Source organism: Mugil cephalus, chromosome 1 (genome assembly GCF_022458985.1).
Source record: "Mugil cephalus isolate CIBA_MC_2020 chromosome 1, CIBA_Mcephalus_1.1, whole genome shotgun sequence".
Lineage (NCBI taxonomy): Eukaryota > Metazoa > Chordata > Actinopteri > Mugiliformes > Mugilidae > Mugil > Mugil cephalus.
The window spans coordinates 25506565-25567512 of NC_061770.1; the positions used below are offsets into that span (position 1 = coordinate 25506565).

Below are 60948 nucleotides of genomic sequence, written 5' to 3' on the forward strand. Positions count from 1 at the left end.
GTGTGTGTGTGTGTGTGTGTGTGTGTGTGTGTGTGTGTGTGTGTGTGTGTGTGTGTGTGTATAAATACAGTATATGTAGTACAGGTTTTGGTCCTACTTTCACTTATACTTCACTACATATTTTCGATGAGTTTAATACTTTTACTGTTCTGCATCGTTAGGTGTTATCGCTGAACTTTCTCAAAATCCCGCCCCCAAACGTTCATTGTCCAATCATACATCCTAGCAACCGTTACTATGTAAACGAGCTTGACGGAGCTGCCAACCTCCGACGAGCTAAATGGTGAAGCGGTGTGTTTGGACACTAGGTACAGGTAGGTTCTTCCCAACAGGAGTGGAGCCTTGAGTGGATCAAACATTATCGAAGATCTCACTCCAGCTAAGAAAATAAACAACCATACATGCGTCTGCTCCGAGGTGAGGCTAGAATGAGCTAAAGTCACAGTGATAGCTAGCTAGCTAACATTGAGCTAACAAGACGCTCACATATACAAAACTGTACATCAAGTTATGATCACTGTTGGTGAATATTAGTAAAATTAGTGCCTAACTAACGTTAACTAAGCAGCTAGCTAGAGAGTTCATGTTAACTAGATAACTCGTCAGTAATTTAAACTTATTTTGTTTTCTTCTTTCATGTAGCATTTTTCGAATGGACAGCTTACTCCTGAGGAAAGACTTGTATGTGAACTTTGAAGGTTTTAGTTGGTTTTACAGTAGCGATAGACTCCATGATGAAGATATTTAAACTTTTGGCTGCTTTTTTATAACTACATAACAAAATATTTGTACTTTTACTTTAAGTACTTGTATACTTGTAATACTTGAGTACAAAAAATGCACTTAATGCTGCGAATATCTAATCAGCACTACACTAAAAAACCAAAGAGACATCTCATGTCATGTCCCCTCTGCTAACATGTAGGAGGTTTAGCTTATGGCCTATACTGCAGTCATCCACCTGGGGGAGCTCTACTCGCTTGGACTTCAATTTAAAGGAATTGTTCCACTGTCCATCTTTATACTGTCTACGTCTATATACGTCCAAACTCGCAATATGGCGCCGGTCGTATCTTTGGGAAAATAGTGTCAGTTTCAGTTTCATAAATGGTACAAAGTTCGGATACGTTGACCATATGTATGTACAGTCCTAATATCCCAACCCTAATTACTAATGGAGGGAAATGGAGCGAGGTGTTACGTTTTAGTACGACTTCCTGCAGCCTCCACCTCTAGAGACAGGTAAAATTAATGCCAAGCCGCACTGAAACTCTTCCTGTATCGGTACAACGCCTCGCTGAGAAACTATCACTCATCTGTATCTGTGGTATGACTGGTTAGAGAACATGCAGTCATGAGGTCATTCCTATCATACTGCCAAAGTATTTCTGTCACCTGCTATCACCTGTTATCATATCCGTCACCTGCTCTGTAGACACCGGGGCAGACGAACCCTGGCGTTAAACTAAAAAATGACATAAATAATTGTTTGGGTGCATCGTGCCGCCGCGATAAACAATCGAAAAACACTTGACGCCGCGATGCGCTTTATCGTCCATATCTATGGCAGCGGGGAGTGGCCGTTGGTGGAGGAAAAATGACGACGGAGATGGAGATGCCCGCCATAGGCCCGGTCAGGCCGGTCGCCAGGAATCTGGTTCAAGAATCAGGAAGTGGCATTTTGCAATGTGTCTGGTTTCTGAGAAAACATAGAGAGTCCCTGCTATTGTCTGTTGTTTGCCCTCAAATCAACACACCAAGCACCGTCTTCCTCGAGTTCGTCACACCCTGCAGCTGCTTTCCCTCCACCAATGAGTTCCACATATGCACATAAGACATGCACATGAGACACAGCATGTAAAATAGGACTTATTATATATGACGTTACACCTGGGATCATCAGACTCCACATAATAGACTGATATTTATTACATTATCCCACTCAGGGTTATGAGTATTTTATAATATTAATTTAATCTTAATCACAAATGAATCATGTGTGCTCTATAACGTCTTCATTCGGACGCATGCTCGCAGGCCTCTGTGCAGGATATTTCTGTTTCCCAGTCGGTTTTGTCCCTCTATCGCCTCAGGGCTTTATGGGACCGGTTTAGCCGGTTATGTGGGATTTCAGCAGAACAGGAATATCAAGGGAGAACTTGCCCAGGCCTCGCTGTTTGTGTTCCTCAAGGGGCCGACCGCTCCGACCGGTTCTCTGGGGTGGAGAGATGAGAGGAAGAGGGAGAAAAAAGAGAAAGATAGAGGCAGAGAGCGCGGAGGGTGTACGCGGGGCGTTCTTCCCTCGTCTTTAACGCACTTCTTTCTCCGCGAGCGCTCGGTTCATCCGCGAGGAGGTTCTCAAGCGAGGGCCGCGACAGAAACAAAAAAAAATAAAAAAAAGAAGAAAGAAAAACAGCCTGCGTCCAGGTGGGGAACAGCTGAGAGACAGTTTCCTGTGGTGAGTGGAAATTGACTGAGCTCTGAGCCTCAGGCTCCACACAGATGGGTGGAATGGGTGTGGGATGGAGCTGGTGTGCAGGAAAGTGTGGCCTCGTGCTCTGGTGTGAATGAGTGGGGTAAAAATGGGTGTGGTGGGGGGGCGAGGGGGGCTCGAAGCATGGTTATTTCACAAGTGCATGTATGAAGAGCGTGTACGTGGGTGATATATTACATTACAATGTCTCTGTATTTATTGTAATTATGTTCTCTAAATCCATTTTAACTAGACACCTCCTCTCCAGCTGCATTATGTCCCACAAGATAAGATAAGATAAGATAAGATAAGATAAGATAAGATAAGATAAGATAATCCTTTATTAGTCCCACAGTGGAGGTGTGAAGTTAAAGGTGCAGCGTCCACTCGCGTGTCCCCAGTTTCCCACCAGATTCTGACGACTGTGATGCACCTAGGTGACAGAGTCCCAGGATGATGTTGACCAACAGAAGTGGAAACACATGACGGCCACATGAACGATCATCTGTCCGTATGTGCATGTGTGAATAATGATCCCGAGATAGCAGAGCAGGCACATGGAGGCAGACAGGTCTTTTCTTGCTCCGCTGAGGTGATCCGAACAGCCAGTCGCCTGACGTATCCTGACATGTCGAGGGAAGCTCAATCCACGCTAATCAAAATGCTAAAATTATAGGATCCGGTGTATGTATCTGTGCTGTAAGTGATCATCTGTGTGATTTATTCAGACGTTGCATCTGTTTACACAAGGCACATTATGAGGATGCATCTAATGTTTTTCTGGGGGGGGGGGGGGGGGGGGACCAAAATGCAACCCTCCATATGGCCTTTAATAGACCTTTCTGTGAAGTTGAAGTTGACTGCTTAAACAGGGAGGCGCTTTCAAATTCTGTCACTTATTTAACATGTTAACTTTTGGTTGGCAGCAGAGGAGACGATCCAGGACAAGGATAATGAAACCAATTTAACTGGCAAACAGATTATTTACATTTGTAGAGACAAGCTGTGGAATCCTTCCTGGAATTATTTCAACATCTTTAAGTCTGCTAGGACGCCCCCTCAACTAAGCATCCTCCCTCACTCACTGTCTTTTGCTTCACTACCTGCAGAAAAATGTATTATATGACAGAAATAAGACAGAAAATGTATTTATTCCTGTATTTACTTCAGAGACCTGAAAACAAACTTTTCTTTAGCAAAGCTACAATGAAAAACAAACTCTAGAGTGGGGGTGGAGAGTGTTGCAATAAATAACTATGTCTCTTCCTGTAAAATATGGCCGCATACTTTGGTACCTGTTTATCCGTTCATTAAAAGTAGATTGGAATTCCTAAGCACATGCTACTGGCATCAACAGAAAAGAGCCTTTGTGTGAAGATGGACAGCTCCTCAAAAGCGAAGCCAATTTATGTGGAGCTCCCCCTGGTGGCTGGCTGCAGTATAGGTCATAAGCTCCGCCCCCCTCCATGTTAGCGGATGGGACGCAAGCCAAGCTAAAAATATCAAAGAGGGTGGACAATACATATCTCCCAAGTCATACTGGTTTTTTTGTTTTAAGTAGTTATTTGGTGCTATCGTAACAGGAAGTGACATCACAATAGTCGCCGTGATTCACAGGTGCCCGCAGGGAAGCAGGTGCAGTAGTTTACGGGATTATAGGAAATATGTGTAATTTTTGATTCCTCTTCCTCTTCCCGAAGTATTTATATACTCATGCATGGGTGTGTGCATGAGTGTAGGTATTGTTTTAGAGGCTGCACAGGCAAATATGGCCGCGCAGTTATTTACTATGCAATGATAATATAGTTTACTCATTCTAAACTGGTGGTTTAGGTTTAAAGTGGTTTAAATTAGAAATTAAACTAAATTTAGCTGCACACCAGCAGCAAAGACTGTCAGCAATTGAGAGTAGCTGGAGTACAGACCAGGATCAACACTGAGGCTCCTATACACTGAACATTACTGTGCTAAACCCTGGCTGCAGGTGCACAGGACTGTTCCGCCCGTATCCTTGCACTTTTAGCGTCACTTTGGCCAGTTGCAGGAAGTGGGTGCACGGTGTTCATTTTTCTATACAGTCTGTTCATTTATATGCAGATGCAGAGTTGCAGAAGGAACCACAGAGGTTCTTTTGTTGCTCAATAAACTCAGCTGGACAGATTCTCATTTACCTCCATCCTCTTGATCCATTGCAGGTTTTAGTCTCCGAGCTACAGCTTCCGCTCACACCGCTTCATTAACCGTGAGATATTAGATTTAGTGTGTTCTGATTTCAGCACTTGATGCTCTCTGTCATAATAACCTAAAGCGATTCAGTTATTTTTGCAAGACGGTTCCTGTCTGAGGGGGGCGTTATTTAATGAAGCCATTTCCTCCTGGTATGTCATCGTTTCGCTCCAAAACAAACAAACAAAAACTATGATTCAATCTCAGAACATGATTTTTTTTAATATTTGTGTACTGAGAACCTATCTAAAAATCATGAGCCCAGGTCTAGGTCTAGGTCTAAATCATGGAGCTGATGTCTTTTGTTTGAAATCGTGATGAAGTGCACTCTGAGGGATTTCCCACACAACGCTGAAAACAATTCGTGGAACAACTTTCCATGTAATGCATAGAAATTTGCAAACATGCACAAACTGTCAACTGTTTTTTTTTTTTTTTTTTTTTTTTTTTTTTTTCTGCTGCATACAAACCGCCGACCTCGGTTCCCAGCCCCGGCAGAACCGGTCTGACTGGATTAAATCATCCTCAATATAACAACAAGAAATTTTCTCCCACATGTGTTTAACAGCAAACTGTGTTATGCTGTACTCTCATAAGTACACCACAGTCCTACGGCTACAGTACCTGTTCCCACCTCATGCAGAGTTTTACTACATGATAAACATGTTGCATACAGGGCGTAAAAAAAATCATGTTATCTTCTGTTGTGCAGACTCGTTCTCGAAGGCAATGGAGTGCTTCAATGACCTCCTCCTTAAACTGCAGGAGGTCCACGAGCGAGAAGTGGAGGGTGAGTGGTGGAAAATGTAGAAAGCAGTGAGTGTGTGGTTAGTGGTTCGGTTTCAATCCCCCGCTAAGCTCATCTGTTGTTTTGTGACTTCCAGGATGGCAGGTGAAAGTTCAGGAGCTGTCCAACAAGAAGGGCTGGTGAGTGGATGATCATGTTTAGACAAGAGGTTCAAGTTTAGCAATAGACGGGTTCAACCAGAGCGAGCAGGCCTCCGGTCTCCGTGGACCAGGCAGGGAGACAGGCAGGTCCTGTACCTGGTCCTGTGTTTGTTCATGTTTAACCTGGAAGGAAGCTCGTGTTGCAACAAGTCATTCAGTCTGGCACTCAGTCACCAAATCTTTGTTTCATTTCTCCACACAACTAAACAGAGCAGAAGGAGAAGTTAAAGACAGAAATCGTCTCATCGACACCGAAACAAATTAAAGCAAAGATGATTAATGAACTCACTCCTGCTGCAAGACCGAGCAGTGTCTGTTATTAAACCCCCAGAAGATTTAAATCAGAGGTCTGCAGTATTTTTCAGGCCAAGGACCCCAAACTGATGGAGAGATTAAGTAGGGACCCTATATATATATATATATATGTCTATAAATGTCTAATCAACCAAAGATTTTGCGACCCCCCCCTGCAGTACCTCCGTGGACCCCTAGGGGTCGCGGACGCCCTGTTGAAGACCTATGATTCAAATATTCCATCTTTGCTTCTTTTGTTTAGCATCGGATCTTGTAAAGGCAAGAAGTCTGCAGACATGTTCACTGAACATTAGCGCTGACTCAAGTTTCTCACATCACATTCCGGTCTAATTATTTCTGACTCAGGTCTGACTCATGTCAGCTTTTGCTGGGAGAGATACTTATTTGAAAGAATTATTATAAGCAGTCAATTAATCTAGATTGATATGTTACCAGGGTTTTTGTTGTATCCGGACCAAACTGTATTTTGTTCTGTCGCCAGTGATACGAAGCGGATGGAGGAACTGTTCACCAGAAACCAGCAGATGAAAGAGCAGCAGAGATTACTCACCGAGAACATTAAGACACTGGAAAATAGGTGAGCCGCCTCCTACCGCCTGCCTCTGCTTTTTCCTACTCAACAAACCACTGGAAAATATTTACCTGCTTTCAAACTGACGACTGATGTCACCAAAAAACAGTTCACAGATATGGAACAATCATAGAGTTATTAATATAAATGTACAATGGTTCGTTATCTAAAGAATCCTTTACCTCATCTAACAGACCAAGTGTTTTTGATATTTTTACCTTTGAATAATTTATATGTAATTTCCAACTAATATCTTCTTCCAGCATGACACCCAAACATTTAGTTTCCCTTATTCTATTCATTTCAATACCACCTATATTAATCCTGCTAGATGGATTCTCACGTGCATCTTGCAGCTGCTTCCCAAAGTTTAATGGCACCATCTATTAAACTTAATGCAACTGTTATGTTCTCACATAATCTTTACAGTGTTTAATTAAAATTAGCAGGACAGTGAGATGACTGAAGCCACAATACTGGTCACCAGACCAAGTAAGGCTTCAAAATCCTATCACGTTGTGGAACAGTGCATTTTAATCTTTGTAAATTCAGTCTCAGTTTCTCTGAGACCAAACGTCTTCTTTTAAACATTCTGGTGAGTTTAAATCCAGTTAATTTGTAGCATCATGATTTTAAGTTGCTTTCTGATTGCTTGTGTGCAGGTTGAGGGCGGGGCTGTGCGACAGATGCACCGTGACGCAGGAGGTAGCCAAGAAAAAGCAGCAGGAATTTGAGGCCTACCAGATGCAAAGCTATCAGCACATAGCTCGGATGGGTACGTCCATCTTTAGAATAACTAATGCATGCATCCTTTTGTTTTTGCTTTTGAAAATCCTTATGCACCTGCAGTGTGACTTCCTTTACAGTGAAGATACATACATTCTAATAACAACATGTTTTTTTTCTTGCAGTGGGAGACGTGAACAACCTGAAAATGGAAAACAAAAGACTCAGAGATGAAATCAGGAATTTAAGAACAGCACTTGAGTGAGTATATATACGGAAGAGTATTAGAGCCACCCACGAGGGAAAAAAATTAAAGGCGGTGGATTTCTTTTGGATCATGCACTTTAAGAAAAAAGAAATTTCGACTTTTTTCTTGAAATTTTAAGAAAAAAAAGTAAATTTTTGAGGAAAAAAAGGTCAAGATTTTGAGAAAAAGTTGAAATTTCATTACGAAAAGGTTGATATTTTGAAAAAAAAATTGAGAATGTCATAACTTTAATAAAAAAAGTCAAACTTTCTTGAAAAAAGTTGAAATTTTGAGAGAAATGTGGAAGTTTCCCCCAAAAAGTGAAATTTTGAGGAAAAAACATCCATATTTTGAAAAAATAGCAAAATTTCAAAAAATCAAAAATGTCAAAAATACATATGATATGAGTACTGGGGCTTAATTAATAATTAATTAATCGACCTTCTGGTTTGAAGGTCTACTTTATGACAATGTATTTTGACTTGTTTCTCAAAATTTCAACTTTTCTCAAAATTGTATTTTGACTTTTTTTCCTCAAAGTACATAATAAAAAAACAATACCTCATCTAAAAAAAAATTCTCATGGGTGGCCCTAATACTCTTAGATTATGACATTTATGCGTCAACAACCTGCAGGATGTTATTTTTGTCAAATTTTATTTGTTTTATTCAAAATAGTTCTCAGCGCCACAAATGTGCAAATACATATTCAAAACGTTTTACGTGTTCAGTCCCATAAAAGTGACACTATGATGGTGTGTGTGTGTCACAGAGACCACGCCACCAGCATCCTCACCACCCCAGACTTCAAACCGAACAGCTCCCCAGACCTGTCCCCCTCCTCCTCCGGGCCGACGGCCCCCGCCAACACGCCAACCAGCAGGACCTGCAACCAGCCACCAGAGGGCAACCTCACAGTAAAAACAGAGACGGAGCAGAGGAATGAGGGTGAGCATCAACGACGGGGAGGCCACAGAGAGGTTCTCCTGCTCTCACTCTTAAAATACATGAACGTTTCCTGTCTTTGATCGAACAGAAACTGAACACAGACACTCGAGAGGGACGAACCGAGCCCATCTCGTAAGTTTCTAAATCTGGTGTGTGTGTGATTTTCTATGCTACTATACTCTGATCCTCTTTCTTGCCATTAGGTTATGGCTCTGGTTTGCTTTATGACACCTCGGTAAATGTGGGATTAATGTTGTAATTGTATGTTCCATTGCTAGAAGAATGAAATGTGTATGGTGTAGTTAAATGTACTTACACTAAAAGTCTCCCTCACAGACCTTTGATAAACCTCATGACTGTGAACACACGGGACTTTCTACATTTCTGCATAAAAATGACTCCAAACATCAGCTTTACTTCCTTCCTTCCTTCCTTTCTTTCTTTCTTCCTTCCTTCCTTCATTAATTCATTAATTCATTGGTCCGTCCCCTCCGTTGAAGATGTCCTGGATCCAGGCCCTAAATGTAACATCAGCGCCAGAACCATCCGTCATTTTCAAGCAGAAATGTTCAAAATTCTGAAAAATGTTTAACCTGCTGTGTTTCTCCAAAAATAAGAAAATAGATAAACAGATAAATTCCCCTGTGGGTATTAAGAGAGTTGAACATGGAGCACTTTTAGTACTGCATAAAATAAGATAAGAAATCACCCTGCAGCTCAGATACTCTATGCTACTGTCGTTTAGTTCACATGGCAGAAACAACCGCTCTATGTGTCACTTTGTTTAATTCTTAAGAAGCATAAAGACGATTCAAGCCTTTTTCCTTGGTTTCCGTTCTTCCCACTCATGCTAACCAGCCTCAGATACAGCACAGACGACAGTGATGCCAACCACACTATGTCACATTCTTCTCAAATCTCACAGGAGTCGTACAACTCGCGGCCACATCATGCGCTGCCGACCTGGAAGAACGAAAACAGTGGAAGCCGCGGTGGCGAGAGGAGGTGAGATACAGGAAATAGATAATGTGCTGTTATAATTAAGTAATAAATGGTGGGAACGAGTAAAATATGAAGCCTGATACCAACGTTAAGAACATGTGTAGAGCTGCAGTGGATTCAGAACGTTTCCACACCAGTTTATCGGACAAAACCTTATGAGCGACAGAGCTAATAAAGCACATAAACACATCAGGGAATCGCCTCTGATCTAAACACTCCTACGTTGGACACGTAGAGGCAGCTTTCTGTTTCATGGGTAAAAAATAAACATGACATTAAAACATTTATTTTCTATGCACTGCATGTGTCTTTAAATATAAATATTCAGTGCTCTTTAATTTAAGCTTAGCATAGCAGATAGAAAACCACAACGTGTGGTCGTCTTTGTATCGATTAATCACACAGGAAGTGATGTTAATTAGTCATTGTTTGTTACCGTTGGATACAAAGCTGTTTTTCTACTTTGGATCCTTATGAAAAGTTAAAATACCTCACTATGTGATGTCTTTCCACATTTAGATTACTGCATGGGCGTCTGGGGAAACACAATCTACAAATAATATGTTCACTGCAAAAATATGTTAAAAAAAATAATAATAAAAAAAATAACGTATGAAACCGTGAACACACCAACAAACTGTTTCTAAAGACACATAGACTTAAATTTAGGGATTTAGTGGAATTAAAAACTGCACATATCATAATCTACTTCCTAACAATATTTAGTAATAAGTTATTGCTATTATTATTACTATTATTATTTAGCAGAAGAGGAGGAAAACATTGAATAATCACATATCAATACTGATAAATTACATTACCAGTCATTTAAGCTCTTTTTCACTTATGCATTTGTCGCATTTCTTTTCTGTTGAGTGTTTGAAATAAATAAAACTAAACTAATTCCTCGACACCATTTCTCACTGATACGTCTGTTCCTGGGTGCAGGTCTGTTGACGGAGTCGACCAGCGCTCCTCCCTCCCTACACAAGCGCTCCACAGGAGCTCTTCATCCTCGGCTGCTGGCGGAGAGGTGAAACCCAGCCGGCACGTCCTCCACGCTCCCGTCCCCTGCCGTCCTCAGCCGATCAAGAGCGGCTCCGTGTCCCTTCCCTGGCCCTTATCCGAGTCCTCTGACTGGGTCACCGTGGCGTCTGCAGGCACCAACCTGGCGACGCAAGCTCCCACCAAACTAAACATGATACGCTTCCCCAACCTGATCCCGACGAGCCAGCAGCCCAGCCTGAGGAGGCAGAGTCTGGGCTCTTCTTCCTGGCAGAAGCAGAACGCCCCCCAGCCCCAGACTAAGGAGCCCACTGTGGTGTTGAGGTTGAAGAGTCTGAAAGAGCCCCCGGAGAGTCAAACTAAGCCCCCGGAGAAAAAGGAAAACCCGCCGCCCAAGCCTGAAAGGGTCTCCTCCGGAGAAGCACCTCGAGACCCGTTCGACGGGCCTCTGGACTTGTCCGACCGAGGGAAGTCCAAACCCAACCAGACGCCCAAAGATGATTCAGCCTTAGCTCTAGTAGGTTTAACAAGAGTAAGGAAGAACCCAGACATGGATGTGAGCAACTCATCTGCTTTCGTTCCGGTATCATCACCCGTCATTTATCCCTCATCCTCCTGCACACCGCCGGACATACAAGAGCAAGAGCCTACCAGCGATCAGGACCACAAGGTAACTCTAGGCCTCAGGGCAATGCAAGTCAAGACTAAAGGGAAAGAGAGGACACGTGGGACTCATTGTATGACGTGGGTGTCATTGCAGATGGTCCAAGATCAGGAGCAGAAAGAGGAGGTGAATGGGAAGACAGAGCAAAGCAATGGGAAGAAGGTCCCTGTCCTCACGATATCATTACGTCCAGGTAAAGAGCATTTACTTTTTCTGTATGTGCAAGCCTTACAGTAATAATAGCAAAATCTGCATATCACTGTGTATTTAAATGTATAACGTGTGATTCACGTCCTGTCGTTGTAACAGTAGTAGTGTTGGAGAGTCTGAACTCTGCGCTACAAAAGCAAGAATCCTTAGCATCAAACGACAAGGTGAGACCAAACCAACCGAGCTAACGCACGGCAGGTTACGTTAGCATAGCAACCCGTTTAGCATCATCATTTTATTATGAAAACATTTTGACTTCCTCAAACCTCGTCACAGTCGCTGTCGCTGTCGCCAGCGGACGAACCAGGAAGCAGCTCGGCCGAAGCGGACGAGGACGACGACGAGAGCGAGTCGGGCCGAGACAGCAACCGGGGAGGCAGTAGGAAGAGGCCACGTGTGGAGACGGACTCTGACGGACACTCAGGTGCAGACACAGGCAGTAAGGATCACTTTAATGTTACTGTTATTACTTGTCGGCTTTTTGGACATTTGAATAACTAATGACGAAAAGTGTCGTAAACTGAGTTTTTAAAAAATGAAAAGGAGTCTGGTTAAATCCAATCCACTACTACTGATTCCCACCAGAGGAGGCAACGTACACACAGCTCAACATGTTTTCATTTGAACTGTCAAATTCTACCATTGTGCACAATATACATACAAATACTGCACATATTTGCAAAGGCCTTGTTCCATACAAGATGGTTCTGTTCTGTTTGTCCTCTGTGGTACTGGCATTAGCCCACCAGACGGAGACAAAGTCCAGCGTAGGGAATTGGGAGCAGCCAGACGTACGAAAAATTATCATATTTATACGATAATATCTCCTTCCGTATGATCAGTAATCCCAAAAATCCCGTAATGTACGATAATTTGACCCCTTCAATACATGGCTGTTAGCAAACACAAACAGTTTCCGTAAGTTTATTTAAAGGTGAAACTGCATTATAAGCTATATAGCTACAACTATATGGTCTGTGGTTATGTTTTACCGTACAAGTAAATTCTCCTGACTAACATCAAATCGGGTACGTACGATATTTTTCCTCAAAGTACGATCATTTTAAGCTTCTAGTACGATAATTTGTCATTCCCCATCTGGCAACACTGATTGGAATCAACACAGGATCCGATTCTGACGGGAAAATTGCCATGTGGTGCATAGGTAATGAAAAACTGGTGTTGATGGGCTCAAAAAGTCCAGAAAATGTCACATAAATATTATGAATTGAATTGGTTGTCAATTGTTTTGCGATTTGATAAAAAACTATATTGAGACATGAGAAGAAATCTTTGACATGCTGACAACAAAATTCAAAGTTGAGCTAAGTTGCTGTTAGCTGAGGCTAGCTGGTTAGCTAACAGTTAGTTGCATAGTATCCTGCTCAATAGGGCGTATCAATGTAAATATCGATAGTATCGATATCAGTATCGGTATCGTATCAATGTGTGTGATGAGATCGACACTTTTGTTACAATGTCTCTTCTATACGTCCAGTAACTTACTCATCACAGAGTTTAATGATCATGACATTTCAAGAAAAGTATCGGTATCGGCGATACTAAACTACTTCAGTTGTTATCGGATCGATACCAAAATTCCCAGTATCGCCCACCTCTACTGCCGAACCGAACAGTTTGGAAAGACTTTCCTTTGTTTCCCCACAGGCATCCATCAGGACAGGAAGATCAAGATCGCAGTGAGAGCTGAGGAGAAGAGCTCGAGCTGAAGAGGACGACGCTGATAACGTTGACTTGGTGATTACAGCGAAATCTCCACGAGCTTTTTTTGATTCCTTTTTCGACCGCGTGTGGGCAACACAAGCATGCACTCTCCTTCGTCGAAGCTGATAACACGCTCAGACTTACACGCTAGGAACAAGAGTAGCATCCATTTTGACTTCACTCTCTCATTTTATCTCCTTCGGTTTCCTGAGAGAAATATAACTGTCTCTTTATAGCTGCTAAATACTCCCATATGTGAAACTACTCCGTTCGTATGAGAACGTTAAACCAAAACAGTGAAGCTTTGGGCCCGGAAATAAACACAGAACTCAACACGAAGCTTTATAATCCACCGATTAATATCTGTGGTGTGAACTACTTTCATACAGCAGTTATGTGATCCATCAAGATAAAAAATTGTCTGATTTAAAAAAAAAACAAAAACACACACACACAAAAAAAACATGTCTGGTGGAAACAGGATGTTCAGTTGAAATGAACATGTATTAATTAACACAGTTCTGTAAACTGGCTGTGAACATGTGAGGTGTCAAAAAAGCTACATCCAAACTTCCCTGAACTTGGCCAGACTCAAATTTTTATCAGAATATGATTCTGGTGAGACTCTGAATAGTACTAGAACCAAACCGAGCAACAAAATATGTGACATTAACCTCCTGAGACCCTGTGCCCTCATCACTGGCTGTTTATAATATGGAAAAACTCATCGTGACGTCACCCAGTCGATTCTGAACCTCGATAACGAAGCCCGAAGTGGGCGGAGCCTGCAGTCACCATGTCGGATGAGCTTTACTCCGCCCACATGCGGATACTCTAAATATGGGCGTCACGTTGGACGTTGAGACCCGCCCACCCAACTCTCTGCTAGCTGTTAGCTCAGGCTACCACCTGTCACTCAACACAGGAACGCCCTTAATTATGCAGAATTTTAAACCTTAATAAAAAAAAATAAACAAATGAGTTAGAAAAAAAATCACCCCCCGTACAGTTGTCATGAATAGTGAAATAAACTATTCAGACTAAAATCATTTTTTGAACCAGGCTGTAAACATGTTTATTAATGCTGTAAAGTTTGACTTTTTAACATGGGGCTCTATGGAGATTTGCCTCTAGTGGCCACTTGATGAACTGCAGTTTTTTGCACTTCCACGTGGACTTCATTGCTCAGACCTGGAGGTTACCGCTCGGTCACATTAGGTTTCAGGTGGTCTGCTTCATTTAAACCTGTTGTCCTCATAAGTGGACGCTTTTGTCTGCCAACAAGTGGCAGCAAAGCGTCAATACACAGCAAAAGTAAAAAAAAAAAAAAAAAAAAAAAAAACAGGACAAAAGTGAACAAGGTACAAAACTTCTTTATTTAAAATAATCCCTGTGTCCGTATATGAGGACTTTTTTTTTTTTTTCAAAAACTATTTATTTTTGTTAAATATGATGCTTAGTATTTGTATCTTAGGTCCTACTAATCTCAAATACCTTGGAGAAATTAGAAATGCATCACAAACACAAGCTTGGGTCTCAAGAGGTTAAACAATTTGAGTCTTTCCACCTCAATAAAAGCTGAAGGAACTTGTTGGTTCTGGTTTCCAGGCTTCCCTAAACCAGCCTACACTAACTTTTAAGTGTCTGCAGGCAGCTGACACACGTCTCTGAGGTGATAACGCCTTGAAGGGGGACATGTTATTTTTACACCGTCGCGGATGTTGCATATGAAACATGGCAACGGTTTCAAATAATGTGTTAAACGTACAGCACGAAAAAGTGACACAAAGTTGGAGGACACGGTCTCTAAACGGTCTCTAAAAATAAATACTTCTCTTGACCTGTGAATCATTTACTGCTACTTTAGTCCACAAATGAACACGTAAAGCTGTTGTCTGATATTTACCATCTTTATTTACCATTAGCTGATGCTGATCAGAGCAGGGACGGGGAACAAGAGGGGTCTGTGAAACCAAACCCAATGATTTAAAAGACATTAGAAAATGGTATATTATATTATTACATTACATAGCACTATACTACAGCACTAACGCAGATTAGGGCAATTTTAAAACCAGAGCCGTATATCAAATCATGGGCGCCATGTTTACTACATCAGAGGTTTGATTCTACAGTGTAACTCTATGGGACGGATGTGCTATGTTGACATAAATGTCTTATTTCCACCATTAATGGGCCTATAAATGTTATGACTAACATCTGTCAATAGGTAAAAGGTCCTCACTTATATATAATATCCCAGCTTCTACTTCCTTTAAATATCTTAAATGAGCTGTAAAATGCTCCTCATCAGTCATGGAGCTGTGTTTACCTTCTCCTCAGTCTCCGTCTTCATCCATCACCATAAAAAGGTTGAAATTAATCAGAAAAATTATAAATACTATTTAACTAGTCTCACTGTTATTTAGTGTTATCATTATAGCATTAGCATGCTAGCCATAATAACTTAGCAGTAACTAAAGGTAAAGCTACGTGTCAGTTAGATGTGTCTGTCTACATGGACATAAATTACATGAACACATGGGTTTCACAGTATATATGACGCTAGCTGCTATTTTTCTAAGTCTTTAGTCTAGATAACTAGCTAGCATAAGGTTAGCATAAGGCTAGGTTAACTTCAAACTTCATTCATTAGTAAAGTGGTGTTTTTGAGATCAAGGTTCACATTAATGATGGTGTGACTTTATTTTTCTATATAAAATCTTAACAAACATCAAACAGAGACATTGACATTTACCTCATCACATAATAGAGAGAAACCAGCTGACGTCCAGTTCTTCCTTTTAATCTTCTGCTCCATAACTTTCTCTGTTTTTGTTCACTGGGGAAACGGTGGAGTTTCCTCCGTGTTTTCCTGATCCTGTGGCATATTTTACCTTTTAATCCAACTTTATTCTCTGTTATTGCCACTTCTCTATGGGAGAATATTGGTTAGATGTATCCAACATGGCGCCATGAAACACGTGACCAGCTCAAAACCAATCAGCATAGAGGGACAGATCAGACGCTCCATTCCCTGGTTGGACAGACTCTATAATATACGGCTCTGTTTAAAACACCTCTGTTACAGACTAATAACAAAGCCCTAACGAGCCTGAAGATTAGAGTTGGAAAAGGTGCATTTTACGTGCACTACGATATTATTGGTTATTATTATTTTAGAATTCAGACCAAGTTTGAGTAAATGAATAGCACAGAAAAACAAACACACTATGCTACAACCGCAACGTTTAAATTGCATGTAAATTAAGACGAGGAAACCTGCAGGTTGTAATTTTTTTTTTTTTTTTTTTTTTTTTTTTTAGGCGGAAGCTTCTCACTCGAGCAGTTGCAGTATTTTTGGAAGCATTTGTGTTTTCCCAGCGGTGACTCTATTTCAGTTCAGTTTTGTGTGTGTGTGTGTGTGTGTGAGTGTTTGTGTGCGCGCGTGCATGTGTGTGTGTGTGTGTGTGTGTGTGTGACTTCTCTTTTCACAAGAACATTTCAGTATTAAGGTTTAGAGGCATCTGTTTGAATTCTCCGTCGAGTCACCGTCTCCAAAGTTTAACAAAAAACACATCTACGAAAACAGAAACGACTACGCTGCTTTCTCTTTCTCTTGTTGAAACTTTTAAAAACCTTCCGTGGAACCTTAGCCGTCAACATTATGTGTGGAGCCACCCTGCGCTGCTGGGTGGGGGGATGAGACGCTAAAGAAAAATCGCACATTTTGCAACACATCTGAGCCCAGTTTCACAACTCAGACGAGCACGATTTAAAAGTGAAGATGAGCTGAAACTCGACTGACAGTGGGTCACTTTGACTTCGCTCTCAGTGCCGTGTCATCCCTGCGCAGTAGTAAACCTGCTGTTTCACAAAAATAACTTCTTACTTCTTCTTACTTTTTTTTTTTTTTGTTGTTCCCCAGAAGGTTTGCTAACCTCAACCACCTTAAAGCCAAACTAAATGAAACCGGCTACGTTCGGGGGGTCACCTTCAGTGCCAGTTTCCTGGCATTGCTGTCACGGCTGCCTGGTTATTTTTGTCTCGGAGACCCCCACCACCCCACCCCTTAATGTTTTATGCGGTTAACGAGGAGAAAAAAAAAAAAAAAACCTTCCTCTTCCTCTTTTTCATTTTCAGAACACTCACATTTTGCAAGTTTTAACTTTCCACTCACAGCTGTGGCAGCCTGTGTCGAGCCGTGCGACAAAAACCCAGTTCATTAATCAACATTTTTAGTCGGTCAATAATACACTGTGGGCAAAATAAATAAATAACTATATATTTTTTGCTTACATTTCTTAATCAACCTCAGTATTGAGCAAAACTACACAATATTAAGGAAATATTTAAAATTTTAACCCTTTAAAGGATTTATTTTAAAAAAAGTCACAGATATGAGGGAAAATACACACAAAATTACAAATTTTCAATAATAAAAAAGGAAAGATGAGAAACAGGAGATGTTTTACCTGGTAACACAGTCTTAGATATGTCAAAGATCAGCGGCGTCATTGACTTTAAAGTGTATTTAGTTTTTGTGCAGCATCAGATTTTAATTAAAACTCCTGCTCGAGCTTTTTAGCCCCATTGACTCCCATTATTACACAATTCATAATGTCCAGAAATGACACTAAATACCAAAGTATTTTTCAATGCTGGTGATTCAGAGGGTTCAATTAGGCAATTTTACTGTAGATTACCAAATCGCACCATTTACGTAGGCCTGTTGTATGAAAAAGATTAGTTTCATTTTGTTTTTATTTTTCCCCATATCTGTGACTTTTTTTAAAAAAAATTGCCATTTAAAGGGTTAGATTTCTATTAAAAAAATACTTAGTAGTTTTGATCAGTACTGAGGTCGATTAACAGATTTAAGCACAAAAAAAATGAACAAATATTGACTGTTTTCAGCCACGAACGCTACGAAAGTAAGTTTTCTTTTAACGGTACAAAACAGTTAATTAGCTCCTGAAGCACCTCTTTAGTTTAAATATATAAACATATACAGCAGAAACCAGGACAGCGGCTAAAAATACAGCGTAATTATTTTCTTTTTACTCTTTTCTTCTGCCTCGTGAACCCTGCATGTACAGTCCTGATGCTACTGATTCCTATGATGTCTCTCTCATGCCATTATTGTCCATTAAGAACCATACTCTGACAATTATAAGTGTCATTTGTCGTCTGTGTGTTAATTGAAATGTGACTCCCTGCTGTGCTCTCATCTGTCCAGTTAAATCCTTTTACAAACTGTATGTATGTATGCACTATAAACGACTATAAATGACTTGAATGTCACTTCTGTATGACTCGGCTCTCATTTCGTACCATAATAAAGTCGACACACACACACGGATCATTGGTCTGTGAATGACGATGAGTGTTCTGGGAAACAGAAGTAAAGTCGCCGGGATGTTATGCAAAAATGAAAGTGTCACAGCTTTACTGTTAAAATCAAATAACGCTGTTTTTAATCAGTTATTCCTTTTGACCGATGCTGTTAAAAAGAAAAAGAAAGACAAAAAGGATGGATTCGAGAGGAGTTTATAAGTTCATGCTGACCAAAGAGGAAATTACAGATGGAAACTTAAACCGTTTCAGTATAAAATTACTTTTTGCTTCCTGTTTCTCGGCTTCTTTTAATGCGAACTGAAAAAAGGAAATAAAAAGAAAAGATGATTAGTCATTATTTATTATTATTTTATTATCATTTAAAACCTGGGAACTTTGCGCTTTCCACTTCCACTCCAGGAAAACTGGGAGCTGTTTGTGATTTAGTTTCCTGATACACACCGATCAGGCGTAACATTATGACCACCTTCCTGATACGGTGCAGGTCATCAGAGAATGGACACGGGCCTTATGAGGGTGGTGGATGTTGTTAGTGGGGAACCATCAGGGTCTGTCATCGCTATACATCGTCATTACACATGTACAGATACAGAGGAACAGAAGGCAGCTCAGCATCTAACCAGTAAGTGTATGTATCATAAACATTATGGTATATAACAGGTAGGTGCAGATCGTTTTATAGTGTATGGGAGCGGTTCCTACACCTCCGACCCCATAAAGACAGAGGCCGTATAATACGTTCTCAGAGCACTTTTTAACATCAAGGAAAACTAAATTAAAACATTGCACTTTTATTTTTTCCTTTTTAAAAGGTTGGGAATCACTGACATGTGGATAATATCTACGGTTGAAATCCTACACCACTCCAACATTTCTTTCTTTTTTTATTGACATCTATGCAGTTTAATGTCTCATTTTACTCTGAAAGAAGTGAAAGAACAGAACAAATAAACAACGGGAAGTTCAAAATATATATTTATATCATGGAATCACTATATAACCGAGAATCTATTCTGAACTTTGGACTCGTCGCGGTGACCAGGTTTGTCTGATTTACACTTGTGAACACGTGTGACGTTCTTTCTTTCTAAAATGGAAATGAAATCTTTTTCAGAGAGTTCTTCCCAGAAGTGTGTGTTTCTTGTAGGGAGCTTTGCTTTCATTCTGTCCAGTTCATCACAAACCAGCTCCATGGGGTTAAAGTCTAGAGACTGGGCCATGGTCCACTCCATGTTTCCATGCTGTTTTTATCCTGAGGTAGTTCTGGTTTAGCTTGGACTAAAGTTTTGGGTCATTGTCTTGCTGTAGGATGAAGCTCTGTAATACACATTAACATGAATCCAACATATTTTAGTTGAGTATTAGGTCCCCAGCTGAACCCCAAACAGCTTAATACTGAATGCAAAATGGTTATAATAATGTATATTTATAAACAGAACTAGACCGAGTTTAATATAGAACACATATCTACTCAATCTCTCATCGTTTGGGGTCCTTGGCCTGAAAAGACTCCTGCACTAGAGGAAATGGCGATGATAACTTAGCTGATACATAAATACAGACAAAGTGAGCATTAATCAGTGCATAAATAATAAGCAGCAGCTTCTGTGCATCTGCATCAATGAACGTCAGGTCCAAAGGTTCAGCAGCAGAACTACACGATCGATGTCATTCCCTTCTCCTGTCAGCGGTCATAATGTTGTGGCTGATCTGTGTATGCTGTTAAAAAGAACAGCGTCATGTTTTTTATCCTGGTCTAAAGTCACAGGTGTGACTGCAGTTCACCTGTAATCTGTCAATCATCTGCTGTAACTCTCTGGGTAATAATAAACCGGCCCCGGTTTAGACATTCACTCATTCGGTCTGCGTCTGCCTCTCTAATCTTGCATCCTTCATCTGATTCTAAACCCTTCCATTCTACCTTCCTTCCTCTGCTGTCATCCATTCTTATCCTCATCTCACCCCCTCCCCCCATACACCCCCCACCCACCCCACCCTCTGTCCAGCCCGGGCTTCAGAGGGAATTTCGCGTCTAATCCTGACTCTTGATTAAGGATTATGGCTCAGAGCTCTGTCATGTGTTAGTACCGAGCCGCTGCAGCAGTGGCCCTGGGGCTGAACCACCCACGCCCCCCCCTCCTTCCTCCCTTCCTCCCTCCCTCCCTCCACCCCAGAACCACGCACTGAGCACGATAGCTGTCAAACTATCATTTGAATACCTGTTGGAGCTGCTCTGCACAACATGCAAATGAGTATCTGGCATTTATCCACCCATCCTTCCATTTATCCCTTCTTCTTCTTCTTCTTCTTCTTCTTCTTCTTCTTCTTCTCCTCCTTCTTCTCCCCCTCTCATTCACCCATACACAGAAAAAAGAAGTGTTTAAAGTGAATATAAACTACTTATCTAATAAACTACTGAGCAGCTTTCTTCTCTTCGCATCGTCACCTGATCTTCAAAGTGCAGCTGACACAGAGAGAGAGAAAAAAAAAAAAAAAAAAAGTGACAGGCTGTTAGAGTCAGTGAAACGAGGAGGACGGCCGGCGTGCGCTTGTTCCTCTTTTCACTACCTCTCGCTCAGATGCGATGCGCACGGCGCAAACTTCCTCCTCCTAGTCCAGTGCGCTGCGCTCCTCCGCCCTGTCCGCACCTTCAGCCGAGCACCAGAAGGGGCTTCGAGATAGGAACGACGTTTCACGTAGGGATGGAAGCTACATGAGAAGACACACGGAATATTCTTCTACGCGTCCGTCCGTCCATCCACCCGACCCCTCCTTCACCTCACGGGATCGCAGAGCTCCAGCTACACCAGAGACCCGAGTGACTGACTGAAGCGCGGTAAGAGTCGCCCTTTGCTCGCCTGTAAAGTTTCGGGAAAGCGAAGGGAGTCACACAAAAACTAGCTAACAGATAAAACCCAGTTTCAAGAAGAGTGTGAAAGTTTACGCTTCTGCTTAAAGAGTTTTATAAAGAGTTTTAGATATATATATAAAAAGTGATGCTCGGTTCCAAAAAGAGGAAACTCCTGGTGTTTGAGCTGAGGCAGCCCACGCCTGCGCACACGACACAGGAGTGAATGTGTCATTAATTCACTTTAAAAAAGAAACTCTTAATCAGTGATAATTTATCGCGATGAGTTTAATCTCTGCGCGTGTGCCCGTGCGCGCACGCGTGCACGCTCCTCCGCTATTTTTAGCCTGTCCATCTAGACTAAACCAGAAACTAGGCTGGTTTCACTTCTCTTCCTGTGTTCTTGTCGTGCCATTACATTGGCTTTCATTTCACATGTGTGTGTGTAAAAAAAAAAAAAAAAGAAAAAAGGTAAAGCAGGGGTGTTGAGAGGGCTCACGCTCACAGAAACACCACGATTACATCACCCCCTTAATGGTGAGCAGCTTAAAACTCCCACCTCTCACTTTGCATAAATGCCAGCATCATTTCTGCCTAAATGTTGCAATCGGTCTCAAGTAAATGGACACCCTGAAGTGACATAACATCCTCTCAGTGTCTAAAAACCCCAAAGTGTTTCATTCACTCTTTGTGCTTTAGCACAAAGTTGGGTGTCAGGGATGGGCGCTAAAGAGGAAGTAAAAAGTTTAAAGGAACGCTGTGGACGTTTGTTAAAAGCAGCTCGTAGGTACTGACTGGGCTGTGCTGCTATAAAACAGGAAACAGGGAAGCACATTTAATGTCACATCTGCAGCGGCCGCAAACTTTTAACGCAGCCGTGATCTGCACTTTAAAGTCCGCGGCCTTTTCCTGCGGATAGGTTCCCTAACAACAATGCAAATGACATGCAATCTTTCTTTTTATATGTAATTGCTGTTACTTTCTGTCCTGTTGGTCTCGTGCCAGGCTGACAGGTGATGTTGTTGTTGTGGCCCCGGGCGGTTGCCAACAGCTCCTCGCACCTCGTAGGATTTACATCCAAAAAATAAAAACAGCCATGAATTATTCCTGACTTCCGTCTCCTGAGAGTTGTGGCTTCTTCTGTAGCAAATAACTCGGAGGAATTCATGGGATCTCGTCTTAAAAACAGGTGCTGCTGCTCGGACCCAGGTGCGAAGAACGCCTTGTGGGAACGCGTTGCCCACTTGTTATCCACAAACACTGAAGACTTGCGCCACACTTTTGTGTTTGTTTAATGGCACTTGATAAACCTGAGCTGGGTGGAAGGGGGGTGGGGAGGTGAGGGCTACTTTCACAGCTTCAGTGTCAGCTGAGCTTAACTGCGACATATTTTGGTGTCTGGCCTGTGTGGTTAACTGTGAGCTTTTTCCATCACGTTGATCAGAACTAGAGACAAACCCCCCGAAAAGCAACACTGCTCATCTGAAACGTGATGTGACCACCAGCTTTGAATAGTACGAGGGTTATTTCAGAGAGTGACCACATAACATGTGAAACAAGTGACCCAGTCTTCCCTTTTATTCTTTTTTCCAATCAAACGTTCAGTTCATGAGCAAAAAAACCTAAACTAAAAAAAAAAAAACTGCCTCGCTGGGTTCCTGAGTGCCAGCAGCGTTGGGTGGCTAACGCTAAGCGGCTAAACGCTGCTGTGGAGTAATTACATGAGGACTGTTCGGGTTCAATTCATCACGCCAGGTTTTACGCTTTTAGCAAACACTGTGTCACATGGTTTTAAAGCTGCATTGAAATAGGAAGTTACATTATCTTGGTAGTCATGGCTTGACGATTGCAGACGCATGTTCCTACAGAGAAGGAGATTGTAAGATTTATGACGTCCTTCATTAGTAGACAGCATTTAGCCTCGACTGGGAACAGAGAAAAAGACACAAAGAATAACACTGAGGCCTGACATGTGAAATTATCCTGAGAAAAGTCTTTTTTTTATTTATAATTCAAGTTGCTCAAGGACCTTTAAAACAAAAAGAGAACTATTTCCACGTATGGTTCATAAAATTTGGCATTTATCGCAGTTTACTGACCACATTTCAAACACTTCTGTTGGTCAGGTTTTATTTCTTCCCCAACAGAATCTGTTTTCCTTGTTCAGGCAAAGACAGAGTAAAATAAACTCATGTTTGTGTACTGTGGCAAATATCTACTCCACAGGTTCTGGTTGTCATTTCATTGCGTTTGTGAAAAGTGAGGACGAGCAGGTCTGCAACGAGGGGCAGAACAGAAAATATCTAAAAAGAATCCACTTAATGAATGCATATGTTTAGATGACGTTTAAATCTTTAAATAAACGCTTTGATTCAGACCAAACTGATGTAATTGTACATTTAAGCTATTCAAATAATACACAGGTTCAAATATTGCGCAACAGTTAATATAATATTGGAGTGCGCTTCTGAACAGGCTTTAGGGGCGGGGCCTACTGTGTACAGGAAGCTTAGATTGACAGGTCTAGTGTGGCTGCGCTGAATGAGTGAAGGGCTGAACTAGAATACGTTGGATTCAACAATAATTTATGGGCGAAAATATACAAACAATGTCTAATCAACCAAAGATTTTGCGACCCCCCCCTGGAGTGCCTCCACGGACCCCCTAGGGGTCACTGACCCCCTGTTGAAGACCTATGATTTGAATTGGAACAGGAAAATTGTGGCAGACAGGAAGTGCTTTACGTTCAAGTATCAGCAACAACATAAATGAGGTTGTTATTATCTGTTAAGAATTAGCAAACGTTTAGAGTTTTAAAGTCAAATGAAGGCAGACATTTTGGAAATGGCTGCCAAAAGCCTGTTTATACCCGCACAGTTTCAAATTGCGTACATAATGTACAACGGTTCAGAGGATCAGTGCATTCGTGTGCTCATAATTCCAACGTAAAAGTGTTGATTTCAGCAGATTCATTTACCGCTTGTTAGTTCGTAAATTTCCCCTCATGTATAAATGAAAAGAAAGTTTGCTTACTTAATACCTACGCTGTGGTCTCACTGCATGCGTCACCGAGGGAGGAATAGAAATTAACTACGGTTAGCAAAAAACGACCAGACTGTTGTTATTATTGGAAGCTTTAATGTCTCAGACAGTCACATTTCTCATGAAGTTAGGACTTCCCACTTTCCTAGATGTTGCTGTCAGAAGTACCGTGAAATAAAAAGCAATTTAATACATGATAATAATATACAGCAGGCAATAAAAAGGCTGAGAGTGGACAGGTAGTTATAGAGCTGTAAAAACCTGCATGAAAACCTGTTAAAACCACCTCGTTTTTACTTGTTTTTATTTTTATCGTGGACTGATTCAACTAAATAACACATTAGATATTTGAGTGAACATTTCTATGCGTCTTGTTCTAAGCTAAGCTAAGCTAAGCTAAGCTAACCAACTCTTGGCTGTGAATGACAATAGACGTCTTGACACAAGTATTTTTATCTGGAACCACCTCTTGTCAGTACGTCATTATTCAGTATTTTCTTCCTCCTCTGCTGAATATTTAAAAAAATTTAATTAAATTGCTGCTAATTATGTTTAATTAACGGAACCACCGTTTCTGTGGGTCCAGCTGTGATGGAGGGTCCATTTTTAAACTTTGGATGGTTTGGATGGTAAACCACAAAGAGGAGAACAAAACTAAAAGTAGAAACAAAAGAACAGAACTGAAACCGTCAGCGTTTTTGTCAGAGTATCAGCTCCTTCTCATAGATTCACACCGGGGATTAAACCCTGACGTTGACGCATAATGAGAGATTTTAGCCGATAAAACCCTCTGAACCCTTTTGAACAGGCTTTGTTTTTTTTGTTTTTTTTTTTCATTGGGGCTCTAGAAGCTCAGCACTCATTCAGTAGAAGTTATTATTCTATTTCATGTTCGTCTCTGGAGAAACTCAAAGAAGTTTAACTGACTTGTGCTTCCTCAGTGCGTCCAACTGCTCCTTTAACATTATTATTATTATTTCCAGGGCGTCATGAACTCTACATCTAGACCTCCTTAGACCCTGCGTCCTCATATGGGGACGTCAAATTCTATGTTTTATTGCAGCTTATTCTGCTCTCGTTCACTGTTTGCAATTCTGCTTTTGCTCAGCCATGTTCAGATATTAAAATAAACAGTTTTATATTTTGTCACACATTGGTGACTTTATTATAATGTAAATAATGAAATAATCCCAGTGTTCACATATGAGGACATTTTACATTTTCTTCAGCATCACCCTCTATGAGCAAAGATCGGTCTCACTGTTGATTATAGAGCTGTCATATGTTTTTTTCTCTTCTTTCTATTTGCTTTATTTTTATTTGTTATAAAAACCTGAAAATCAATGGTTGCATTGTCTGCAACCAACACTGCAAAACCAGCATTACTAGAAGGAAGAAAAATATTCTTATATTCAATCAACTCATCTCGTATTAAGAACAAAAAAAAATCTGCCGATGGGTTAAGATGTTTTTGCTTGACAACAATTCTTACAATAAGCAAAAGCAAAGTCAAACATTTGCCTTCATATACCTCGTCACCATGGTTAGTTTTTGGGGACTTTTTTATTGCACAACTTTACCTTTTTTATTTTCAGACCCCGTCATGTAGAACAGCTGACAACTTTCTGTAAAATAACAAAAATATATACATATATATAGGCCATATCTTGGTACCATCAGATTAAAACTACCATATCTCAGTTTCAAACTGTACTTTTGGGTGCGGTTGACAGCAACTAACCAAGTGACCTTTTTTTTTTTTTTATTATTATTATTTTTTTTTTTTATTACTAGAAAAAAACATCACATGATCTTCCATAATAAAAAAGTGCTCAGATGCGGACGCTGCACTGGGTTCAACCTTGTACGTGGTGGACCCGTGTCTTCGCTTCCTGGTGGAACATTCTCAGGTTTCACTCTTCAGCTGAAGCCGGAGAATAAAAAGGGGATTATTGTGAATTCTCAGACCTCTCACCCGATATACTTAATGTACCAGGAAAGAGCTGATACTCCAGACCACGTAGCTCCCGGGACTTTTGTTACAAACAGAAACCTCCCGTGGCCAACTTCTCATTTAATTATTAGCTTTTATTTAACCGAGTTTGTCCATCTGAGACGTTTCTACAGGGATTAGCAGGTAAAACATTAGGTTCTGTCTGGGGAGTGGTCCTCTAACATTTCCGTGCCACCCATGCCATGCCAGCCTGGTTGAATTGGGAGGTTCGCCACCCGTCTGCAGTCTTGACGTCAGTTTTTGCACCCACCGCCCCAGGCAGAGCTGGTTCTGGTAATGCCACTGAAAGCTTCATTTAAGCAATTTCTCCTTTTTTTCCACCACTTAACTAGAATTTAATTTCGGTTAAGTCTGCAGCTGCATTGTTACTGAGCCAAACTCCACCAACCAGCTTGGAGCTGTCTATATATAGTTCATTATTTAGAGGAATCAAGCCCTAAAAGTTCTAAATATAAGCCAAGGCTGCCCAAAGAGCCCTAGATCTTTTGATTGAGACATCTGAGGAGGAACCAGACCTGGAACAGAGCAAAAAAGACAAAAAAAAGGAAGCAAATATGTTAACGCCGCTAATTTTGACCTCAATAAGAGAACTTCCCGTGTTTAAAAAAATGAAACTTTTTCCATTGGTTAGCACTGTACACCAGAGGCCCTGGGACAGTGTGGTGCAAGTTACAGTTAATTCACAGCAGAAGTGTTTGCTTCTCGTTGAACATCTAAAAGTCACCTGTCGCTTGGCGCCTCTAGAATCATATCTGCCGGCGTGTGCATGAGCGTGCAGGACGCCAGGCCGATAAACACGGCCTCCTCCTCTAATCCTCCCCATCTATGTAGGTGCTGTAAAGCAGCAGCCACAGACTCCTCTTTGTTCTGGCTCCTGTCAAACTCTGTTCCATTTATCTGCGTCTCATTTACATACAGAGATATACATATGCAGATACAACGTGATACAAAGGGAAAACAAAGTATTCCCTAGATGGTACAGATGTGTCAGGGAGATGTGTGGATACACTTGTATTCGCCACCGGACAAAACAAAGAAAGAAAAAGAGAAAGAAAGATCGTAGCAGCTGAAAAGCACTTTTAGAAATGTCTGTAAAATTGTTGTACATTAAAAAAAAAGAAAGAAGGAAAAGTAAATACATTAAAAATAGTATAAGCAAAGAATACGCAAGACGTACAAATCTATAAAAAATAAAATGGTGGTTATTCCTCCATCTTCTGCGCAGCTGAATTATTTGTCTCTAACTGGATTCTTGTCAGACGCTTATTAGACTTATTAGAATTTAATATCAGAGTCTGGACCCTGGATATCTGCACAGCGGCTGATTTTAACCGAACGATACATGACGTTGCTTCTCTTCTAATGTTAAAAAGTCGAAGAATAAAGTTGTTTTTGTTTTTTAGAATTAAATTAGAATTAAAATTAGGAGCTATATGTGGAAACTACAGTTTGCAACAGCAACATAGGGAAAAATAACAAGGGTAGAGAGTTGACTGTGTAAAAGATAAATAATAAGACCAAATCGAATAAAATAAAATAATATTGACATATATACAAGAAGTATTGAACTGCACAGATTCAGAGTAAAGTTCATTGTTAAATGTCTGATGTTTTGGTTTCAGACGTAACTCTTCAGGCTCCAGTTAGTTCTCTGACGAAAGTTCAACTTGAAAGCTTGTTGTTGTTGATAATAAAGAGACATGTGGTCACTTTGAAGCTGGTTTGCTCTTCTGAGAGCTACATTTAGACACGGTAATGAAAGTAGGTGTCTAATTTAAATCATTACAATGTTTAGAATCTAATACTACATCTTACATGTGAACTAGATGCTGCTTACATGTAGGAGTGTACAGTCAGATCCTGCAAATACAGCTCACATGGTTGAGATTAACCTTAATTAACTACTAATCATCAGTCTGTAAATGACTGTAAACGCGGCAAATAACTGTTATTTTACGTCAAAGAGCTGCGGACGCCTACAAGGCACAGTGGTGTTCAGCTTCCCCCACAGCGTGGAAGATATCGAACAACACGTGATCTGCAGTTTTCACGCCTTCCCCTCCCAGAATTACAGATATTTCAAAAAAAAAAAAAATTTATTGCAAATTACAGTAACAGTAAACGGAGATGTTTCGTCTGACTCACAAGAAAAACAGATACCTCTCCCTTTCACTTTTTGTCTCATTTTTGACTCCACACTTTCTGCTTTATATATTTATACGTTATCATTATACAGTATACATATGTTAATTATTAGTTTCTATTGAACATCAACGACACGTTAGAAAACAATGGATTTCAGCTTTCTAAAGCAGTGGTGTGCAGGCGATTATGTCCACATTAATGCATGCAAGATTCGTGCGGAAGGTTTTCTTCCGTCTTTCTTATTTAGGATGCAAATTGAAGGTGTGTGTTTCCCAGACCTTGTAAAAATCCCTATTTCCTCCTCCTTACCCACAATGCAAAATAAATAAATAAATTAATAAAACGGCCGGGAGTTTAACCACACCCACTCAAACTGTTACGGGCCGATTTCCTGTCAAACGCGTTAATCCACAAACTCTTGGTAAGTTAGAACGTGGGAGGTAGGAGAACGGTTGTCATGGTTACGGTAATGAAGGACCCATCCATCCACCCCAACCTCCTCCTTGCTAAGTGTTTTGTTGATCTGTAGCGGCCTCACTTCCTCTTGTTGCTCGTATCCTCTGGTCCTCTGGGGTAACTTTCACTATGAAGAAGGACCACATTTAAATTTAGATGAACGCCTGTGAACGTGTGCTCTGTCACGTTCAAGGCTTCAGACAGAAACTAGCTCATAACTTAACTCTAACAACCAGGTTTGTATAATAAAGTTGTTGTTTTTTTTTTGTAACGCTATGGTTATTTTATCCCCGTGCTGATTTCTCTTGTTTGTTGTCGTCCTGCAGAAGAACACCATGGGCTGTGTGGGCTCAAAGAAGGAGCAGGAGCCTCTCAGCAAAGGGACGGGGAGCGACGATTCCCAGAACCGACAGACCGCCCACTATGTCAAAGACCCCACAATGGGAAACTCAGGGGGCAAAGCTGTAAGAAAACCACTCGCACGTTTCCTCATGCACATTACGGCCGGGGACGCTTCAAACGTCTGAAGTAAAAGTAGCTGAGTGGAGCTAGCGACACTGTGGACACACTGACTCAGGGTCAAGACAAGACAAAACAAGACAAGACAAGATATAAGATAAGATAAGATAAGATAAGATAAGATACGATAAGATTGCCCTGGTGTAACAGCGGCAAGAAGCAACAATGCAAAATACAAAAAACAGAATATAGCATATACATATATATATATATATAATAGAGTATAATCTGACCACTCACTGACCACAATGTTGGTTTTATCTTTATATTTCATCTTAAAAACAGTTCACATAGTCGCCTTGTTTGGTTTCATTCTTTTCAACACAACCTCACCTGTATCATTTTATTTTATTTATTTATTATTTTTTCATTTTAACAGTGACTGTATTAACACATTGAGCCTAAAACCAGACTAAAACCATAAAATCCCAGGAGGAAAAAGTTAAATATTTCACAGTGAAAACCATAAACGTGTGGAACGAACCGTTTTTATAACTCAGAATGTAAATCTAAAGTGTAAATTTCAAAAGCTGTTTCCATTCAAATGGAAATAGTGATTTGTCCATGTGATTTGGACGCACTCCAGAGGGTTAAGGTACAAAAAATATTTACATATTGCATGAGGTTAAAGTAGTGAACCAACTAGTTGTAAAAAAGGTTGAAGTGGCAAAATATCATATAACATATATGTTTAATAAAAACTATTAATTATATAATGAACCAAATTTACCCGAGGCCCCAAACAAAGGCCCTTTAAATAATCTGCACTAAGAATTCACCAAACCTATATTTTATTAGTTTTTCCTCAAATCAGACTCTTATTTGTGAATATTTGTGAATATTTGACGTTTCCTGCTGGACTACAGGAGATGAAGCAGCAGAGCCAGAGGAGCAGGTGGATGATACAATCACAAGCAAAATACTCACACATCAAAGACAGATCATAGAGATCCTGGGTCCGAGCCAAGACTCTAAAACTTAGTCTGACAGGCTGAACCTTGGCCACAGACATTCCTACGTTACCTGGGATTCGATCAGTCCGGTGGTTGGGCGTCTATGACGTCAATAAATTTGAAAATTATGTGAAATTTTGTCTCAGAAATGAACATTCTTACTATTTTTTTTACCCTTTTGTAATCTTTGCTTTTTGACGTGAACTGCCTCTTTTTTTTAGTTGGTTTCCTTTTTAGCTTCTTGATCTAAGAAATGACTACAGCCGGTGGAAGAAACAGAAATAAGGAAATAAGTAAAAAGCGCCTTTCTTCCTCTTTGATTTGCAGCGTCACACAAGTAGAAAGCAGCATTAAAGGGACGTGTGATAACGGCCCGACTTTAAATAAAGATCGAGAAAGGAAGCAGTAGAATCAGTAAAAGTATGACAGGGTGCAGAGAAAAGAGCACAGGGTTTCAGTGGGAATTACCACGAGTGACAGGAAGAAGCAGTTGTTGTTTTTTTTTTTTTTTTTTTGTTGTAGGTGCGTGCCAACACACACTCTCCACATGTTCCTGTGACTCTGAGAGTTTGCATACCGGCCAGACTTTGATCTGAGGCTCGGGTAACGTAGCAGAGCTGTGGCGGCGGCGGCGGCCGCCTAGCGCGGCTTCCCCCCGGCTACTGCTTCCTGTGCGCTGACAGTAACACGTCTCTGAAACTCAATGAAGAAAGAGGAAGTGACAGAAACAGAGAGCCAGAGCGCTCGGAGCCGGAGGGCTTCTATCAGAGGTGTTGAGCAACACCTCAGGCGTCCCCTCGCCTCATAATCACGTACAGTACGTCTAAATTTACAGCCCCTCTGTCTGGCGCTTCGGCCTCTTTTGTTGTTTTACGTATGAAAGTGTAACTTAAGCCCCCTTCTGTTAAAAAAGGAGTTCCTATTATTTCAACCACAGACGTTAGAAATTTATTCCTCTGATCCTTTCACATGAATCTTCATTCTGTCCAGATTCTGGTCTTAGTTCGTGTTACGTAGGAATGAAATCGATTATTTTATTAAAATGCGTCATACGGATGCAGTCATAGACCAGTATTTATGATCGGTACCTTCACTTAGTACTGTCTAACTTCCTGAGACCCAGCGTCCTCATATGGGGACGTTAAGTTTTAGGTTTTATCTGTCTCATTTAAAACCCGTTGTCCTCGTTAGTGGACACTTTAGTCTGCCACCTAGTGGTAGCGAAGGGTCAACACACTAGTCGGTAAAAACATTTCATCTCAGACGGTCACAGGACAAAACCAGATCAAATTCTACGTTTAAAACTTATTTATTTATGCTTATTCTAGTTTGAGATGACTTTAACAAATTGTATCGATAGCAACGAGCTACAATGTCGCTAATTAGCAAATATTCGTTTGAGGACGTGGGTGAATTCATTGTTCGCAATTCTGTCTTTGCCTGGCCATGTTCAGGTATTAAAACAGTTTTATATTTTGTCACAGATTGGTGATAAATAATGAAATAATCCCAGTGTCCACATATGAGGAGCAATCCAGTTTATTGCACTTGTACAGAGATAGTGGTGGTGGACGTGTGGAACTTGTTCACGATCGGCCCAAAACGTCAATCAATCAATCAATCAAACAAACTTTATTTATAGAACACTTTCCATACAAAAGGACACAGCCCAAAGTGCTTTACATAAAAACAAAAGAAAAAACTATAGACCCAAGAGACCACACACACACACACACACGCACGGACGCACACATGCACGAACGCACGCGTACACACACAGACACACACAGACACAAACATGTAAAAACAAACCCTGTCCCACCCTCACCACCTTAAAGTGGAGGAAACACTAGAGACATAAAAATAACTGCATAAAGTATGATTAGAATAAGTAAAATTCAATTAAAATGTATACTAATGAGGCAAAAATAATAAAATAAGTTACAATTAGTTAAAAGAAGAAAGATAAAATATTAAATAAATAAAATAAAATAAACAGACTACTTAAAACCCATATTTAGACATTCAAAATTCGTATAGTCTTGTCAATAGCCTAATTAGCCTGCGACATTACAGCTTTATTTTTTAGTTTTGGTTTAACAGCATATTAAGTGTCACCCTAGAGCTGCTGAAACACCTCTCATAGACGTTTATTCAAGGTTTCAGCTTCCAGTAGTTTAATCTTCGTTCTCTTGTGTTTGTGTGAAAAAAAACTAACAAAAAAAAAAACACTTCATCAGCACCAAACAACTGTGAACTGTGAGGTCACCAACGAGCTGATTCAGGTTCATTTCTCTTGTGCATTGTCATGAAAAGGGAAGGAAGCAACCAGACACAACACAGCAGAAAAACACAATGATAGATAAGAAAACCTAAAAAAGACCAGTGGTGGGTATTAATACACATGTGCAAATAAATGCACATTGAGGAAGGAGCTGCACATGGAACACGGGGCCGAGTCTGTTTGTTAGTAATCTTGTTGCTGTTGAAGGATGTTCATCATATAGGATCCGTAATTAAATCATGTGTTTCTGCCTGGAGGGGTCGAACATGCTCCTGCTCCATTAAACAGGCTGAACGAATGAAAGGCCGGGAGCTTTCTGAAAACTAAAGACATTTATCACAGCCGTTCATACAGCGCATGCAAACGTGAAATACTGCACTAAGAATCACTCTCAGGTCTTCAAGTACGATTTCTTTTAATTCAGTCACAGACGAAATAAAGTAATGTGAGAAATTTTGGCTCCGCTGATTTATTAAAAGACACATTTTTGTGTTGCTTCGCGTCTATATAAAACCAGTAGATCTGAGAGTTCAAATAGACAGAAAGAGCTAAAACGAGAAAGCTGACGCAGGAAACACGCCTGAAGATACAGATTCTTCTTTCCACCGCTGTTCATCAGGCCTGTGGTGTCACACCCTTTTCATTGAGTTTGAGTTTAAGTTATTATTATTATTATTAGCATGTTGGGAACCGTTTCACTTCTTTAAGCGGCAGAGTCTGACTCATCGGGTTTTCTCAACATGTGAAATGTTCATGTATCCGTCTGTCTGTCTGTCCACAGGCCAAAACACCTTCCAATGCAAACGGTTCTGACGGTGAGTTCATTTACATGCTACTACCAAGCTTCCTCTTACTGTACGTAGTTTAGCAGCGTGAGTTCCTGTATTTAATTTTGCATTTTATGCTAAAGCTAACCACAAGTAAAGTACCAGCAAAGTGCATGTGAATAAGAGAGAGCCCCCCTTTTATAAATGCATAAATAAATGCATACAAAAAGAAAAAAGTCTTTAACCTCAGGGGAGGAAGGAGAGTGTGGGTAGAGACGCTGCCCTACTGCTATTTGTGTTATTATTATTGTGAAAAGAGACAAAGAAGTTGGTCGCGTGGTGGAAACGTGAGGCCCAGGTGGTAGTGAGTTCAGCTCAGACCTGGTGTCCACTGAAATAAACCCATGCAAGCATCTCTCATAATATTAGCTCACGCTCTCAGCTCTCAGGGACTTATTTTTACCGCGATGCCTCTGCAGATATTTACTGTTTTTTGTGTGTTTTTCCGTACGCAGGCATGGGGGAGAGCGTGGCCATGGCTCTGTACGACTACGAGGCCATCCACGAGGGAGACCTCGGCTTCAAGAAGGGAGACAAGCTCCGGATCTTGGAGGAGTAAGAGGAGCATTTGTTTCATTTACGACGTCTGCGGTCATCTCTAAACATGCTGCGGGGACTTGTGGCTTCATGCTGCGTCTCTTCCTTTTCCTGTAGGTCGGGCGAGTGGTGGAGAGCTATGTTGATCAGCACGGGCCAGGAAGGCTACATCCCCAGCAACTACGTGGCCAAAGACACTCTGGAGGCAGAGGAGTGAGTGTTCACACACTGACGACAAGTCGTGATAAGAATAATAATTAGCAGCAGGAGAGGAGGTGGTGTTTTCTGCCTTGTGTCTTTTAAGTCTGTCACTAAGACCGCGACCACGAATGAGGAAGCAGCGCGCGCAGTTTGGATGGAAAAAAAGACACAGGAAGAGCCGTTGACTTGGTTTCTGTACTGACTGATGTGTTTCCTGTTATCAAGTTGGTTCTTCAAGGGCGTGAGCAGGAAAGATGCGGAGAGGCAGCTGCTGGCCCCCGGGAACAAGACGGGATCCTTCATGATCAGGGACAGCGAGACCACCAAGGGTGAGCAGGAAGTGGAAACACTGAGTCTGGTGTTGAGAGTGGTCACAGAGAAAGGACTGGTTCCTAATGAGCACAGGTTCACAGCTTTACCCACGACAGTTTCACTATTACAGGGCATAGTTTTGGTTCTGATGCCGGTCAAACCCCAGCACCATAATGTTATAGTTTTAAAACGTAGTGACGTTCCGAGTAAATGATGCCGAGTAAAACTCAGGCTAGTATCGACGATACTGATCCAATACCAATACTTTGTGTAAATGCAATAGAGGTGGTTATTGGCAAGACTTGAGTCACGATACCAATATTATTATTTTGCAATATTCTACATCGTTCACTGAGAAAGTTCAACCTCCCGAGACCCAAGCTTTTGTTTGAAATACATCTTAACTTCTTAAAGATAAGATTAAGATCTTTAGGTATTTGGGATCAGTAGGACCTAAAAAGTATAAAAAATAAGCATCATCTTTCAACTGGAAGTAGTTTTTGAAAGAAATGATGTGGACACAGGGATTATTTCACTGTATATTACAATTTAAGTCACCAGTTTACCATGAAAACGATGAAATCCCAACATCCTCAAACGAGAACTGGTTTATTTGTTAGATTTTCATGTCACATCAAACCAGAAAAGTTAATAAACATAAATAAACAAGTGTGTTGACCCTTTGCTAACAAGAAAAAAGTGTCTCCTTATGAGGAAAACAGGTGTAAATGAATCAGAATAAGCTGCAAAAAAACTAAAATGTAACGTCCCCATATGAGGACAAAGGGTCTCAGGATACTCATATCTGTTTCGCAGCCCTAATGTGTCTGGTAAACCTAAAAAGAAATGAGAAACTTTCCTCTTCTGTCCATCTTCTGTATCTGTATCCGAAAAGTATCGATATTTTGATTTGAGAATCGATTTTAGAGCAGAAATAAAAAAAAGGTTTGTTCCTGTTTTTCCCACAGGCAGCTACTCTCTGTCCGTCAGGGACCACGACGGCCACTCCGGTGACACGGTCAAACATTATAAGATTCGCACACTGGACAACGGAGGATTCTACATCTCCCCCCGCATCACCTTCGGCACCCTGCAGGAGCTGGTCGCCCATTACAAGAGTGAGTTACCACCATCAGGCTTCTTCTTTCCCTTGTTATTTAACCTCCTGAGGCTGAGCTCACGTAAAAAGACAAACTTACAGGTCCATATGCATGACCCTGGCCTCTACGGTGATGATAGGTCAACTATAGTTGGTGTTAGATTGAAGGCGAAACATACTTTTTTAACAATATTCTTACAGCGTAGATAGTGGAAAACACCCCTTGACTATAATTGTATCGAGAGTTTATGTAAAAAACGTTCACACATATTCTCCAAAAGGCTTCAGTAAAAATAGAACCAGGCCGCCTTTCTATTTGGATATTTTGCAAACCAAAGTACCCAACCTGGGGTTTTCACCTCTTGAAAGAGAATGATTGTTTCAAAATTCTGAGTTAATCCTGGACTAATTTCCACTGTGCACACAATTCAACCACCACGAATTAGTGGAATCCATCCAAGTTCAGTTCAGCCTGTGTTGAAGCGTCAAACTTTATCCTTATAGTGACACAGCGCACTCTGCTGGTCGCCTCCAGTATCTCAGCCTGGGTCAAATGTGGAAATGTGTTTTCTTGTGTCTCCAGAGCAGGGAGATGGCCTCTGCCAGCACCTGACCACCCCATGTCTGAGCCCCAAGCCCGAGAAGCCGTGGGAGAAGGACGCCTGGGAGATCCCAAGATCCTCGCTCAAACTGGAAAGGAGGCTCGGTGCCGGCCAGTTTGGAGAAGTCTGGATGGGTGAGACGGACGTGAATCTTTGTAGAGTCCAGGTAACGGATAAAGAGTGAAGTTCGGTCCTCTTATTGTGGTTCTGTCTTCAGCTACGTACAACAAGCACACCAAGGTGGCGGTGAAGACCATGAAGCCCGGCAGCATGTCAGTGGAGGCCTTCATGATGGAGGCCAACCTCATGAAGACTCTACAGCACGACAAACTGGTGCGACTCAACGCCGTCGTCAGCAAGGAGGAGCCCATCTACATCATCACCGAGTTCATGGAGAAAGGTGTGTGTCCTGTATTAGATTAGACTTAGATAGACTCTGTTGATCACTGGGCACCTCAAAAAACAGTTTCTGAAATATGGCTGTAAGACAATTAAAAAATAATAATTTAAAATTAAAAATAAAATTATTTAATAAATAACAGTATAGGATTTGCATGATGTACAAATGTGAAAATCACTAAAAATAAATAAAATTTAAAAATTTAAATAAAATCATGAAATATGAAATAATAATAGTATAAATGTATGTGTAAATTATGTACACAGGTGAAATAAAAAAATTATAATAATAATTAAATAAATAAAAGTATTTTATATTAGTACATTTTTATATGTATAAATTAAATAAAATTAAAATAACATTATGAAATAAATAGTAGTATAATATTTGCATATGTACAAATCTTGCATATCATGTAAGTGAAAATCACTACAAACTAAAATGAACAAAATAAATAATAATAAAAAAAATAAATAGTATAAGATTTGCAATCCCTTTTCTGATGTCGCATACTGTTGGATATTGCTGTGCTATTATTGTCTGGTTTATGAGCATTATTTGAATATGTACACTGACAGTTACCTCTCTGGATCTCTCTGCATCATTATTATTATTATTATTATTGTCAATCTTTCTCCTTCACCTCCCTTTATATCATGTATTTAACTTTTAAAAGTTTAGCAAATAGCTGTTGAATAACTATATTGTGTGCTTAAACACAGTGGATGTATAAATGTTTAAAAATGGTGGTAATGGTTAAAATAGCTAAAAATAATGAGTAAAGCGTTGTTAAAGTAAGTGGAAATTGCTATTAAAGTACAGTACTTTGCTATGAAGGAATTGCTGTACTAACATATATTGTATCATCTGCCCACAGGAAGCTTGTTAGACTTCTTAAAGAGCGACGAGGGAAACCGCATCCAGCTCCCCAAACTCATCGACTTCTCCGCTCAGGTGAGAGTTCGGTGTGTCGGCCGCCCAGGTGACTCCAGATGTTACGTTGCCATAGGAGATTCCCTGGTTGTTTGGTCGTCAGTGAACCCTTTGTTTGGCACATTTGAATAGTCACATAGTTTCCGATGTTCTGCCGTGATCTTGATAATCCTGATAATCCTGATAACAGAGAAGTAAAACAACCACAGATGAGCGCTCGGCGTGAACTCAGACCGCACCCATCCTCAAACACAGTCCTCATTCACCCCTGTGAAGTTATGTGACTTACGAAAACAGCTCCCGTTGTGAATGCATCCAATATCAGTGCAGTCATGCCCAAATAATACCAAGCAGGAGAAAGGAATTGGAAGAGGAAGAAGGTGAACCCTCCTGTTTTGATTCAGTCCTAGCATGACTGGCTTTGTCACGCTAAATTATCGGGCTAGGTCGGTCTTATCGCCAAAAACAAAAGCAAGGAAAAGAGAATACATAGCAAAATATAAGTAGATATAACCAGAAAGAACTTCTTGTCTTGTTTTGACCCTCACACCCTGAACCGTTTGTCTCCAGATCGCCGAGGGCATGGCCTACATTGAGCAGAGGAACTACATCCACAGAGACCTGCGAGCCGCCAACATCCTCGTCAACAAGGCTCTCGTGTGCAAAATCGCCGACTTCGGCCTCGCTCGTATCATCGAGGACAACGAGTACACGGCCAGAGAAGGTACGTCCCCCCCCCCTCCCCACCGGACACGGTTCTGAGTAGCCAAGTGGCGTTCGAGAAACGAGGAACTGATGAAATGGGAAGAGTCGCCGTTTCGACACTTCACGGGGGATTTACTTTGCGGTGGTGGAATATCCGGTTGCAAAATGAACAATAGAATTAGAAGAGAGTGATGAGCTTCGTGAATGAGCAGCATATGTAAGCGTGAGGCTTTGAGAGGAGCCGCGTTAGCAAAAATGGTCCTAATCACATGTTAGTTATTTGTAGACAAATAGTTAAAATGAAAAATAGAGTTAGCGTACACAACAAGGACTCATTGCAGGAACTACATCAATGGACAGTTTTAGTTAAATGCTAAATGCTAATCCGTTAGCAACGCTACAATCCACTGGTTAATTAAGTGTCAGGAAAAAGTCAAAGGTCAATAACTTCATGTAGTGGAAAACAGCAACTAGCAAAGTACTAACATGAGACTATAACACTAATAAAGTACTTAAATGAGACTACAAAACTAGTAAAGTACTTAATAAAGTACTTAAATGAGACTACAAAACTAGTAAAGTACTTAAATGAGACTACAAAACTAGTAAAGTACTTAGTAAAGTACTGAGATGAGGCTATAAAACTAGTAAAGTACTTAAATCAGACTACAAAACTAGTAAAGTACTTAGTAAAGTACTTAAATCAGACTACAAAACTAGTAAAGTACTGAGATGAGGCTATAAAACTAGTAAAGTACTTAGTAAAGTACTTAAATCAGACTACAAAACTAGTAAAGTACTTAGTAAAGTACTTAGATGAGACTATAAAACTGGTAAAGTACTTAGATGAGATTGTAAACTAGTAAAGTACTGCTATAAAACTAGTAAAGTGCTTAGTAAAGTACTTAGATGAGATTGTAAACTAGTAAACTACTTAGTAAAGTACTGAGATGAGACTACAAAACTAGTAAATTATTTAAATCAGACTACAAAACTTGCAAAGCGCTTAGTAAAGTACTAAGATGAGACTATAAAACTAGTAAAGTACGTAGTAAAGTACTTAGACGACACTATGGTAAAGTACTGGTAAAGTACTTACATGAGACTAGGTTACTTTACAGGACTAGTAAGGTACTTAGAGGTTGGGCTCGGCATCGTTCGGGTTCTCTGTTTCGGTTCTTGTTCTAAACGATTCTCGAATCCCATTCTTTGAGGTGCAGGTCAACAGGTCACAGACTTTTCCCAAGAGAATTTTTTTCATTTGAAAAAGCCTTTACACAGGCCATTTTTATTTATTCACATTGCCAGTTAACTTAACACAGTTTGATTTGGTTGCTGTACAGTAACTAGGGTATTCAGTTACACGGGAGGGTCCCTAACTGTAACTGTAAAACTGAAACTTGCTGAAATAATAAGTTGGCAGAAGTCTACGAAACAAAGAGCTGCAGCCCAGGTGGGCGCATACAGCCCCTTTCACATAGAAAGAAAAACCCGGGTCAACCCAGGTTTTTTTTCGCTCCATCGGATCAAACAACTCGGGATTTTATCTGATTTGTATTGTTTTTTTCGCTCCGACGCTGATATATCTGCCTGTTACATTCTGAGTCGACGGTCTGACAGACTGTGTCACTGCAGAAGCTTCAACTCAAAATCAAGTTTCAAAATCAAGAGCTGCTGCGTGTTTTTTCCTCCCTCATACGTCATCGTGTACATTGCAGATAAATTAAAATGAAGCCTGACTTTCGAGCTGCGCTTTTTGCAGTCCGTGTAGTCAGACGAGTCTTCTTACTAGCGCGAGCATTTAGGAACCAAAAAAATAAAAAATCGAAATTCAAACATCTTCTTAACGGTTTTTTGAACTGGACGTTAGGAACCGGTTGCTGTTTGGGACCGGTTCTCTGTGCCCAACTCTACTTAGAGGAGACTATAAAACCAGTTAAGTACTTAGATGACACATTCATAGTTATCTCACTGACTGTGACGGAAGCTGCAGAATTAGCGGATGTCGTATATTTCCACCTAGCTGTAGCCACAGGGCGGGTGTTGCTAGCTTTGGTCGGCTACCATCAACTGTCTGATATCAGATAAGCCTTTATCCAATCCACCAACGGGGACGCGCATTTTGAAGCAGTCAGCCCGCACAAAGAGATTGTGCAGTTTGAATGTCCGATATTCAAATAACATCTTATCGTATCAAATAACATTCTTTCATCATTAGCTTTTATCATCAGATATTAGTTTCAGCTCGGCAACGTGTCACTGACCAGTGTTTTTTTCTGTCTGTCCATCCAGGAGCCAAATTCCCCATCAAATGGACGGCCCCTGAAGCCATCAACTACGGCTCATTCACAATCAAATCTGACGTCTGGTCCTTCGGCATCTTGCTGACCGAGATCATTAGCTATGGACGGACACCATACCCAGGTAAGGACACCGGCCATGTTTGGATATTAAGTTTAGAGACCGAGGACGATGCACGTATAGTTTAGTCCACAAGCATTTCTATTCACGTTCCTTGGTGTGCACCTAACCCCCAATAGACAGGACTACAAAACTGGAAAAGAACTTAGATGAAACTACAAAACCACATAAACCTTAGGGCACGTGAGCAGCACGATGTGAAAGAATGAGAAACTTTTAAGTTAAAACAAACAAATAGAAAAATACAAAGTAAATACAAAAGAGAAAACAATGTATTAACTATGCAAACAGTTCATGGAGGATGTAAATTGACTGGAAGAGTAAAGTGAATAAAGGTCAAGTGTAAACAGGAGTTACAGGGATCACATGAATAAATTTGCTCGGCTGCAGCTTCTAATGATTCACCTCTGCGCTCCGGTTTTCCAGGGATGACCAACCCGGAGGTGATCCGCTCCCTGGAGAAGGGCTACAGGATGCAGCGCCTGGACAGCTGCCCCACCGAACTCTATGAAATCATGCTGGAGTGCTGGAAGAACAAGCCCGAGGACCGCCCCACCTTCGACTACCTGCAGAGCGTCCTGGAGGATTTCTACACGGCCACGGAGAGCCAGTATCAGCAGCAGCCATGAGTGTGCGTCGTGTAGTTCACTGCACGACACACTCTGTCCCCACACATCCTTTTTTTTTTTTTTTTTTTTTTTTTTTTTTATTGTCTGTCTGCCACCGTTTCTCTTTCTTATTCACACCGACGTAACAAGGAACTGCACAGAAAATATCAGTGGGCGGAAATATTAATGCTCTTATTGCTGCTTCTGTCTGAAGCAGATGTTAAAATAACAGAACCACAGAGCAGAGATGAAAAGAAAACCAAAATACGATGCATGACACAATTAGTAGCATGACCAACACGGTCTTACCTCACACTTTGGTCAGGGGGCCGGCGTAATGTAGGCTGTCTGGTTACAGTTACAGCAACGTGAACTTTGCCAGATATTTATCGTCACAAAACTGACCGTGAATCATTGGGACGCACACCTGAAGCAGCAGCAGCAGCGGCAGCGTCCTGTGTCGGTGGACGTGAAGCTTAGTAAGTACGGTGTCTCTGTCTAAACTGCATTAATACGTTTTGCAGCAGAAGGGCTGGTTATGTGTGCAGGGCAGAGATGCTGGGACAAGGGAACAGTAGTTTAAATAACAATGCAAGAGGAGGAAGAAATGGTGCGTGCATTTTTTTTTCTTTTTTTTTTTTAGTACGTCAAGTTTGCTTTTAAAAAACAACACAGGAAGACTGGATATATATACCTTATTTGACTTTTATTCTGAAATGCATTTCAAAAAAGTGTTTAGGAACATGGACAACAAATTAAAATGCTGATTTCTTTTGTCTTTAAACTCTTTTAATTTTCTTTCTAAAGACGTGATTTGGAAATAATAAGTAAAAAGTTTAAACAAATTCAAAAATAAAACCTTTTATTCCTCGAATGAATCAGGAAGTAAAGAAGGTTATTATAGACCAAAGTGTGAGGTACTTCTTCGACATAAATTTCTGGTTTTATGAGTCCAATAACGTCTATTTTCTGCTTTAGTTCTGTTTTATTTTTCATTAATTAATGAAATTCATTTTTCGTTAATTTGCCTTTTAAATTAAAAATCAACTCTTATTTATTGTTTTTTTTTCTTTCTTTTCCGTTTTCCCAAACTTTTAATTTTTTTTTTTCTTTTTCCGTTCTCAGTCCTGCTGTAATTTGAGTGCAGTTCCTAACATTCATATAGCTTGAAGAGTGGTCTGCGTACGGCTCATTCTATGGTAAAAGCGTGACTGTTTTCACACAGAGAATTATTGTCTCAGTTCAGAAAATTCAAGGCCTTATTCGTAAACATGTGATTGTGGGTCACCAGGGTGTAGTCGCCATGGTCCAGCTCACATTGTGCATCCATTTAACACAACGCAGATGGAGCAAAGCCGTGTTCATGATACTGTGACAAAGCTTCCCCCTTTCCCCACTTCCCCTCTCATTGAACTGTGCCGCCTTTTACATTGTTGCCTTCATTGGCCCTTTACATAGTGCAAGATGTTTATGCTTAAATCCTCTATTTATATTCCATAGATATTTCCCATGACGCTCGGACCATTGTTGTGCCTTTTTTTGCAGTGGTTGTTTCTTTCAGGGTTAATGTGTGTAATATATTTGTTTGTATATATACGCCGATATACACAAAGAGATGCAAGTATTCAGGGCCTTTAACTAATAATGCATATTGATTCTTATATGTTCAGTCTTTATTACTTAAATTATTGATAAATCATTGAATGCATTTAACGAGTAGAGCTGTGAACATCACTGGGTCTTGAGTGTTTTTTTTTTTCTATTCTTTATTTAGAGACAATCTTTTTTTTCTCCAATGCTGTTCGGATAATGTGTTTATCTGGCTGATATAACACAAATTAAAGAACATATAAATCATATTATGGAACCACTGTTGCGTTCACTAATTTGACTCACATGTATTTTGTAGACCAAACATTTTCTTTCATCTTCCTCATTAATTCTGGTTTAGAGTGAATGTGATCAAGTGTCCTGGAGAGAGTTTTTCCTCATATAAAGTGGTAACGAACCGAATCATTGCACAGCACCTGTACATATACTCATATTAACAGAATTAAGAATATTTGTGTGTTTTTCTTTATCACCATTAAGCCCTCGCCATATGTTATGGGATGCTTGGTTCAATGCAACTGTCAATAAAGTAAAATGTTTAAATAAAGTAAAAGGTCCCAAATGTGCATTTATATCATACGATAGATAGATAGATAGATAGATAGATAGATAGATAGATAGATAGATAGATAGATAGATAGATAGATAGATAGATAGATAGATACTGTACCAAATATGAATTAATAATAATGAATTATTATCTAATAAGAAGAATTTCAAAATGTAGTGTGCAGTTATGTACAAAGCCTGTTGTCCACTTTCATGTAAGGAATAAATAAATAAATAAGAATTAAAAGTAAATGTATTTTATTATAAATTAAACTACCTACATAGGTAGGTTAAATCCCATCAGCTGATTCATTTAATTAGTCAACTGACAAATATTGAGTTCTTTTCAATTTAAAGTTAAAAATACAAATATGTCATAGCTAATTAGTTTTTAGTATTTTTTATTTATTTATTTATTTATTTTATTATTTTGCGGTGGTCTCTCAGTCTGTAATAGTGATACAGTATCGCTGCTCATTATTTCCCATCTTACCTACTTTTCTTTTTACAGACCAAATATAATTAAAAAGAAAATATTTCTAAAATTGAATCTACCTCAAAACAAATATAAATAAATATTTATATATTAAATATAATATATAAATAAATGTATTAATTATATGTAACTTTTTTCGTACTTGAGGTGTATTTTCTTAATTGGTGAGATTTATGAATTTTAATTAACTGAAATTTGGAGATTTTTTTTGTGTGTGTTTAAACTACATTTCTCTGTGTGTTTATGAATTAAAAAATATATATTTTTAATTTATTCGAAATAAGAAAACTCACATCGAGCCACTTCCGCAACGTCACTAATGACACGTATTCAAAATGGCGGCCGCGGCTGTGGTAAGTGAAAAAACGAACTCTTTTTCTTCAAACTACTCATTGCTCGCTTTTTTTCCTTTTCCCAATTAAGTGAGGAGCAGGGGTGTCACCGTGGCAAAGTAGGGACACACCTGAACCGGTAAACGGGACATTTAGCGTCTACTTGTCCCGCTGCTGTTTGAATGTGGACGCTCTCTAGCTACCTGAGTTAGCTAGCTACCGTTAGCACTGAGCTCGAGGCTCCTAAAACTGATTCGCAGAATTTGTCTGGTTTTTAAAACTGCGCCGATGTGGGGTAACAAATATCCACGGACTCGGTTGTCAAACTGTCACTTGTTTTTTTACAGCGAGGTGAAAGTCAGCTCCGGGATCTTCCGCTTTGACGCTGTTGACCGGCGTGGTTAATAGAGCGAAAGATGCGAGCACGAAAGCTGGAGATTAGCCACAAAATACGCAATACACAACAAAAAACAGCCAACAAACAGCTAAACTAGCCCTGTTGTTACACCGTGCTGTTCTGATAGCGTGTGTGTAGCTCAGTGACTGGCTGTGCATTAGGGATGAACGTATCGACCTTAGAAACACTTCCGATCTAGACGCGTGTGTGTTTTCTAGAATCGGTCTTCACAGAAATATATCGATACCACGTTCGCTTTCAGGAGAAATATGATATAATAGAATATTTATGAATCAGTTCTAAGAAAAGGTAAAAAGTCCTTAAATTCAGAGACACAGGTACGTAGTGAAAATACATCACACTGCATATACACGTAGACCATAACAAAAAAAACATATAAATGGGAAATGATCGAGAATAAGAATGAGAGCTTTGTTGTCAATGTTTAAATTCTGTGAAGTTCTAACCTGAAATGCTCCAAAAAGAGTTATATCAAAGTCAGAGGGGATGTTTCTTATTTTCTATTGACTTGTTGATGTGCACAGATTGTCTTTAATTGTTCTGATTAAAGAGAAGTTTGATATACACAAGTAGACATAGAAAAGTATCGCACATCCCTGCTACTTCCTCCACTCCAGTAGAAGAACTCACTGTACATAATGTCATGGATCATAATAATGTTTCTGATGAAGAGTTTCTATCCCCATCCATCCATCCATAAGCCTTAACTGGACTTAAAAACCACTGCATCACTGCACTTTATCCACACGGCTGCTTCATGTATATACGAGCTAAGTTCACAGTTTATCTCGTCTCATCTTATACCACTGTTTATCCTCACTGTGGTCGCGGGGGGGTTGTTGGATCCTATCCCAGCGCCGGGTACAACCTGGAGAGGTCACCGAGCCGCTGTGCTGCCTGTTTACAGTTTATATTTAATTTTATTTCTCTCAGTTGTACATCTACACCTATATTTTTTTTTATCTTGTGTGCTGCATTACTTTTTTTTTTTACTATTGACTGCAGGTACAACAGTACATTTCACTGTGCATTGTACATCTGCATCTTATCTTAAAAAAATAAATAAAAAATGAAGGAGTCCAGTGACTACGGGGATTAAGAAAGGCCTGTCTGAACAGGAAAGTCTTTTTTTTTAAAAAAAACAAAGAAAAACGTCCAGAGATTGAGGATTCCTCAGATGGTCAGGGAGGGAGTTTCTGGTTGGAGGAGGAAACGGGAGGAGTAGAGTGGATGTGTGAGGGGATGAGGAGGAGGTCTGTCAGGTGTTCTGGGGCGTTGCCGTGGATGCATGAGAGCAACTTTATATTGGATTCTGGAGGTTATGAAGAACCAACGGAGGTTCCTGTTTGTGAACTTTCATTATAACTCGGGCTGTTTGGGATGAACTGAAGTTTCTGTAGGTTTTTTTGGGGGGATTCTAATAAGCAGTGATGTTGTAGTAGTCAAGTCTGGCTTTGTGACACTGAGCAAAATGTTTTAATATCCACAAATCCTCATAATAACAATAGTAGTAATGGCATCTTTTGAGGGTGCTATGTCATTTCTTTAAGACAGCGAGAAAAAATGCAGTTATTCCAGTTTTGTCACCAGACAGTAGACGTGTTGTGGGTGGACGTGCACATCAAGGGTGATGGGGCTTTTGGATCGAAGCACGACTCAAATCCAGTCTGCTGACATTTCCATTTAAGTTTAAGTTTAAACGCTTATTCCTGGCCTGCCAGGGTTGTCAATCAGTTTAATCAGTAAACACTAGTGGAGATGTCATGAGAGGCTCTTTCTTCCTCTCTGCCAGGAAACTGCCACTGTTGAATCACCTGCCGCATTGTCTTTTGTCTCCGCTTTTTCTTTCCCTATAGAACCGAGTGTCCGTCTGCTTCATGCAAATCGACTCCCAGCGTTTCTGCTTAAATATGCACACATTGCGTCCAGAGAAATAAACAGTACATCCATTCCCTGATTGTTCATTTTCTCCTATTTGGATTTTGCTTCGGCTTCACGACGTCGTTATAAGTGCCAGTGTCATATTTTTATAATTGTTAAATGAATCATTATTTGCTTGATTTGACCTCCAGTCATTACTGTGCACAACGTTATGACCTTTGACAGGAGGAGTAAATAATCATCAACCATCTTGTGACGATTAAATATTCTTCTGGGAAAACCTTTGGACCTGGCATTCATTCGTGTGGATGTTACTTACACTCCTTAAAACACTTTAGGAACAACTCAGAAGAAACATGAAGAACGGCACAAAGTGTTGACCTGGACTCCGAATTTATTAAATCCCAAACTGGTCAAGTATCTGTGGGATGATCCACAGAGGCCCCGACTAACAACATCCTGGTTGCAAACACCTCAAGACACAATCAGAAGACACATGTCCATTCACTGATGAGTCACACCTGTTTTTGGAGACCTACACAATGTTAGGACGGCAGTAGCTCAGGTTGTAGAGCGGTTGTCCAATAACAGTGAGGTTGGCGGTTCGATTCCGCCCTGTCTGTTGTGTCCTTGGCCAAGACACTGAACCCACCTTCCCCCCTGTTGTGTGCTCCCTGGATGCAGCCACGTTTCTGTCTGCCTGCTACAATTATGAGCATCTAAAAAATGTAAAAACGATGTATTATTATTATTTTTATTAGGAATATGGTCGTAATGTTTTGCCTGATTGGTGTATATATGTCTTCCAGCCAAAGGTTACCTTAGAAATTATTTTACATGAATAAAACATAAACTTTTTTATATATATATATATATTACATCTATTACCTGACGGATGTTGGTGCGTTTCGCCAAAAAGAAAGCGAGTGTGATCAGTGGGGATCGACATTACACGCTCGCTCTGCCGTCAGTGCACAGTCATCAGTTTCCTTCTCTCGTATCAGTGCACACAATTATTTTAACTAGCGCACATGTCCTGTTTGCGTGCTAAAACTCCAGCGCTGTGATGTTGCAGGAGACGTGGTGGTGGGCCCTGCTGCTGTTGTCCCTGCTGCCTGTGGTCCACCCCTTCTACGTTCCTGGAGTCGCTCCCAGAAACTTCCGCGAGGGAGAGACAGTAGATATTAAGGTAAGAATTAAATGCGTTTATAGGTCATAACAGGGCTTTTCTGAAATGCGTTTATAGGTCATAACGGGGCTGAACTTCTCAGCCACTCTTTGCAGTTAGTGTGCAGGTATACGAGCAGTCTGCAGACTGATGTTAGTTTAATAGTCTGCTCATTAACTGACTCTGGTCATACGAGTTTCTGATGAGAAACACGTGCAGGTGTTCCTGTTTCCATCACCGACACTTTCAGATAGAATGCGAGGAAACGTCTTCAAGAAACTACAAGTCAAGTTGCCTCTGTTTCAGCTTAATAAATATAAATTATTGCTGAAGATTTGTATGAATCAAATATTATATAAGAGTAGTTTTATTCCTAACAACACCCGTCACTTCTCTTTGTCAGTTTTTCCTCTTATTAGGACGAGTTGTTGCAGCTCTGGTTTTTACAGTTAGTAGAAAGTCTCTCAAGTGGCTGCAGTTCGTTAAACCTCAGTGGTTTGACTTCACTTTCACACAAAAAAAAAAAACGTAACCACACCAAAGTTTTACGAGCGACGCAGCTGTATTTATCCAGGTGAAGGCAGGACCCACCTTAATGACTGAACTCACAACGGCTTTGTAGTTTAAACAAACTAATTCATACTATATCCTACGTCTTTCACATTCAGAAAACAAGGCGCTTTTTAGGAACAAAAAACAAAACACGGAACAATGCAAAGTATATACAAAAAAGAAAAAACTATGCCATGAATGTATTAACTATCCAAACTGTTTATGGAGGATGTAAACATGACTGGAAGTGAACAGGAATTACAGGTATTTCATATTTACATGTCATCGCGGAGGTAGTTTTAATATAATATACAAACATAATAAAAATAGTTTCAACAGGTTAAAACTAACAGTGAAAACTAAATAAAATAAAGTGTAGGCAATAAAAAGTCATATTCTTTTGTTTTATTTTTATAGTTTATCAATCATATTAATATAAATAATAAAAAAATAAAATAAAAAGTAGCTTGTGGAGAAAAAGGTGGCTGAGAAAAAAAAAGTGAGACCACGCTGGGTTGATATTGTTTTGCGTATCCCTATTAAAGTCATTGTGTTGATTTGTTTTTCAGGCAGTGAAGCTGACCAGCTCACGTACCCAGCTTCCTTATGAATACTACTCCCTGCCTTTCTGTAAGCCAGACACCGTTTTCTACAAGGGAGAGAACCTGGGTAAGCTTTTTAACAACACTTAATAATACTAAACTCTATTTCTGTGATTTCTTTTAATGTGTGTGTTGTTTTTTTATAGGGGAGGTTTTACGAGGCGATCGTATTGTGAATACTCTCTACAATGTTGAGATGAGCAAGGACAAGAAGTGCGAGGTGGTGTGCAACAAGAAGAAGCTCAGCGTAGACGACAGCAAACTGTTTGCTGAGCGGATCCAGGAGGAGTATTATGTTCACCTGTGAGCGTCCCTTCTGTCTGTAGCCTGTAACATTTACTTGGCCTTTTGTTCAGTGCAGGAAACAAAGCTAACTGAGAACATCCTTCTGGTTCATTTCAGTATTGCAGATAACCTTCCAGTTGCCACCAGGTTGGAGTTGTACCCCAACAGAGAGGCAGGAGGGGAGGAGGAGCTGAAGAAGGACATAGTGAAGGATATCCAGTTTGAACACGGATACAGGCTGGGCTTCGTCGACAACAACAAGGTAGAGGATATATGGAAAGAGTGCAAGTAAACGAAGGACTGTGATCGTTAATGAGAATTCAACATTTGTGCCTTATTAATATTGGTTGTTTGTTTTTTTTGTTGTTGTATCCACTGTGATGAAGCTGGCAACACTTCACATGGCTCCTGTACATGAGGGTGTAAAAGAAGTAGTAGAACTAAATAATCGTCCCTATAGAGACTATGCATTCATGTCCCCTTCTTCCAGGGACACGTCCCCTGAGGGACAAAAACATGGTGATATGTATCAGTAAATGCAGTGAGACCAGGGGAAAATGTGCATCATCAGATCAAATTAATAACAGCTGGACTCAACAATGATCCACACGAACTAGTGTAGATTTAGAAAAGTGGATTAGCCTCAGTTTCAGTTGGTTTCAGTTCTGATAAATGTAGCTAAATAAAAGATGCTAACGCTAAGAGCTTTACTGAGAAGTAGCGTTAGCCACATAATACTGTAGCATTAAAAGGACGACGAGGAGTGATCACAAACATTCAGTTTATTGTTTTATTGTTATTTATTGTTGGAACTGAAATAGTTACTGTCGGCTGTAACTACGGCAACACAACAACATCCACAAACTTATCTGACGTAACTTAAGAAGTAACTTAAGAAGTAACTTAAGGTTTGACTTCATCAATAAATACAGCATAAATAAATAATATCTGACACTAAATGAACCACAACACCAGGTTTCTGTGTCTGGATTCCAGTTATTTCTTCTAATGCAGTGATACATTTGCTTCTCTTTTGAGATATCTCTAAAAATATATCTCTATTTTTACTGTTATACAGTTTTACAATCTAGATTAAAGCTAATGCTGCTAATCTTCATGCTCATATGTCACTTTTTTGCCACTCAGTGATCGTAACCATGGAGACTTCAGCTGACTGTGACATCACGTTCACATCCTCTATATATCTGTGCCCGTTACTCATCTTTGTTTCATCCTCTTTTCTCTTTTCCTCCCTCCCAGTTCTATCTGCACAACCACCTGTCCTTCATCCTGTACTACCACAGGGAGAAACTGGAGGAGGGCGACGTTCACGACTACAGGGTGGTGCGATTCGAGGTCGTGCCTCAGAGTGTCAAAGTGGAAGGTCGGTGCCAACGAGTTGCGTGATGTCACAGACACTAAGGAGATACAGTTGTTGAAACTCTTTGTTGTTGTTCTGCTCAGATCTGAAGGCCGTGGAAAAGACTTGCATTTTGCCTGAAGCCAGTGGCTCCGCCCCCCAGGAGATTGAGCCAAACAAGGAGAACGAGGTCCTCTTCACCTACTCTGTCCACTGGGAGGTCAGTGACCAGAAACCAGGAGCGTGATCAGCCTGTAAACTGCCCTGATCGGGGTGTTTGACCCCGTTCAGATCCGGTGGAGACCGAGTGGGGGGAGATTTTTTAAATGAACCTTCACTCCTGTGATCAAATGACTCTAAACAGAGATGGGATTGTTGAATTTAGAGTAGGCTGTGTGTAATTCTATCACTGGTTTGGTTAGTTCACCTCATATTCATGTTGATGGATTCATTGTAGCCACGTGGAGTTAAGTTACACATGTGTGAATAGTGATTCCACTGGAGGCAGCAACAACTTCCTTAACTCAAGTCAATAGGATATAACTTACATACGTTTTTATTAAAAGCACAAATAATGTTTTTTATGTTCGTTATGATCACATCTTAACAAAATCTGTATTTATTTATTTCTGGAAACAATCACTTTTTAATTTAAAAAAAATGACTAGGTTTCACTAAAACAATCATCTTCAAATCAGCTAAACAATAATAAAATGATTGTTTTCTTTTTGTTAAGATCAGATCCTCATGACAGGTGTTTCTTTTCTGGCAATTTTTCAATTTCCAAATGGAAAATAACAAATTGTATCTGTGTCCGAGAAATCACTTTCAGCCAAAGTTACCCATTAAAAACACATGACATTAAACTTCTCAAGGAAATGAGTTAAATCCATGTGTGAGTCAGGTGTGGATTCATCACATGTCAACAGTGTTACTACAATATATTTATGAATAACTTTCAATTTCAGTCACTCAACTATGATACCTGTAAACCATGTTAAACCGATCCTGCTACTGAGCCGTTTATTTGCACAGATTTCTTTTTTTCCACCTGTTAAAATGAAAGAAATGATGAGGAAGAAACGTCTGAGCCTCTTGTCGTCTCTGTGCAGGAGAGCGAGATAAAGTGGGCGTCCCGCTGGGACACGTATCTGACCATGAGCGACGTCCAGATTCACTGGTTCTCCATCGTCAACTCCGTGGTGGTCGTCTTCTTCCTCTCTGGTACGTCCAACTTATTAGAAATCCTGTGCAGCTCGACTGTCACATCCTCTGGGCTTGGATGATTTCCAGTTTTTATATTTAATTTGTCAGCACCACTATATATGATAGTAGCAAATTAGGCCACGCCCACATTTGGGTGTAAACAAACCTGTGGTGGTAAATACAACACATCTACTCATTCACTAACACAAACACACCTCATGTGTCACAATCTGGGGATTGAACCTGCAACCTCTCTACCTACTGACCCACAGTCGCCCCTGTTGTCTCGCACAAGAACCAAATCATCTTCAAGTCAAGAATAAATCTACAAAATAATATATTTTTACAACTATTTTGAATTTTATACTAATACAAACACAAATACTGGATACCGTGCACACCTTTTATAGACAGTTTTTTGTCTCTCTCTTTTGAATGAGCAGAGAAAATCTCAAGAGTTTTGTCTTTTAAACTGTTCGAAGAAGAAACTTATTTATTATGACCCATAAGGGGGCGTGGCCTGATCAGTGACATAGAGTTACTGTCTGTAGAACAGTTCTCACAGGGTCTAATAAGGCTTAGTGATGCAATGACTTTTCAGTTTCCTATTAAAAATACCTCAACATTTTGCACAAGTTGCACTTGACTCAATCATAAAAGAAATAATAGTTATTTATTTTGATATTTGAGATGTTGAACCCTCTGATTTCCTGCCTTCTCTCTCCTTCTCAGGTATTCTCAGCATGATCATCATCAGGACCTTGAGGAAGGACATCGCCAACTACAACAGAGAGGATGACATCGTAAGAGACTGCCCCCCCCCCCCCCCCCCCCCCCCACATGTAGATCACTGTGTCCCCCCGTCTTGTCCTCACCTTTGTGTTTTCCCGACCAGGAGGACACCATGGAGGAGTCGGGGTGGAAGAACGTCCACGGTGACGTCTTCAGACCGCCTCAGTATCCCATGATCCTCAGCTCCCTGCTGGGCTCAGGGATTCAGCTCTTTTGCATGATCCTCATCGTCATCTGTGAGTTTCGTTTGCCTATGAGATAATGACTCATCAGCTCAAGCTTAACATTTAGCATTTCAGCTTAAGCCTGGTATCAGTCTCCTCCTCTAACTCTTGTGTGTGCTATAGTTGTTGCCATGTTGGGCATGTTGTCACCGTCTAGTAGAGGAGCCTTGATGACCACTGCTTGCTTCCTCTTCATGTTTATGGGGTAAGAGTCATATTCATCTCTGTCATTAAGAAAGCACCATATATGTCAGAAATGAAGAGGAGGCCACTTTTGTCGTTGTGCATTTCTTTGTTTTTAACTTGTGGATGTTTCCTTTTTTATTTTTTTTTCTTGCAGAGTCTTCGGTGGCTACTTTGCCGGCAGACTGTACCGCACACTGAAGGGCCATCGGTGGAGGAAGGGAGCATTTTGCGTGAGTCGATAGGATGAATCATCAGCGCGTCTCGGGTTCTGCAGCCACTCGCTTTCTGTGAGGAAATGCAGAAGTGCCTTTGGTTAACGGAGACACTTCTGCTGTGCTTTGTTTTTTGTTTCCCCTATTGCAGACGGCGACTTTGTATCCTGCCGTGGTTTTTGGAATCTGCTTCATCCTGAATTGTTTCATCTGGGGAGAACACTCCTCTGGGGCAGTAAGTAATAAGACACATGCTATAAACTAAGAATGCTTTCAAAAATGGAAGCGTTAATAGTTTATTTTCAGCAATTAACAGAAATAGAAATCAAATCGATGTTTGCTGTGACCACACTTTGCCTTCAAGGCATCAGTTCAGCATCTTGAAGTGAGGAGGTCCAGACCAAATAGATCCACTCCTTTCTCTGACGAATGTCAAAAGTGTTAGACATTATAATCTGTACTACTGCGTTTGAGGTTAATAAGGACACAAAAGCACATGTGTCAGTATAATCATGTGTCGTTGGAAGGGAAGTCCTGATCAATTTCCTTTTTTTTTTTTTTTATGTCCCGTGGTCCGACACCGATCTTCTAATATTGAGTATCGGCCGAGTTCCTCCCCAGTAGCTTCCTAAAGCCTCTCGTCTTCCTCGTCTTCTCCAAGAGTCGACTGGATTCAGTCCAATGAATTTTTCTGTCTAAATGAATGTAGAGCACCTTGTGTTCTGGTCCTCTAACGCTGCCATAAAACTCCCTAAACCCCAGGAAACTAGAGTCTGATCTGTCCCCGCTCTCTTCTCTCCAGGTTCCTTTCACCACGATGCTGGCCTTACTGTGCATGTGGTTCGGTATCTCCATGCCCCTGGTCTACCTGGGCTACTACTTCGGTTTCCGCAAACAGCCGTACGATAACCCAGTGCGCACCAATCAGATCCCCCGGCAGGTCCCAGAGCAGCGCTGGTACATGAACAAGTTTGTAGGGTGAGTGTTTATCCAGTCACAACAAGTTGGGAGTTGGAGCAGTTCACCTTTTAAAATAACGTTTTGCTTTGTTTCCCTGTAGAATCCTCATGGCTGGGATCCTGCCCTTTGGTGCCATGTTCATCGAGCTCTTCTTCATATTCAGTGTAAGTTCAGCTTCACCGATCACCAGAGCAGCAGAGCAGTGGTTCTCAGTCTTTTTGGGGTCCAGGGCCCTGTGAATATTTTTCATCTACCCTGAGGAGATTGTGTAACTGTGCTCATCTTCTTTTTTGTTTGTTTGTAACATTAGCTTAATTTAAAGTGCTAACCTGGTCCTGCTAATTAATGAGTTTCCCACAACACCTTCCTGCAGATGTTTCACAATAAGAGCATTAATAAGAAATGAATGAAACAGTGGGGGCCTCAATATTTGAAACGGATGCAGATTGTGTGTAGAAGGTAGAAGTTTGTATAAACTGCAGTAACTTTGAACAATGTAACCGGCAGCCAAATGTTTTAATAAAATACCGTAAATTACTCTTGTGAAACAGATGCAATTAGAGAAAAAAAGTCCTGTTACTTTATGTAGATAAATGTCTGAGTCACATTTGAGTAAATTAATCCTATTTGTATAAATGTCATATGATCTTTTTCATATCATGGACTTCTAGGGGTCCACAGACCACCGGTTGAGAATCAGTGTTGTAGAGGATAAAAGTATCTGATGTGTGGTCAGTCAGTACGTTTACAACAAACAAATCACTGTCTTAATGTGACTTTAACTGGACAACCTAAGTAACAAGCATGTTTCTCTGATAAAGACACGCAGATAATGAGATTGAAAATTGCTACGGCTTAATCGGACTTTAACTAGACGACACATATGACCCCGGAGCAAAAACATGCGCACACACTATGCATGAGATTAAAAAGCTGAACTATTTTCCATCTGGTTGTTGTTTGAAATGCCGCATTAGACTCTAGTTGCTTATTTTATGACATAATAGGTCGACCTGAAAGGAGGCTATATTAACCTGCTGAAAAGACACATTTCGCCACCTAGTGTGGATTGATTTTCTCCGTTGCATGTAAACTTTTCTCATTCAGAAAGTCGAGTTTAGAGCATAGCTCCATTAAACTGTGTCAGTAAACGCACTGACTGACTTTATTCCTTCCTCTTAGGGTCTAATTGTGTGTTTTTGTCACCACCTACAGGCCATCTGGGAGAATCAGTTTTATTACCTCTTCGGCTTCCTCTTCCTGGTCTTCATCATCTTGGTGGTGTCCTGCTCTCAGATCAGCATCGTGATGGTTTATTTCCAGCTCTGTGCAGAGGTACGGTCATTTTATTACTTCATTTTATTACTTCATTTCATTACTTCATTTCATTATTTCATTTCATTTCATGTCTAGACATGTAGAATTTAATTTACCTCTCTCTCTTGGCAAATGATTAATGTTCATGCAAATTGTTTTATTGTATTTTTGTCACGACTGACACTCTCTGGGCACATTTAATTAAGGATGGTAATTAATTGTGGTTTTCAGACTATTTGTTTTTGCTTAAAATTAATAAATTGAAATAAACTCAAAACCAAAAATGTCCATATCTGATCTGTTCATCCAGTTTCTAATGTTTCTAGTGTGTTATCAGTGTTTTAAAGCTGTGAATATCTCTGCCTCATCTTTGTTCTGTGTTGTGTTTGTCTTCCTCTGTGTCTTTTCCAGGACTATCGGTGGTGGTGGAGGACTTTCCTGGTCTCAGGAGGCTCTGCGTTCTACGTCCTCATATACGCCGTCTTCTACTTTGTCAACAAGGTAAACGAACAAACAAAAGCTGCTTCAGACACTTCCACAACTTCACTCTTATATCTACGTCCTGTTCATAAATGTTTGTCTTGTCTCGTGTCCACTTGGTCGTAAATATGAGCATATTTTGCATATTTATCAAGTCCTAACGTCCATTTACCGCTTTATTCGCTTTTTCTTCAGTGTGTTGCTTTGATTCATAGTTAGATCCGTGTAGTTCTCTGTGAAATATAACTATTAGCAGTATTCAGAAATAAAACTACACATGAGACCTGGAATGACAATAAGTTTTGTTATTTTCCAAGTAATTCTCTGATTTTCCTTATTTTTCCTACTTAAAAGGTTTTAAAAAAAACGTAAATTTCACTTGTTCAAACCTGCAGAAACCCTGTCATGTCAGTTTTCAAATGTGTTAACCTCCTGAGGCCCTGTGTCCTCTTACGGGGACATTAAGTTTTAGGTTTGTGGCAGGTTATTCTGCTTCATTTAGACCTGTTGTCCTCATGAGTGGACGCTTTAGTCTGAAATCTGGTTGTAGCAAAGGGTCAATACATTCATTCTATAGCCAGTCACCCCATCAAGTTTTACGGTTGAAACCTATTTGTTTATGCTTTTTAACCTTTTTAGTTTGCTATGACACACAAATGAACACATTCAATCAATATTAACGAGCTTCAACGTCGCTAATTAGCAAGTACTCGTTTGAGGACGTTGGGACTTCATTGTTTCCAGTCGTGTTTTTGCACAGCAGGGTTCAGGTATTGGAATAGTTTTATACATTTGTTGCACATTGGTGACTTCATTGTATAATACAATAAAATAATCCCTTTGTCCACATATGAGGACTTTTTTTCTTTCTTTTCCAAAAACGACTTCCTGTTAAAAGGTGATGCTAACTTTTTGTATTTCTTAGGTCCTATTAATCCTAAATATCTTGCAGAAATTAATGTAATGTGTTGCAAAAAATGGAGGTTGAAGGTGCACATCTTCAGATTCTTCTTCTTGACTCAATTGTGTGGAAATGAACAGTAACATGTACCTGAAATAGAAATTAAAAGCAGATTAAGTCAGGTGCATGCATGTTGGAACTGACCCCTGTCCTCTTCACCCCCCCCCCCCTCCCCCAGCTGGACATCGTGGAGTTCATCCCCTCCCTCCTGTACTTCGGCTACACGGCCCTGATGGTCCTGTCCTTCTGGCTGTTGACCGGCACGATCGGCTTCTACGCCGCCTACATGTTCATCAGGAAAATCTATGCTGCAGTCAAGATCGACTGAGTCGTCACCTCGCTGCTGTTCTCATTGTTTTTTGTTTTTTTTTTGTTTTTGTTTTTTTTTTTTGGGTCACATGTGTGTTTTTTTTAATATATATATTTTTTATTCGTGTCCAATGAGCACTGACTTGTGTGCAGAGGGAAGGAGAGGGGTGCGTTTTTACGGTGCGACAGCCCCACCTACTGGCCTCATAGGTGAAGAGCAGCAAAGGTGGCAGAGCTAAACCGGCTCTTTCTCCCCCTTCTTTCTCTGTCTCCTCCCTGCCCTCCCTCCTTCTCCCCCCCTTCTTCTTCTTCTTCTTCTTTCCAGGACAGAGACCCAGAGGAAGATCTTCCTCTGCCCGGACATTTAATGTCTTCTGCCGTCTCTTGCACACAAACACAGCGGGCCAAAGCTTGTCAAATGATGGTTTCTGCACATTTTGTCTTTTTTTTTTTTTTTTTTTTGACTCTAACTTATCCAAGTTTTTATTTTTGTCATCCTAGGATTTGTCTGTGACTTAATTTCTTCCAATCATCTCCTCGGGAAGCTCTGATTTTCTGTCACTACTCTTTCTATCGTCGCTTTTTTTTTTTTTTCTTTTTCTTTTTTCTTTCCACGTGACTTTGATTTTCTGAGACTCTGCAGATCAGGGAAGGATTGGGATTGAGTTCAACTGTGGTTAAGGTGTTAACATTTATGTGTGTCGAACTGATGTGGATGAGAATTATGCTGGGCAGTTCTACGTTGTAACACAAGAAAAAAAAAGTATAAATTAAATGCTCTATTATTTTTTATTATTATTATTATTATTATGATTTCAGATTTCACTGTAATCGAAATATTAGCTTCTCCTTCAAAAAACTGTGGGTCTCTTATTGGTGTCAGTGTATTTGGGACTGAACAGCCCACACACGGTGGAGGTGGTGGAGCGGTGGGTGCAGCCACTGGACAAATGACGAGGAGGAGGAGGAGGAGGAACCTTTTGTATTTGAAAGTCTACAATATAAATCTGTTTTTCCACTTGGTTAACGTGCCGTGAGTGTAGCCTTAGCAGAGCCTGCAGCCTGCTGAACTATGCAGTAATGGAAATTGGAAAAGTTATTTCAAAGGACCTTTTTATGTTTTTGGCTGGGGGGGTGGGCGGGGTTACGATGATGATGATGATGATGCCTCGTTTCTATAAGTCTGAATCTAATGTGTTGGTACATTTTTACAGTAGCAGAGTCGTGGATCCAGCATCTGTTCAAGCAGTGTTTGTTTTTTTAATTTTTTTTTGTGTTGTCTTTCGGCTGTCATCCATATTTCCGTATTAGAGCTCGTATGTCTCCTTGATTTTTAAAAATTGTATAAAATATTCAGCTAATAACTGGAAAAAAAAACTGCATTTAATACATGGGTAGAATCTGATTAAAAAAAAGAAACAACTTTACAAGCTTTACAAGCACCTCGAGTTAAAAGGGCTTCCCATAGACGTGTTTTACCGTAGTGAAAATCACATAACATATATTTGAATATATTCCAGTTGCAGTATGAGTCACATTAGAGGAGCGGTTTGATGTGTTGAAGGTAAAGCACTGAATCATGCAAGTGTCTTAAAAATGAAAATGTCGGACTCGACCCTCCTTTTCCAGACGATAAGAGTGAATTAGTTGCATCTGTCCCTGATAACATGCAGAACTACGTGCAAGTTTCTGGTAACTGCTGACCAGTCATCCACAGCGACGTGGTGGATATTTTAGCTATTTTTATTTTTATTTTTTTTTGGAGTAAAGTGTGTGTTCAAAGCTCCTAAAATAAAAGTGATGAACGGAAGCAGCATGCAGGGCTCACAGAGCCTCTCATGGACAGATTCATCACTACCTGTCACAAGTTTGGACACTTTTAGTTGTTTTTTTTTTTAATTGTTTTTTTGCTTGAGCGATGTGTTAGTGAAGGGTTGCATGGGGGGAGGGAGGGAGGGGGGGAGGGAGGGAGGGGGGGTAAAGGTGCCTAGATCAACCCTGATTCTCCAGGGCCAGAACAGATGAATGTCCCGTCCTTTCATCCACGTCTGCAACCAATCAGCTGCAAGGAATTATCCCAGTTTCCCATTTTTAAGTTCACTACACTCTGCACAGAAATGTCTTAACTAAGTGTTTAAACTAAGGGTTTATTCTGGCCCCGCGGGGTGAATTCGAAGACAGTTTTTTCCACTAAAAGCAGCTGCTATTCCAAGATTTGACACAGTTTTACTGAGAGTTGTGGATATAACACGAAGCTGAGACCAGAAGTTGTTTGTTAAATGCTTTGTAATAGTGCAGTTTTTCTTTTTTTTCCAATAGAACAAAGGGAAACAATCAGAGTCGCTATCATGTAACTGGTTCGACCCGACTGAGATCAAACTAAAACGAGGCTTAAAGCCGGAGACGTTGCGCCTGATTTATCCTGGTCCACTCTCATGTTAAAAGTGTCCTCTCCTCCTCTGCTGCTGGGGAGCACATGTCAGGGGAGAGGTTTCTTTTCTTTATTACAGACAGATCATTCAGACCCCCCCCCCCCCCCCCCCCCCCCCCCTCTGTCTCGAGTCATGCGTGATACGCGTGATGAAGGGTTTCCCAGTGTAAATAAACCAGCTTTGTATTTGTTGCGTTTCTTCGCTGTTTGTGGCGCTTTCGTTGATGATTCCCGTCTCCATCTGAGCCGACAGCATGACGCTCACTTTCAAAGGAGCCCCCTTCTCTTTCTCTTTCTTTTCTTCTTTCTTTTCTTTTACAGAATGTCTGATTCCAAAAATGTACGATGACTAAACAATAAAGTGATGACAAGTTGAATATGAAAGAGATCTTTGACGTGTTAAAGTTTTTTGTGAATAGTATTTATGCAGATGACATGTGCTGTGGGAGGAGGCCTGTACCGGGCATTGAACCACTAACCCTCTGGTTTGTGCACATCTCACTCGACCTACTGAGCCACTCCATGAGCCAATTAACTAAAGGTCTGCGGAAAGTTTTTATCGTCCCCTCCACAACCTTCCAGAGGACGAGCGGTTACAGAAAACGAAGGAGTCTGCAGTATTTTTTGCCAGTTAGCAAACGTTAGCATGCTACCTAAACATGCTGGATAGACAGTGTTTTTACAGGTGCTTTAAATCAACACGATGAAAGCAGCGCTCCGAAATAAAGGCGGCTCGCGATGTTTGGGACGTGGTTTTGCAGATGAGAAGAGCAGCTGGCTCTCGTTAGGTCATTAGAGAACCACTAATCAGGTTCTCATCATCCCAGTTTGTGATGGGCGACGCCCACAAATGTTCCTATTTAAACCCCCAGCTTAGATGAAACGTCTTCAAGGAACTTTACGCGTCCAGGTTTCTTTCTCCAGCTTGTTTTTCTTGGATGCACCACGACAAAAACACTGCTGCCTGGTTGTGTGTCAGATAAAATATCGATACTTCTGATACCAGGTCTTTCTGCTCTAAAATTGATTTGTACTTTGGATACTTCAGTCATTGGAGGTGATGTAGGAACACGGGGGAAAGTAACTAAACTATTGAGTTATGAAACATCTCAGGTTAAACCACAACAGAATAGGAGGCATTTATGATGATGAGGACAGAAGAGAACAGAGACACAATTAAGATGCACATTTTCATTTTATAGTCATTAATTTAATGATTTATTTTAATGATCTTATTATTTTACCTATTTCTTTTTGTATGTGTGTTGTTGTATTAGCTCAACTATACAGTA

The 60948-nt window shown here is 40.4% G+C and overlaps 3 protein-coding genes across 5 annotated transcripts; all 3 read left to right on the top strand.

The window, feature by feature from the left end:
* Positions 1-2189: 2189 nt before the first annotated feature.
* Positions 2190-18364, top strand: rbbp8l (retinoblastoma binding protein 8-like). Of its 3 annotated transcripts, none has more exons than XM_047591658.1 (15): positions 2190-2458; positions 5412-5489; positions 5584-5626; positions 6444-6539; positions 7196-7308; positions 7445-7520; positions 8279-8454; positions 8543-8586; positions 9380-9459; positions 10405-11131; positions 11222-11318; positions 11435-11499; positions 11612-11759; positions 13004-13093; positions 16387-18364. In XM_047591658.1, exons 2-14 carry the CDS (start codon positions 5429-5431, stop codon positions 13063-13065), a joined length of 1788 nt encoding a protein of 595 aa, XP_047447614.1. In that variant the 5' UTR covers positions 2190-2458; positions 5412-5428; the 3' UTR covers positions 13066-13093; positions 16387-18364. The 3 variants fall into 3 exon arrangements, with proteins under 3 accessions (XP_047447614.1, XP_047447536.1, XP_047447449.1); XM_047591493.1 differs by having other exon boundaries at positions 2191-2458; positions 11612-11774; XM_047591580.1 differs by lacking the exon at positions 16387-18364 and having other exon boundaries at positions 11438-11499; positions 11612-11774; positions 13004-14013.
* A 2637-nt stretch (positions 18365-21001) lies between these two features.
* hck (HCK proto-oncogene, Src family tyrosine kinase) lies at positions 21002-43488 on the top strand. Its single transcript, XM_047582982.1, has 13 exons — positions 21002-21254; positions 29250-29387; positions 33461-33494; positions 33962-34061; positions 34161-34256; positions 34470-34573; positions 35525-35674; positions 36239-36391; positions 36475-36657; positions 37535-37611; positions 38161-38314; positions 40588-40719; positions 41143-43488. The coding sequence occupies exons 2-13, from the start codon at positions 29259-29261 to the stop codon at positions 41343-41345; spliced, it is 1515 nt and encodes a 504-aa protein (XP_047438938.1). The 5' UTR covers positions 21002-21254; positions 29250-29258; the 3' UTR covers positions 41346-43488.
* An 800-nt stretch (positions 43489-44288) lies between these two features.
* Positions 44289-60040, top strand: tm9sf4 (transmembrane 9 superfamily protein member 4). The gene is made up of 18 exons (XM_047582972.1): positions 44289-44333; positions 47687-47800; positions 48901-49000; positions 49080-49236; positions 49336-49480; positions 50479-50602; positions 50683-50798; positions 51691-51802; positions 52517-52587; positions 52680-52812; positions 52924-53005; positions 53141-53216; positions 53350-53433; positions 54001-54176; positions 54259-54322; positions 55374-55493; positions 55887-55976; positions 57095-60040. Exons 1-18 carry the CDS (start codon positions 44316-44318, stop codon positions 57242-57244), a joined length of 1932 nt encoding a protein of 643 aa, XP_047438928.1. The 5' UTR covers positions 44289-44315; the 3' UTR covers positions 57245-60040.
* The last annotated feature ends 908 nt before the right edge of the window (positions 60041-60948 follow it).

Excerpts from the sequence above, each read along its gene's own strand:
- rbbp8l (XM_047591493.1), top strand. The coding sequence starts at position 5,429 with ATGGAGTGCTTCAATGACCTCCTCCTTAAACTGCAGGAGGTCCACGAG. Across the intron at positions 11,132-11,221 it reads CCAGCGATCAGGACCACAAG|ATGGTCCAAGATCAGGAGCA; the intron begins GTAACTCTAGGC and ends GTGTCATTGCAG. Across the intron at positions 11,319-11,434 it reads CACGATATCATTACGTCCAG|TAGTAGTGTTGGAGAGTCTG; the intron begins GTAAAGAGCATT and ends TCGTTGTAACAG.
- hck (XM_047582982.1), top strand. The coding sequence starts at position 29,259 with ATGGGCTGTGTGGGCTCAAAGAAGGAGCAGGAGCCTCTCAGCAAAGGG. Across the intron at positions 37,612-38,160 it reads TCATCGACTTCTCCGCTCAG|ATCGCCGAGGGCATGGCCTA; the intron begins GTGAGAGTTCGG and ends GTTTGTCTCCAG. Across the intron at positions 38,315-40,587 it reads CGAGTACACGGCCAGAGAAG|GAGCCAAATTCCCCATCAAA; the intron begins GTACGTCCCCCC and ends CTGTCCATCCAG.
- tm9sf4 (XM_047582972.1), top strand. Across the intron at positions 49,001-49,079 it reads CTACAAGGGAGAGAACCTGG|GGGAGGTTTTACGAGGCGAT; the intron begins GTAAGCTTTTTA and ends GTTTTTTTATAG. Across the intron at positions 49,237-49,335 it reads GAGGAGTATTATGTTCACCT|TATTGCAGATAACCTTCCAG; the intron begins GTGAGCGTCCCT and ends GGTTCATTTCAG.